Source organism: Solanum dulcamara, chromosome 12, assembly GCF_947179165.1.
Source record: "Solanum dulcamara chromosome 12, daSolDulc1.2, whole genome shotgun sequence".
Classification (NCBI taxonomy): Eukaryota; Viridiplantae; Streptophyta; class Magnoliopsida; order Solanales; family Solanaceae; genus Solanum; species Solanum dulcamara.
The window spans coordinates 4,871,994-4,944,082 of record NC_077248.1 but is presented as its reverse complement, the minus strand read 5'-3'; the positions used below and the strand labels follow the sequence as shown (position 1 = coordinate 4,944,082).

Genomic DNA, 72,089 nt, shown 5'->3' with positions numbered 1-72,089 from the left:
AAATAAAGGCCTTCCATTCAGGTATTGCGTTAGATCCATCATAATACCATACTCATGATCATCCATTTCCCCCAAAAAACTGCAGTTGCAGTAGATGAGTAAGAAGATATGGAAGACGAAGAGTTCGAAATTAGTGGTTTAAAATAAAATTTTAATTTAAAAAATGACAGAAGGGAGAGAATGAGATGATAAAAGAAGCGGCTGACCCGGATCGTGTCGAAATTAAAAAGGTTTTGAGTATTTGAGAATATATAAAAAGGGAGTTGTAAGGAATGAATATATATGGACCCATTTCTCTCTGTTCACGGCAGCTGCAATGTAAAAGTTTGATCACTTTTTTTTTTCTTCTGTTGCTTCTGGATGTACCTACAGGGCGGAGACGGCTAATGGGTTTATTCGAATTTTTTTGAATAATTATTTTTTATGTATATACAGACTCTTTTAAATTTTTCGTGTGTATACTTTTAATGAAAATTTTAATTCTACTATTAATACATGAATAAATATTAATGCACTAACTCATAAATAAATTCAGCATTCATCCATCTCCAATTTTTTTATTTTCTTATTATTAATAAGAAAATGAAATCGAGGAAATGCTTAGGGTTTTGGAGCTAGCTGAGATGATCAAAGTGAAAGTAGAACAAGATTAACTTTTTATTTTAATTAAGGGAGAAGGTCGTATTTTACTCCTTTTTTATTAATTTTTTTTAATATTATCTTTTGTTGTATTATCAAATATGTCCTTATGGTTATATTATCAATACATTTATATATGTCCCTATGCCATCATACTATCAATCTATATATATGCCCTGCCCTCGTACATAAATCTTCTAGTGTAGGAGTTAATTATTTAAATACATTATAATTTGCAATACTACATATCTTACTATATTTTTGTGCATTCAGATACCTCCAAATACATGTATTTTTAGATATATGAGATCAAAATTAGGTGTAATTTATTCTAGATACACTGTATTCAAGTAGTTTCGCATGTATCTGAGATACATAACAAATCTTGCTCGCCTCTCTCCCATCTCGCATATATCTGGTGTCTCAGATACATGCAAATCACGTATTTAACAGAACTATTAAGTGTAGTCGGCTTTAAATTAGCTACATTCTTTTTGTTTTGTTATTTAACAGCAACATTAATTTTCAAAAAAAGTTTTTGCCTTTTCAAACTTCCTTAATAATTATATGTTGAGTATACCTCTATTATTATTATTTTTTGGAAACTTCGGGAAAATCCGCAGCCTAGCTGTGGCAGACATAATAAACAAACTAGATCCAAATTAAATAGCCTATAAAAATATGAGTACTATGATTAATAGATCGACTTGCTTGTTGTCAATAATTTTGGATACAAAAATATTTTTATCGTTAATCAAGCAGCTCAAAATTACTCTAACCACTGGCCAGGTAGTGATGAAATTATCTCCTGTCATTAACATATCATAAAATCCCTAACATTTTTTTTCATTTGTTTTTTGATTGTTCGACTTGTTTAGTATTGAATTGAAACCAAAAAAATATGAATTCTTCTTGCGCAGAATAAATGAATATTGAGCTGATATTAAATTCTTGTTCTTGATCGTAAATCTTCACAAATTAATTTAACTTTTTTCTGTTGTCAATAACTAATTAATTAAATGATATGTACGATTATGACATAATATAAAGTTAAAAATAAATAGAAGTATTTATCAAGTATACGCTAATAAGAAGAGACTGAATATAATTAAATTGAAACTGTTGTTGAAATTACAAATTACAAATTACAATTGAAAAATAAAATAAAGTAAATAAATTCACTTCTTCGCTGAGGCGCGGATATCTCGCTCTCTTTAAGTAGATTCAAGCCTACTGCAGCAAATCTTTTCACCGGTCTAGCAGTAGTCCTCTTGACTTGTCCCCTTTAGGATACAACAGCCTTATCACAAAATGTAACTCAAAAAAATCTGGACAAGAGTTGGGTTTAAAGCTCCACAAATAAGAACACCTCCCTTCAACTAATAAGAGCTCTTTTTTTAACAAACTTAATGCTCTTAATGTTTTTTTTTCACAATTCAAAATAAAGAAGACCTCTCTATTTATAAGAGAGAAGATCATTCAAAAGATGAAAAAATAATGGAATGCCATCATAATCATCATTATCATTTAGTGCACCATTATGATTTAGTGCAATACTTATTAGTGATAATTAGGTTAAAAATACATAATGGAATGAATAATATTGCACTAACTAAAGATGATAATGAAAGGCATTTTTATGCACTAAAGAGAGAATTATAACATATGCCACTTATGCAAATTAATATTACTCAATATTGATATTAAAATGCTAAAACTAACAATCCCCCAATCATTTTAATATTATATAAGAGAGTTTATCAGCAGAAGGAAGACTACTATACATAATGAAGGTGTGCTCTGCATTGAACCTCTACTTAGTAAAACAATAATATTTACTCTAGAATCGTAGTGGTCTCATACTTAAACTACGACTGCTTAAGGGACATAAAATATTACTGCTCACACATAGTAATTAAGGTGTTGTCACGAGCTATAAACCAGCACATTACACTCTTGTGCTATTCCGATTTTATTAGTGCTTTATAGAATAAGCCCAATTTTTCATAGAAAGCGGCCTACTTCCACACTCACATAGGTAAAATCTGTCGAGAGTGCTCCTGTAAATTTAACACTCTACCCATACGGGCTACAGATTTTCATTAAGAGTTTTTTTAAAACTCAACCTCCATAATTCACTACAGGAAACAATGCACACATATCATAGGTAGGGAATAAAAAATAGTGCATTTTTTCACAACAAGTCATCACATGATTCATTTTTTCCATTGAACGTGGTTATAGGATCTCTAATCTCCAGGTTGGGTTTCCTCATATATGATTCATGGATTTATAGGCTTCAATCTCATCCCCTTGATGTGCTCCAGACATTTTCTCTTGTTAAGGCCTTAGTATGAGGATCTGTAAGATTTACACAAGATTTGACATAATCAACATTAATGGTACCACTTGTCAAATACGATTTTACATTATTGTGTTTCCTCCTTATAGGTCTAGATTTACCATTGTAATAATGATTTTGAACTCTACCAGTTGTTGTGGTGCTATCACAAGGAATTAAAATTGGAGGAATTGATTTTTCAAAATAAGGTATTTAAAATAATAAATCTCTTAACCAATTCGCTTCCTCATTAGCTGAAGCTAAAGCAATTAGTTCAGCCTTCATGGTAGAGTTAGCAATTATAGTTTGCCTTTTTGATTTCCAACAAACAGCACCACCACCCTATGTAAAAATGTAACCAGTGGTAGAACAAGAATCACCTACTAGAGTGTTCCAATCTGCATCATAAAAGCCTTCAAGTACACCAGGATATTTTTTATAGAACAAACCACAAGTTTTTATTCCAATTAAATATCTCATAGTTCTTGTTATAGCATGTCAATGTTCATTACTTGGCTTGCTTGTAAACCTGCTAAGTACTTCTATTGCATATGTAATATCAGGCCTAGTGCAATCAGTCACATATCTCAAACTTTCAATTAAGCTAGCATACTCCTTTTAATTTATTACATCATTTTCACTTTGAACAAGAAACAAGGGTACACTGGAATCAAAAGGATTAAAACATGCTTGAAATCAAGAAAGTTATATTTTTTCAAATTTTTCTCAACATAATATGACTGGTCAAGAAAAATTTCATCATATATTCTAGTAATTTTTTTTTCAAGAATAAAATTTATCTCACCAAGATCTTTCATATTAAAATGACTTCTAAGAATGTTCTTACTATCATCAATAACATTCATATTCAAGCCAAAGATCAATAAATCATCAACATATAGGCAAATAATAACATGTGTATTAATCCAAGACTTATGATGATATATGCACTTATCACACTCATTTGTTTTAAAATTATTTTCAATCATGCAGGAATCAAACTTTTCATGCCATTGCTTTGGTGCCTGTTTCAAGCCATATAGAGATTTAGTAAGTTTACATACTTTGCTTTCTTGGCCTGCTTCAACAAAACTCTCAGGTTGTTCCCTATAAATTTCTTCATTAAGGTCTCCATTTAAAAAACAATTTTTATATCCATTTCATGAATATGCAAATAAAAAATTACAGTCATAGCAACTAAAAGTCTAATGGATGTAATTCTAGAACCGGAGAAAAAATATCAAATAATTCTAGGCCTTCTAGTTGCTTAAATCTTTTAGCAACTAGTCTAGCCTTATATTTATCGATAGATCCATCCGATTTTAATTTTTTTTGTAAGACCCATTTGCAATCAATTGTTTTACAACCCGGTGGTAAATCAACTAACTTCCAATTTTTATTAGAAATTAGTGAATCCATTTCATCATTTACAGACTCTTTCAAAAAATAGAATCATGTGAAGATAAAACTTCTTGTAAAGTGAAAGGGTCATCTCCAACATTAAAAACATAAAAATCAGGACCAAAATCTTTTTCTACTCTAGCTCTTTTACTTCTTCTTAACTTAAAATCATCAAATTTTTTTATTTTTTAAAGTGGAAGAAGAAGAAGAACTAGGTAGTGATAAAATATTTTGTTCAATCCTTTGACCCCCACTATTTTTAGAATAAAAAAAAAATTCTTTTCATGAAAAATAGCATCACCTAATTCTATTACAATATTATCTTCAAGATTAAAATATCTTTAGGCTGTATAATTTGAAGCATAACCAAGAAAAACACTAATAGTAACTTTCTTACCTAATTTTGTAACATTGGGATCCATTAGCCTTACAAAGGCTAGACAACCCAAACTCTTAAATATCTCAAACTTGGCTTGTGACAACTCAAAAGGAGTTAGATTAGTTTTTTTATGAGGCACTCGATTTAACACATAACACGCAGTCAAAATAGCTTCACCCCAAAAATTTAAAGGCGCATTTGACTCAATAAGCATGACATTAGTTAATTCAACCAAAGTTCTATTTTTCCTTTCCTCTACACCATTAGATGAAGGATAATAAGGAGGAGTAGTTTCATGAATTATTCTCAATGATCTAACAACATTAAACTCATTTGAGTCATATTCACGGCCTTTATCACTTCTAATTCTTTGTATTTTCTTTTCAAACTGATTTTCAACCTCATTGAGAAAAAAATTAAAATTTTCAAAAGCATCACTTTTATTTTTCATCAAGTAAACATATATAAACTTAGAAAAATCATCAATGAAAGTGATCAAACATCTATTTCCTCCATGAGTTAAAATTCCTCCAAGTTCACAAATATCAGTGTGAACTAATTCTAATAAATCAGTTTTTCTTTCAACTTGAAAATGAGGCCTTTTTGTGATTTTGGCTTTACTACAAGCTTCACACTTTTAAAATTCTTTTTAATCACTGAGATTAATCTTAAACTACTCATGATTCTAACTTAATGATCATTAATATGACACAAACGAGCATGCCAAAAATTAGTAGAAGAAAGCATCTAAACAGAAGTAGAAACTTTATTCATTGCAATATTCAGTTTAAACATTCCATCACAAGCATACTACTTTTCCACAAAAATATCCTTTTTCACAATTACGTATTGATCAGATTCAATAATCTATTTAAAGCTTGCTTTATTAAGAAGAAAACTAGACATCAAGTTTTTTTCTCATGAAAGAAGTATAAAGTACATCTTTCATAGTTAATACCCTTTTAGAGGTAAAACATAATTCGACATCTCTCATTCCAAATACTTGAGTAGTATGAGAATCACCGAGCATGATGGTTTTGGGCTCTCCAAAAGGAGTATATTTTTTAAACCAATCTTTATCATAGCAGACATGACGGTTTGCACCAGAACCAGCCCACCATCCATCAACATTCTCAACCATATTTATGTTTGTAATCATTGCCACAAAAGGCTCTTCGGTAATATTTTCCTGAGATGTAAGACCACATTTTCGGTATCTGCAAAATTGTGTAATATGCCCACTCTTGTCACAGACAAAGCACGGTCCTTTATCATAAACGTGTTGATTTTGTGCTTGGCTATTTTCACCATTATTTTTCTTGAGAAGTCTATCATTAATTTTCTTGAACATTTTCTTCTTAGGCTTCAAAGAGGTATTTTTGTAGATTCAGGAGTAGCATTTTTTGAAGTAACTAAATTTACCTTCGTTGTGATGTTGCTCTCTTCATTTTGTAAAAGTGCATCTTGGTCTCTTGCCTCCTCTTTCATGCGGATTTTCATTATCAAAGTCTCAAGAGAGGTTTTCTTTTGTTTGTGGCGCATAGTTTTTTGAAACTCCTTCCATGAAGGTGGAAGTTTGTCTATTATGCCCCAAACAATAAGGTTGTCTCCAATTTTGACCTCTTCAGACCTGACCTCTCCAACGATCATTATAAAATCTTGAGTTTGGTCTATCACTGATTTGTCATCTATCATTTGGAAACGAAAAAATCGGCTAGCAACATATTGTTTTGCTCCAGCTTCTTTGGTATCATATTTACTCTACAATGCTTTCCATATTTTCTTTGCACTAGAGTAAGTTCTATCATAATAATCATAAAAATTATCAGATAGACAATTAAGAATATAATACCGACACTTGTAGGAATCATTATTGTACTTTTCCACTTTGTCTTGATGAGAAATAAGTTCATCATTATCCATGGAGAGGATATCAACTTTATTAGGATTTTTCTGAGTTAACACATATGAAACATTGAGAAGACTTAAGTAGAAAAATACTTTACCCTTTCATCTCTTGAAATGATTACCATTGAACCGAAATGGCTTGTTTAGATCTCTCATCTTGATATCCGCGATTTTTTCAATTGTAGTCATATTGAATCTCCTTAAAATTATTATTGAAATTACAAGATTACAAATTACAATTGAAAAATAAAATGAAGTAAATAAATTCACTTCTTGGCTGAGACGCGAATATCTCGCTCTCTTTAAGGAGATTTAAGCCCACTGCAACAAATCTTTTCACCGGTCCGGCACTAATAGTGCATCACTTATTAGTGATAATTAGGTTAAAAAATACATAATGAAATGAATAATATTGCACTAACTAAAAATGATAATGAAAGACATTTTTATGCACTAAAAAGAGAATTATAACATATATCACTTATACAATTTAATATCACTCAATATTAATATTAAAATGCTAAAACTAACATAAACTCGTACTTATAAACATGGAGTAAAAAAACTTCTTTAAAACAGTTACAGTACCCATTAAGGCAGTAAGTTAAGTGGAAACAGTTGGAGTATCAATAATAGCAAAACAAAGTTAATGGATTTTTACCATGGATTTAGTTGAATTTTAAATTATTTTTTTTTAAAGTTGTGTTAAAACATAATTTAGTTGAAATTCCACAACGTGGGGTCTGGAGAGGGTAAAGTGTACGTAGACCTTACTCTTACCAAGGTAGGACTGTTATTTTCCAAAGTCCATCGGCTCAATAAAAGCATAAAAAGAGGTTAGATAAGGCTAAGAAGTTAAGAAGTTCAAGGCGATATGGTAAAACAAATAACGAGAGGGATACAGATAAAATAGAATAATCAAAGTACAGAAGTGCAGGAAGTAATAAATAATAACAGAAATCAGAGCACATGAAATTATAGTGCGTTAATGCGCCTACTAATAAGGTAGAATAATGTGACTATGTGCTAGCCTTCTACCCTAATGTGTGTCCTCCACATCCTCCTATCTAAGGTCATGTCCTCGGTAAGCTGTAGCTGCGCCATGTCCTGTTTAATCATCTCTCCCCAATATTTCTTCGGCCTATCCTTACCTCTTCTGAAACCATCTATGGTCAACCTCTCACACCTCCGCACTGGGACATTTGTGTCTCTCCTCTTCACATGCCAAAACTATCTCAGTCGCATTTTCTGCATCTTGTCTTCCACCGAGGTTACTCCTACCTTGTCCCGAATAGCCTCGTTTCTAATCCTGTCACTTCTGGTATACCCACACATCTATCTCAACATTCTCATCTCGACAACTTTCATCTTTTGAACGTGAGAGACCTTAATTGGCCAACACTCCGCCCCATATAACATAGCCGGTCTAACCATTACTTTGTAGAACTTGCCCTTAAGTTTGTCACATAGCACACCAGAAGCGAGCCTCCATTTCATCCACCCTATTTCAATACAGTATATGACATCATCATCAATCTCCCCGCTACCTTACATGATAGACCCAAAGTACTTGAAACTATTTTTCTTTTTAAATTATAAAAACGCCTCTAGAGCTATTCTTCACGTCTCGAAAGTAAAAAAGTGGGCAGAAGAATCCAAACCGCCCAAAATCCATGGCCAATCAAAATTAAAACCCACCCACCTAAGTTTAGTACTCAAAGCTACCTTTGTCTCCCTAGCATCAGACACATCTGAATGAAAACAAACGAATTTGAATTTTTAACGCAAATACAAAATAAAGATCACCTAATTAGTTTATTATTCCAAACCACCTCTTAATTAATATATTAATTTTTGAATAAATTATACCAATTTAATTTCTGAATATATCAATTTCGAGGGTCTTTCAAAAACAACCTCTCTACTTTCATAAGGTAATGATAAAGTCTACGTTACTTTCTATCCTTTCCAAACTCCACTTATAAAATTTTACTGGGTATACTATTATTATTTTGAATAAATTATTTGGCCCAAACTACTAAATCATGCCAAATTCGTAACTACAATTCTAACTTTGTCCTGTATGAAAAACTTCTTTCTCTGTAATGACTTGCGGTTGAAGAGAAAGTTGTTACATATATTTCATGCATCCATTGACATAGTGATAAATGGCAACATCGTAATTTTTATTAAAAAATGTTAAAATATAAAAAGAAAAATTATAATGTAGAAGTCAAGGGTGTATTTATACCTAAAAAGAATCATCTTGCTATACAGTGTAATTTTTAATAAAAGAGTGTTGTGTTGGATTTTAAAGATGTGAATAGAAAATAAAAGATTGTGATTTTTACGAAAGGTTATGTTTTTTTCTAAAGGGTTATGACCGTTCTGAAAGATTGTGACGTTCCCAAAGAGTTGTGACCATTCTGAAAGGTTGTGACTTTTTTGAAGACTTGCGATTTTTTTAAAAGCTTGTGACCTTTTCGATAAACCACAATAAGCACTTGTTCACACTACCCTTTGTGGTCTATAAATAGAAGATTTTTCTCTCATTTTTTACATAAAATTTCTCCTTCTTCTACATATATTTTCTTACAAACAAAGTTGATAGCTTTTGAGTTTGCTGAAATTATTGAAGTTTGAGGTTCCGCTACTTCTTTAATAGTTTATTCATTTTATCTTGGGATGAAATAGTTCATAACCTCGGGTATAATGATGGGATTAAATTCCTTAAAGATACATAATAAATCTTGTGGAGTCAAATATTTTTTTTCTTTTCATCTTTATTATTTCTAGTCTGCTAACTTTGATACTGAAACAACATGTTGTTTGACACCCCTCAAGTATATGTGGCTCCGCCACCGGTGATAAACATGTGGACAATGTACTTGGCTTAACTTGCAGAAGACACAGCTAGCTGGCACAAGTAATCAATACTCCCTCCGTCTCATATTAAACGGGCATTTTGTATTTTATACGGTAATTAAAAAATTATTAACAGATTGTTTAACTTTACTATTTTGCCATTTCTTCATATTAATCAGCCTCTTGAAAAAATAAGTTTTTGAATTTTCAAAATTTGTTTAAACTTCTAAGACATATTAATTGTAGGGGTAAAATGAAAAAATGGTAATTAATTCTATCTTAATTTAGTAAGTGATCAAACATATTAATTGTAAGGGTAAAATGAGAATAAATTAATTAATTCTATCTTAATTTAGTAAATGATCAAGTAATATGAAATAAATATTTTTAATAAGACATCCATCTAATATGAGACAAAAGAAATAATATTTTATTTTTTTGTGAATTTATATTATTAGTCAAAGTATCTAGCTGACTTTTTATTAAAAGATAAAAAAAGCCCTCACAATTAATCAATAGTTACTTTTGAGTACTGGTCCATATATTTTCTACTATATATAGTCCTTGCTGATCGTTCAACAGTTCAGGCCCCACTGCGTCGCAAGAAATTTACTCCGGCCACTGTATTAAAAAAATAATTATTATTACTTGTTTAATTTTAAAAAATAAGAAATAATTTATTACTTAAACAAATATTACTAATTAAACAACTTTTTTCTTAAAAAAACCTTTTTCAATAATACTAAATTCCACATCACCTTTTCTCCATAATTAATAATTAAAGTTAGAAATGAAATTTAAAATAATATAGTACAAAGATGGTGCTATTGAAAAAATATAAATAAAGTTGCATAATTGAGGACCTACTACGTGAATTAGAAAGTTGATTTATTTTTTTATATACATAGATCAAAAAAGGGTAAGAATTTTGAAAGCCGTGGGAGGGGACTATGTGCTTGTTTTTGCATAATAGGAAAGTATACCCTACTCACTTGGCTAGTTTTATTTTTTATTTATCCGTTCTAATTTATGTGATATTATTTAATTGGACATAAATTTTAGAATGAAACGAATTTTTTTAAAATTCGTTGTTTAACACAAGTCATATATATTTATACGACTATAAATCATTTTATTAAAATAAAATTAAAAATTAAATATTAAATGATGATATTCAAGATTTAACATTAGTGTATAGTTTTAAGGTTGGGATAGACAGATTACTTTCCATTGTAAGAGTGGTTTTTTGAAAAGCAAAAATGTCTGGCTTCGGAAAAGTAGGAATTAAGGGTAAAATTGGTACAACTTAAAGTGACTTTGGTGGTATAATATATATATAAGTGACTTTAATGGATACTTTGTTATATTTGAACGAGCATATGAGTTATTAACCTCCTAATCTGACTCCATATCAAATCGTTCGAATCAACTACATTGTAGCTGTTATAGCTCTTGCCAACTTTTGAGTTAGTCGTGTTTGTAGTACATAAGGTATTGATGAAATTGTTGAAATTTATTTGCTCTCAATGAGATGTTTCAAGTTCGAGCATGCACTATGAATCGATAGAGATCGAACTGCTCTCCTTCATGGACTCACTTGGTGTGAATCTAAATCAATCGGGTAATAAATTTTGAATATCAAATGATTAAAAAGAATTGATCATGTCTATGACAAATGGCTTATCTCAAAAGGATTCACTTCGTTCAATACCTAACACCAATTAACTAATTACCTCATGTATTTTTGACATTGATTAATCTAATTTTCCTATATGAAACATTTACATTAGAAAATTTCGAGTGAAAAAAACAACACTTCATGAAAGTTTGTTTGCTCATCATTTTTAGAAGAAATTGGAGGACTTTGTCTGCCATCTAGAGTTTAATCAAGAGCCTTGTCCTTAAATGATAAGGATCATTGACCAAACACATAAAAAAGATATACCTTCTTAATAACCTTTTACCAACAAATACACAAACATTATGTCCTTCTATTTAAAAAAAGAATAAAAAAATTAATTTCAAAATATATAATTTTACACCTTTTATTTTATCGTTAATAAATATTTTATAACTATACACATAATATGTTAGGTTTAAAATTACATGATTACATATATAGCTATATAACTGTAATGACATCTTTAAAATTATAGATTTTATAAATCTATTTCTTTTTAAAACTCCATACTAATTCAATAGATTTATATCACATAAATTAGACTAAAATAAATATTAAGCAAAATTAATGTTTTTTTTTAAATATTCTATTTGATGTCCGGTATTAATATTGAAGTCTCACTAAATTTAAATTAATACCAAAAAATTCATATTAAAAATAAAATGCGTATTAACAAAAGACGATTTTGTATTCAAAAATCAGTAGTTATTTCAAGATGTGCTAAAATAGGCGTAATACTTTGGCAGGTGTATATCAACACATGTTTTGTGGGTCCAAATTCACGTGAGATTAAGAATTTGTAAATATGTAGGACCCTCAAAATGAAGACTCCACCAAATTAAAGATGCTACTAATTAATCAAACAATAAGTATGTTTATTGAAAATGTTTAAAGCTGACAAACAAAACTTACTTCTTATGAATCGATGGGATGATTCAGATTCATCCAGAAATATTTGGTAGGACCCTCTTTTATAAATTCAATGATGGATTAAGATTTAATTGAGACCCCATCAATTCATAATAAAAGTTAAGTTTTTAATTATTCTTTCAATTGAAGCTGAATAATTATCAATATTAAAGGTGAGTGAGTCACAGCCATTTATTACTACTGAAATACAAATGTCACATGAAGCTTACATTTTAAAAAAAAACTATCAGTGTATATAAACCAATCAGAGAAGAAATGGAAGAGAAATTAAGATTTTTGAGGTTATGAATTTTAAATTTAAAGACAAGAAAATTATTTCGATTCTTAATAAAAAAAATTAATTCTTGACACAAATACAAAGTTTGTGTCAAAGCTGTAGAGTTCTATCAAATTCTACTCCTATATGAGATGGTCGTTGAAGTTCTTTCATTCTTAATATTTCCTTAATTTTCAATTTATTTGATTTGTTTTAATTTTTAGTCTGTTTAAAAAATATATTATTTTTTTTACTATTTTAAATTTTATATTAGATCAAAATAAGATAAATAAATTAAAATGAAAGGAATTATGTCTTATACAATTACAATGTGGAATGATTTAAAGAAAAGAAAAAGAAAAATGGGGAAAACAAGATTTGATTGCTGGCCAGATATAAAGCAGCCGCAACAAAAAGTAGTTGCCTACCCACCTTTCTAGTAAACCTTTTAATTTGGTGAAGTGTAATTCATTGTATTTTATACTTGTCTTATCGTTTGATATTGGAATCATAAGTTGTCACCCCAAAGAGGGGGAGAAAAAGAGACACTTTAATCATGATACTTAAGAACTTATATGATTATTCTTAGTTTATTTCAGGAATAGTTACCGTTCTAATTGTGTATACTTTATATTATATATATATATATATATATATTATAGACACTACTAAAAGGATATTATTTTTTCTACTGAAATTTCTAATTTGAAAAATGTTCAGTAATTATTCCAACATAATTCACGTATTTATGTCACACACTTCATCATATACAAATGTGCAACAAACAAAGATTGTGGTGGAGTGTAAATATTTATTCATTTTAATCAGAAGCCTTAGATTCGAGTTCATTGAATATGAAATCACCTTTGTTAAAGAATGTTTTATCCCTTAATGTGGAACTTTGGTGAGAATTCGAATTCAACCGAACTCTAATGCGGTATTGGATATCGGGTGTGAAATCAAAAAACAAAAAGGGAAAACTACACTTATTAGAAACAAACGAAAAAAAAAAACTAATTACCCACCCATAGCCCAACCTTAATTAACTCTCTTAATGTCCGTTTGGCCAAAATAAATTACACTGTGTGTCCAATTAACTTGTTTGATACCGTCACGGTATATATATACTATGATGATAACATTCAATTTTTGTACAATTTTTTCTGAATGTATGCTATGGTATTATTAAGGAATTTAGAAGTGTTTCATTAAGGATTGATGATTGACTTGGTGAAATAGTGGTTGTTTCTCAATTATACAATTTCAATATCATTATTATATATGAATATACAAAGGTAGTATCATTCATGTACCATCGAATGATTTAGGAAAACCTTATGATATCATCACAGTATATATATATATACTATGATGATATCATTTAGTAATTGTACAATTTTATGGTATGCAATTTTTTATTATGCAATAGTATCATTGAGGATTTTAGAAGTCTATCATTAAGAATTGATTATTAACTTAATTGTTGAAACAGTGATTGTTCCTTAATTATACCATTTTAATATCATGAGAATATATGAATATATTGTAATGGCGAAATCCATCGGTGGCCCCCTAAAGTTGGCATCAACTTTCACTTAGACACCTCAACTAGGCTTTGTTCATTTTAGACACCTCAAGTAAGGCTCCGATGTGTCATTTTGACACTTTGTGCTGACTTGGCACATTGCGTGTGTTGCACCTATTTTAAGCGCGTGAAAAATATTTTTTTCTTTAAAAATATTTTTTTATTATTATTTTTGTTGTTCTTCTTCTTCTTCATTTCTACCATCATATTTTCTTCAGTTCTTCTTCTTTTTCTTCTTCATTGCGTGTTCTTCTTTTACAAATTCCTTTTACAAAACACAATCTTTCTTCATTTTCTTCAACACCCATTTGCCCAAAACCCATAAATTCCCCTCCCCCAATCTCTCGAGACGATTCAAGAATCGTTGATGGACTTGTTCACATATTCACAAAGCCTCTTGATTCATCAAAAAAACAAGAACTTGATGAGTTGAGTTCAAAGATTACTATTTGTATTGTTGAGGTTGTTCTTAGAAATTTGAGAAATTGGAGAATAGCACATTTATTTTTTAATTGGACTTCGAATTTTATTGTGGGTTCTTTAAGGTTTGAATTCTTTAACAATTTCAAAGAAAATAATTTTTGATTTGTATTAATCTTGCCGAAAAAAATGGAGGTTCGTCGAATTTTTTGATCCAATTTAATTTATATTTTTGTTTGTCATTATAGCTCCATTTTTTTCTCTTTAGATGATATGGATAGCGTTGGGTGGGTGTTGGAGGAGAAGAAGATTTGGTGGGGTGGGGGAGGGGTTGGGGTGGGTGGGGTTGGAGAAGATGACGGCGGGGTGGGCGAGCGGTTGGGGTTGGGTGGGTAGGGTTGGAGAAGATGACGGCGGGGTGGGTGGAGTTAATAGTTGTTAATTTTTATTTTTTTAAAAAAATTATTATTTGAATTTAAAAAATGTCACGTGTCATCAAATTATTGGTCATTTTTTTTCTATTCAAAAGTAATTATTTGATAATTATTTTTTATATATATATGCCACGTGTCTTTATTTAATTTGTTGTTTTTGACACGCCAAACGAGCGCATTATACACACTTAATATATTTTGGTGATTGTCAAAAAAGTATCAAAATGACACATCAGAGTCTTACTTGAGGTGTCTAAAATGAACAAAGCCTAGTTGAGGTGTCTAAGTGAAAGTTGGTGCCAACTTTAGGGGGTAATCGATGAGTTTTGCCTATTGTAATAGTATCATTCATGTATCATTGAATGACTTAGAAAACCCTTTTTGATATATATATATATATTATGGTGGTATCATTCAATATTTGTGCAATTTTTTTTGAATGTCTAGTTGTTCCTTAATGACACCATAACAACATGTCATATGTTGTTATAGTATCATTATTTGATAATTATTTTTTATATATATATGCCACGTGTCTTTATTTAATTTATTGTTTTTGACACGCCAAACGAGCGCATTATACACACTTAATATATTTTGGTGATTGTCAAAAAAGTATCAAAATGACACATCGGAGTCTTACTTGAGGTGTCTAAAATGAACAAAGCCTAGTTGAGGTGTCTAAGTGAAAGTTGGTGCCAACTTTAGGGGGTAATCGATGAGTTTCGCCTATTGTAATAGTATCATTCATGTATCATTGAATGACTTAGAAAAGCCTTTTTGATACCATATATATTATGGTGGTATCATTCAATATTTATGCAATTTTTTCTGAATGTCTAGTTGTTCCTTAATGACACCATAACAACATGTCATATACTGTTATAGTATCATTGAGAAGTAATTCCAGGCTTCTTCTTATTCTTCAATAATTTTGATTTGATTGAGATTTGTATGGAATCGAGTATTGATTTAAATTGGAGAAGAAAAAGCAATGGGAGAGAAGGAGAATTGAAAAAGAAGAAGAAGTGAGAAGAAGAAAAGTTGAGAAAGAAGGAGCGAACTGGAGAAGAAGAAGAACCAAGAAGAAAGAGAATTGAAAAAGGAGCAAACTGAAGAAGAAGAAGATGAAGAAGAATTAGGAAAGAAGGAGCGAACTAGAGAAGAAGAAGAACCGGGGAAGAAGAAAAAGAATTCAGGTATGAATTGCAAAGGATATTTGTCTATAATTACTTTATTTTTATGGGATGTAAGCTTAATTTTTTCAAAACAAAATATACTGTATGCCCCCCCCCCCCCCCAGGATTGAAAACGGAACCAACCAGACATGTATAAAATGTGAGCCCATTTAGGTGGGCCTTTATTGTTGGTACAATTGGACACAACATTGTAACTTGGTAAGTATTAGTCCATATGAACTTGAGGCCTAACTACATTCTGAATTGGGCTGCATTAGTGCATTCTCACAAATTGACGATCAAATGACCCTAACTTTGAAAAATGAAAAAATTATTTAAATACATATCTTATTTTTTATCATAATTTTTAAAATTTTCTATCATTTTAAAAAAATAATCAAAAATCCTCTTTCGGATACGTCACTCCCCTCCTTAAATTTTACTTGTAAATGACTATTTTTCAATTGCAGAGATTGAAAAATGACAACTTATAACTACGTACCTACTAATGAGAGCAAAATATTTGATTTTAGAACTACTACATACTTTAATTGGTTTCTAAACCTCACGTGTTTTCTGAAAACGAAATGTAATGGAGTCATTCACTCAGAAGCAGAGTTGCGCATACGTTACCTACTTCAGATGAATTGCATTAAGTATGTTATTGTTATCGTAAAACAAACCTAATTAATATTCAATTTTCCTATACATGATGTCTTGGAAAAATAAAAGAAAAAGGACAATTTAGGTTTTTATAAAATATATACTACTAACATATATATTTAAAAGTTGAAGTGAAGGTGTAAAATAAGGTTGAGATGTTAGCGTCGTGTGAATTATAGTAACTAAATAGGTGAAAGTTAGTGCGGTAAGCTCTTATTGGTGTTTTGTTCTGTCTATATTAATATTCCTTGAGAGAAGTATTGAAAATGCCTTTAAATTTGGCGCGAATTATAAGTTTTATCTCCAAACTATTGACCGTATTAAAAACACTCTTATACTTGACTAATTGAATTTCACTACATCCTCGATCTTGCAACATGAGTGTAAATACATCCCTAAATTCTCGCCAAGTTTAGGAGTGTTTTTAACACTTCTTTCAATTTTTTATTAAGATCCTCATGCTCCTACAAGAGTTTGAAACCACTTGCTATGTCATGTGTAGATTGGGGGTGTATTTAAGTTCAGTTAGTAGAGTAAATGAGTGTTGTTAAGGCTGTCAATAGTTCGAGGACGAAATTAGTAATTTGCGCCAAGTTCAGGGATGTTTTCAATACTCCTCTCATAATTTTTTCGTTTTAATTTGTTTGACCTACTTTCTATTGTAGTTTATTTTTTAAAAAAAATAATTCTTTCCCTTTTAACAACTTTTTAATTTAAATTTTACAGCTGACATAGTTAAGCATACATGATTAAAAAACAGATACATTTGACATGTTATTTATTTAAGATCACAACATTCAAAAGATTTCTTTATTTTTTTAAAACTTGATGCCGAATCAACTAAACGGGAAACGCCGCACACGGCAGCGGCAACGGCAACGCGGTACATATATATTTACACGGCATTCTGATTTCTATAAAAAATAGTGGGCTCAAAATTCAACCCCCCATCTCTTTCTTAGAAATCAAAATTTCTAGATTCTTTTTTTCAGTACTATGATTTGATTTGTTTCTTCATCTAATCATGCCCCTTTCTGAACCTTAATTATACCTTTTCTCCTTTTTTAATTATATAAGTGAAAAATATTATTTTAGAAATACTTGTATATATAATTTAGACAAAGTATATGGCAGGTGAGGGTGGAGGGTAGGGTGTGGAATGGGGGCTCAGGGAGTGGAAATGAGATGATATGTATTGGAGTGTGGAATAACATAATCAACACGCTTTTATTTTGTGATGGTCTTTAACATTTAACTTATGTCCCTCATAACATTTTCTTCTGAGAGGCATAAGTTAAAAGACAATTACCATATTAATGTCTAAACACTAATTCAAATTATAAAAAATGTTAACACACAAAAAAATTAAAGAGATTCGACGCACACTCATATCATGACTTTTGTGTTGTTAGGATGAAAGTCAGAAGACATGATTATGTAACTTTGTGACCATTTATGAAATTTATATATATAGAGAGAGATAAACCTCTTAATAAATATAATTGGTTATATGATAAAGGTGAAAAGTAATCAATTACTATCACGGGTTACTTAATCCATCGATAATAGAAATCAATCTTTATGGTGTCATTATATATAACTTAAGATTGATTTCTATTATCGATTGAATTAAGTAACCCGTGATAGTAATTGATTACTTTTCACCTTTATCAGATAACCAATTATATTTATCAGGAGGTTTATCTATATTTATCTAATAAATACTTTGATTTTATATATATATATATATATATATATATATATATATGATTTGAACTCATAATTTAAATATATATTGGATATGGAACAACTGATCAATTGTTTCTTGAACAAATACTGGTGGAATTGGCAAATAGTTTTTACACTATTGGATATAAGAGTTATATTATATGTTATAACATAACTTATTGGTGGAATTGGTAAAGATAACTTTGGTGAAAATGACATTATTGATAGCTCAGCTGTTGGCTATAAAATGATCTTTGATAATATAAAAAAAAATACTGCAAGAGATATTTTGAGTACTTTTACGAATCGAGTAATTTGGTATAGTGAAATCAGTCCATTGAGCAAGAAAACCCATTTTATTATGGAAAAATTACTCAAATACAAAACTAATTTTATCATATTTTTTAAAATTTTTTATTATTTGAAAAAATTATAAAAATTTCTACTCTCCTATTCTTAGATACATCACATTACGTGATGTATCAAGACGTTTTGAGATGTATCCGAATTTCATCAAATTTAGAATCGTGTAATTTGAAAAATAGTAGGGGTAATTATGCATTTGTGAACTCGAGACTTGATTAACAATAGTAAGTGATATATTGTCTTGTAACAATTTATGTTTTGTAAATTTTGTTAGGAGAGTCATCCCTAAATGACCCTCGTTATACATGATTCAAATTTAATTGAAACTCAATTGTGAGCTTCAGACATCAAATGAGAAACAAAAAATATTATATTTTGCATTTTTATATATGTTAGATTTTAGATTGAAAAAAATTAATATATAGGCTGGCCAGCCTAAGTCGAGGTCCTCTTAGGCTTGGGACGTTGTACTAACCATTTTCGCCCCAACTCATCCCGTCATTCTCCAAGTTTTATTTTCTTAAAATGATATTAAAATTAAATCCACCTAATTTTTATTTTATGTGATGTTAGATGATTATAGGGAAAAAACTCAAATATGTCATCGAACTTTGAAAAAATACTCATTTATGTCATTCGTTGTTGGCTTATCTATGCCATTGTCGTTTGAGAAAAAGGATCATTTATGTCATTATTTTTTAACTCTACACTTTTTTATTGGAGTTTTGAATCAAATGTACCCTTTTTGCTTCTTCTTCTTCGAGCACCAAGAACGCATAAAAAACAACAAGAACTTCAAATTACCAACTTCTTCAATTTTTCACGAAATCACTTCAAATTTCAATAGTAGCATCCATCCGAGCTAGATATCAAAACTCAATATCTTTTAAGCTCGAATTCAACCTAAACCAACAAGATCCACTTAAAATTTCTTCAAAGTTTCAAAACTTTAACCTCCTTTAATGGTTGAATTTTCTCTACAACTTCAAATCACTTGAAATTTTGAACATCGAGATGCGGGGAGGGAGGACGGGGGCATGTTAGTAGTCCCATATCGTGGAGTGGGACTACAATTTTCTCCTTATATGATTTTAGCAATCCTAATTTAGCTTCATGAGCCATCTTTTCTGATCGATTTATGACCATGTTTCATTTTCTTACCAAAAGTAAGCAAGATTTTTAAATTTTATAGTCTTAAATTAAATGTGTGTGTAATGTACCAAAAATAACTGAATGAAGTTGAAATTAAAGAGTTACTTATTAAATATAAAAAGTACCCTCCAATCTCTTCGTCCCAAGACGTTGTCATGATTCGTAATGCAAGGGTCAAATTAACAAATGTTTAGTGTGAATTCGTACATATTTTTATTTTTTTTGAAAAAATACTATAAATCTCAGTAATTAACAATTCCAAATATTTAGAAAGTATTTAAAAAAATTATGATCAAAGAAAATATATCTTTTAACTGTCCAAATAGTAACTAATTAAGATTTAAGACAATCTTATTAGGACTGAGGGAGTAGCATTTTCTTAAAAAGAAAAATAAATTAGGATCTTTCACTATATATATATATATATATATAGGGTAGCTTATCTCCTCATTCAATAAAAATGATGAAATAAATAATGCCTAGACTAATTAATTCCTCTAACCTAAGTGCAAACACTTGTAAAATAATCAAGTGAGACTTAATTTGCCTACATTTGAGTACATGAATGCAATGATTTTTTACATCTAACGTCCTATCAACCTCTCACATTCTATGACATTCTTCTACCTGCACTATGGAAAAAAAAAAAACTACTGTTACATCTACACAAATAAATGTTCTAATTTACACTCACACTACTTGTATATATGCGCGGTTTTTATTTCCTTCCAACCCATATATCTATATCCAGCACAATATTTCTGGCTTTCACCAAATATTCCTAGCAGTTCATTCTCAACTGGTTGCCACTTCTATCCATTTTCATTAATTTTGGCTGCTCAAGGCTTGTTGCTCCTCATCCATAAATGGCTTCCGTAATCCAATGGAATCTTACATTCACCTCGAACTACTACAAGCATCAACTTACGCAATATATTATTCTACATGTCCAATTCTGAGGCGAACAATACTGACAGATCCGAATTAGGATCCGCCAGTACTAATTCTACCGGGCGACACCCGGTATACAAAGGAATAAGGAGAAGGAAGAGTAGCGGGAAATGGGTGTCCGAAATTCGGGAGCCGCGGTCCCCAAACCGGATTTGGCTCGGTACATTCCCGACCCCGGAAATGGCCGCGGTTGCTTATGACGTGGCAGCACTGGCGCTCAAGGGTCGGGATGCCGAGCTTAATTTTCCGAACTCGGTGCCCTCGTTGCCTGTCCCGGCTACCAACTCGCCCCGGGATATCCAGGCAGCTGCGGCTTGTGCGGCCGCAGCACTCGGGGCAGCCGGGGATGCTTTAATAGGGGGGCGTAGTAGACAGGTTTCAAGAGAGGCGGAGAATAATAATTATTTGACGCCTAATAATAATAATGAGTACTTTATGGATGAAGATTTGATATTTGATATGCCAAATGTTATTATGAATATGGCTGAAGGAATGCTACTTAGTCCACCACGTCTCAACCTTCCTGCAGATGATGACTTTACTGGTGGTGCTGACCAAAATCTATGGAATTATCCATAGTTACATCTCAACAAATAAAGCTAAAAATCTTACTTTCAAGTTTATATATATATATACTAGTCCATATATGTAGCCCACTCTCAACGTTTTGAAGGGGGAGCCATAGAACAACGATAAAGTTGTCTCCATATGACCAATAGGTCATATGTTACGTACGTTCGAGCTGTGAAAACAAACACTAATGCTTGCAGTATGGTAGGCTGGGATTCAGTCTTTTCTAGGACCCTGCTAATATGGAATGTTTTATGCACAGACCTGATTTATATATATATATATATATATATATATATATATAAAAGATAGAAATTAGTGACTAAATTAGTAACCTTAGCTTCGAAGGCTCCTGCTGGGAAAAAAAGAATATTGGGATGGATTTGTGTTTGCATGTTCTTGAATTCTAGTACTGTTTGTAAATAATGGTTTTTACTGTTTTAATTTAAGCTTTGCCACTTTACTTTAATGAAAGTGCTTGCATATGTATTTAGTACTTTTGTTTTAAAAAGAATGGTACTTTTTTTATTTAAAAATAATATAATTATAAGTTTTTCTATTTTACCTTTAATGAAATGTTATTCATATAAATATTTATGATTCATTTTTTCGTATCATGGATTTCAAAAAAACTTCTTTTTTCTTTGTGAAATTTTGTGTTCAGTCGAACCTAACACAAGAATAATACTACTAAACTTCTTGAAAAAGAAACAAAAAACTAAACTTCTTGAGATTTGAATCTTTGATTTCACAATAAACAGTTTCAGAGAAAGTATATATAGACTTGTCATTTAAAAGAATAGGTTATTGCAATTATATAATAGCAAAACCTATCATTAATTAGCTCAAAGAAGAAGTTTATATAGGTAAGGAAAAAGATTCAAATATGCCATTGAATTTTCAGAAAAACTCATTTATGCCGTTCATTAAAAGTTTGGCTCATCTATGCCATTGCCGTTTGAAAAAAGACTCATCTATGTCATTATTTTTTAACTCTGGTTTTGCAAAACCACCTAAACAACTTTTAATACTTTTCTATTGGAATTTTTGAATCAAATGTACTTTTTTGCTTCTTCTTCTTTAAGAACACCAAGAACATATGAAGAACACTAAAAATTCAAATTTCCAACTTCTTCAATTTTTCATGAAATCACCTCTATTTCAATAGTAGCATCCCTCCGAACTAGATATCAAAACTTAATATCTTTTAAGTTCGAATTCAATCTAACCCAACAAGACTCAGTTAAAATTTCTTTAAAGTTTTAAAACTTTAACCTCTTTTAATGGTAGAATTTTCTCCACAACTCCAAATCACTTGAAATTTTGAATATAGACATAGAGCCCGTTTGTATTGGCTTTAAGTTGGTCAAAACCAACTTAAAACCCATTTTCAGCTTTTGAACGTGTTTGCCTAATGCTAACTTTAAGCCAGAAAGTTCTTAAAGTCAGTCAAAAATGAAAAGTTAGGATTTCTAACTTTTTTTTTTCTAAGTGCTTAAAGTCATTTTCTTTGACCATGAAAATTACTTTTATATCCCTTATATTTTAACTAAATTCCAAACTACCATTTTTATTCTTTTAATCCTAAAATTCACATAATTTTCCTCATTTAAGCACTTTTATCCAAACACTCAACTGCTTATTTATAAAAATAACTTTCAGCACTTTAAAGTTCTAAAAGCACTTCATACATAAAAGTTACTTTTTTAAGCCCATCCAAACGGGCTCATAGTGAACTTTAAAATAGTATTTTTTGGGTCTACGTTCAAAATTTCAAGTAATTTAAAATTGTGGCGAAAATTCCACCATTAAAAGGAGGTTAAAGTTTTGAAACTTTGAAGAAATTTTAAGTGTGTCTTTTGGATTAGGTTGAATTCAAACTTAAAAGATATGAGTTTTGATATCTAGCTCGAAAAGATGCTACTATTGAAATTTAAGGTGATTTCATGAAAAATTGAAGAAGTTAAAAATTTAAATTTTTGGTGTTCTTCATGTGTTCTTGGTTTTAATGAAGCAAAAAAATACATTTAATTCAAAATTCCAATAGAAAAGTGTTAAAAGTTGTTTAGGTAATTTTGCAAAATCGGAGTTGAAAAATAATGGCATAGATGAGCCTTTTCTCAAACGACAATGACATAGATAAGCCAAACTTTTAACGAATGACATAAATAAGCCTTTTCTCAAAATTCGATGACATATTTGAGCTTTTTCCCTATAATTAAAGTAACTTGTTATTTTCTAGATGTTTTTTATATATATTGTTTGTGCGTATCCAATGTCATTATTACTATATATATAAAATAATAGGATAATTCAATGCATTAAATTTTTAGTATGAGCGAAATTTAGAAAGAGTCAGAGTATATGGAGTATGAACTTATTATTATTAGAATTTTAAAATAAAATACGGTTATCAAGGTTCTATTGGTGTTGCAAAGTGAGCTAGCACATGATATATTATTATTTTTCTTTTTTAAAAGTGGTTTGAAATATGTTCTAATAAGGTATCAAATCAAAAGAATTAGCAGCAAAGCAAAGATTCTTGATGTTAGGTAGATCAAGATATGATCAAAATTGGAAAATTTTTAGTCAATTAGAATCATTAAAACGTTGACCTAAGTAGTGTTTTGTCAAACCAGCCATCTTATATATATAGACAGAGATATGTCGTTTGACCCCAAATAGTTTTTGGTAAAAAAATTTTAAAAATTTAGTGAGGTTTTGGGCCGATACAATAATAACTGCGTACTTATCTCATGATGTGAGATAAAAATTAGGAATTAACTTATGTAATAGAGTCGATCTACTAAAGTTTTGAGCAGCGGTGTAGGATCAGATCCCAAAGATAGTAAGTATTTTCTTTCTTATGAACGAAAGTCTTTTTCAAAGATTCTATATAAATTTATCTATGAAATCGAGATAGTTCCCTTTCAGAAAATTCTAACACTAGTAGAAATGCCTATGCTTTAGTCTTCTGAAGGTGGGGGTATATATGAGCCATTTGTGTAATGATAGAGGTATATATGAGTCATTTGTGTAACGGTAGGTGTATATATGAGTCATTTTTATAACGGGAATATATCAACTCTAAATGACAAAGTTGAGGAGTAAAAAGTTACAACGAATTTTTATGATATTATTAAATCACTAAAGACTAAAGAGAGCTATATATTTATATATGTTTCTTTTAGTAAATAATCAACTTCAGGAAAACTTAGAATTTTATTGAAAGAGATCGAAAAAGCACTCGATATTTGCTAGAAACAGCGTTGGATGTTTACTTCACTTTTTTTCCTTCTAGCTTCATAATGACGCAATATATAATTTATGCATTTATCTATAGTTACGTTGAGCAAATTAAATACGATTGCATACGAATTCTTTATGACTTTACAAGTACTTGAACCTTGATTTATTTTTGTAACTCCTGAATTAAATGAGGCAAAATCAAAAGAATTAAGCACCGTGAATATGTATATTATTATTGTGGTTAGTTTTAGTATAGTGTCAAACTAGGATATGCGATGGATGATCTATTCTCTTTTTTTTTCTTCAAAAAAATTATTTTGGAGATTGTGTAATGCTTACTCTCAAACTCTTCATTTACACAGTAGTGATATTTGGCCCATCCCGTATTTTCGAGCGATTCTTCCTGCAAAAGGCAGATCTTTTTCTTTTCGTCTCAAATAGAACAATTGAATAGGGACTTAGATATGACCAAAGTGCTTGCAAGCTTAGGGTTAGCAGGTTGTTGGCTAGGAGAGCTAGTAAAAGAATGAAACCTTCAAGAGACCATGGTTAACAAGTCAGCTGAGGAAGAACAATCTCACTATATCTTTTTTTGACCTCACTTGTAAAATCACACTAAATATGTTTATTATTGTTGAAGTATAAGTGTTTGATATTTTAACCTTTTTGAATTGGTTACCAAATTCTAAATTACTAATTTATATATATTCATTATTTTTTAAAGATAAATACAAAATTTACATTGAAATGATTGAATTAGCTCAAATTCATGGTCGAAATACTACCTTCAAACCTGTTAAAAATAGATGAAGATAATAGAAAAGAAAGGCTTGACGCGTGATATTTTTTTTTATTTTTTCATTCGGTGTTTGGAGCCTGTGGTGGAGCCCTGACTAAAGTTGGATCGCGCACGGCAAGGCTTTTTCGGAGGTGGCGCTCCCAATAAAAAAAAATTCATACTGGTTAAGGGTGAAGCAGTTCCACCATTACACCACAACTCATATTAGTGAGACGTGATACTATCATTATCTCAGAAGAGTGATTGTGTGTCTATGGGATTAACATATAATGCTTCTGTTGGCAAGAAGCCATCTCCGATCGCTATTGATGAAATTGATGGAGCTAAGAAACCGAGAAAGAGAAGATAAAGTACGGACTAGACGATACTTCCATTATTTGTTTTGTTCAAATGGATATAATGGAATAATGGGTTGATGAATTTTGTTAGTAAACTTTACCTAAATCCCATAATGGAAAAGTCTAATTACTATACACCCCTCATTGTACCAAAATTACCAGATATCCCCTTTTTTTCAACTTTTCTGATACATTAGTGATGTATCTGATACATCAATTATCTATAGAGTAATTAATGAAGATCATCTATTTATGTATAGTATCTTAATATAAGGTATGATTGGTTTTTTAAACCAATTACTGATCTAATTAATGGGATTAATTTGGTTAAAAAAATAACGGTTGTGTACGTGAAAATTCAAGCCAAAAAACAGAGTATAAATTCAAACCAAATTCGATTTCAATTTTTTTTCCAGTTTTGGTGATACATAAGTTATGTATCTGATACATCAACTTTAGATGTAGAATACTTAATGCATATGAGCTATTTATGGTTAGTATTTTAATGTAAGTTTTGATTGGTTATTTAATTGAATCACTCATCTAATTAATGAGATTAATTTGTTTAAAAAAGCAACTGTGATGTTCATGAAGATTCAAGCCAAAAAACAGAGCATCGTCTCGAATGGAAAAAATAGAGCATCAATTCAAACCGAAGTTGATTTCAATTATTTTTTCACTTTTGCTGATACATAAGTTATGTATCTGATACATAACTTTAGCTATAGAATAGTTAATGCACATCAGCTATTTATGGATAGAAGATTGAGATAAGGTATGATTGACTCTTATAGTTCCGAATCTCAAAGGGTGGGACGGGATCTTCTTGATGACGTATTTCATTCCCTGCATTGACATGAAAATGGTTAAATATAACTTGAACTTTATACATAAATACGATGTATCATATGCATTAAAATATCTAATGCATGAGATGAGATTCTGATACATACAGAAGATGTATCAGAAGCAGTTATATATTATATTCTGATACATAAATGTAGATGTATCAGAATCATTAAAACTTGAAACAACAGAAAATGACACTTAAACATGATGTATCAGAAATAGTAAATCTCCAAAAAATTGCATTTGAAAAAGACATTATGTATCTGATACATAAATGTAGATGTATCAGAATCATTAAAACTTGAAATAACAGAAACTGACACTTAAACATGATGTATCAGAAATAGTAAATCTCCAAAAAATTACATTTGAAAAAGACATTATGTATCTGATACATAAATAATATGTATCAGAATCATTAAAACTTGAAACAACAGAAACTGACACTTAAACATGATGTATCAGAAATAGTAAATCTCCAAAAAATTACATTTGAAAAAGACATTATGTATCTGATACATAAATAATATGTATCAGAATCATTAAAACTTGAAATAACAGAAACTGACACTTAAACATGATGTATCAGAAATAGTAAATCTCCAAAAAATTGCATTTGAAAAAGACATTATGTATCTGATACATAAATGATATGTATCAGAATCATTAAAACTTGAAACAACAGAAACTGACACTTAAACATGATGTATCAGAAATAGTAAATCTCCAAAAAATTGCATTTGAAAAAGACATTATGTATCTGATACATAAATGATATGTATCAGAATCATTAAAACTTGAAACAACAGAAACTGACACTTAAACATGATGTATCAGAAATAGTAAATCTCCAAAAAATTGCATTTGAAAAAGACATTATGTATCTGATACATAAATGATATGTATCAGAATCATTAAAACTTGAAACAACAGAAACTGACACTTAAACATGATGTATCAGAAATAGTAAATCTCCAAAAAATTGCATTTGAAAAAGACATTATGTATCTGATACATAAATGATATGTATCAGAATCATTAAAACCTTCACAAAATTTTCATTCTAAAAAAAAACTTAATTGAACTCATACCTTTGGGAGATTAGGGTGTGTTGTAACCCCTTCAATCTTGTTGTCTATTTCTTTGGGTGCATGTTTAACTGTAGCTTTCGACTTCAATTTCTCACGTAGCTTATTCATCACTGCTGGATCGTTACGATGTTTGGATCTAACCTCGTCGTAATCTTCCCAAGACGAATCAGAACCAGGTGAAACAAGAATTCCTTGATTTTTATTGGACTGTTTGAGACCATGAACGGATTCCATATGTATCATTGAAGGTATGAGAAACAAAAATAGAAAGATTTACAGAAGAAAGCAAATGATAAAAAATTTAGAAGATTTTTCAAAGATTTACAGAAGAAATCAAAAGATACAAATTTTAGGAGAAATCAGATTGAATGAGGATGAAGTGAAATTTCATATAAGGAAAAATTAAAATATACCTTAGTTGAAACCTTGAAATTGATTAACGGTTGAAGAGGATCAAATTAACTAGAGCAAATTAGGGCGAGGATGAAGGAGGAGGCGGATGTATCAGTGAGGGAGAGAGAGAGAAATGAAAAAGAGGGATTTTGGAAATTTTTTGGTGTAGTAGGGAATAAAAGTAAATATAGCATCTTAATATGTGTAAAAAAGTAATTTTCCCATTTTGTTATGGACTCTATTATTTGATTTGGGCCAATGATTCAACACAACCCAAATTCTGATCTCAGCCCAATTTCCATGACATCAGCCCAACACCAAACAATACCTGAAGATGTCATTTTCAGCATTGTACAAGGAATATTCTAGGATGTGTATGTGTACAAAAAGTTTGTTACACAAAATATGCAATTGCAATTTAGTTCATAAATAGTTTAGATATTACTAGTTTTCTATTTTCTATTTCTGGCAGAAGGATCTTCAGCTACTTATATATATATATATATATGAGGCATTGATCAATAAAAATAACACACAGAAAAATTTTCAAAATTTCATACATTTCATCTTGTTTTTCTAACAGCTTCTTTGAAATACAACAAACTCGAAATTAAAAGTGTTCGATGTAAAATAATTGGCGTCTCTATTTTCAAGAGAATAGTTGAAACATACACTTGTTCGAAAAGGTGTTCGATCTTTAATTTTGCAGATATAAGTTAATAAGAAGGATGCTAATATAGGAAATTATATTATTTTAATTTAGTGTATTGCGCAGTCCCAACAAAGTGCATTATATATATAGTTGTAGTAAAAAGAGGAGGGATAGTGATATTTGTTGCGGCTCTAGACGATTTTAAAATGCGTTATTAATTTACCAACGTGAGACTTCGTATCCTCAGTTGAGTATCACATATACATTAATTAATTAGTATTAATGGAAGTCAAAATAAGTGACAATTAGAGATTAAGAAAAGTATTAAGCACCACAATAAGTCCAATAATCACCTTCATTGACTGTCTCTCATAAAATGGGTGCTATATATAAGATGGATCTACTGTTCATCCACAATTATGGAAACAAAATTCATCACTAATAAAACAACTGTCCCCACGTAAGGTAAAGGGTAAAGACTCCAACAATATTAGAAACTTTAGATAGTGAAAGAAATGACGAGAATTGTGATGAGATAAATATAATTTTTGTGATAAATATAAATTTTTTAAATTCTTGATTAAAGATTTTGAAGTTGAAGCTCCGACTAAATTCAGATCATGCACTGCAAAGTACATTTAAAGGTGACGCTCTAATATAATTTTTTCTATATCCAAGGCTCGAGATATGATTTTACTACTCCCTAACAATAGCTAGTATTATATATAAATGAATTTAGCCACCAATGGTATTTGTCTTTGTACGGATAATTTTCTTATCCTCAATTTAATTTTCAAATATTTAATCAAGAAAAGAAGCAGTTCAATCTACTTTATTAATCCTTGGGTGGTCCGTATTATTGACAAGGGCCAAGCGCTAGTCACTTGGGAGAGACACGTTCTTTACCCACCACTAATAACACTTTTTTCAACAATTAAATTCAACCAAATGATGTCACAAAATATCATGATAAATGAATGAATTGAATTAAATTTGAGAGATTATTTATATATTAAGAATATGTAAAATATATATGAAGTATGTAAAGAGAAGTATATTAGATATTTATTGTTGTCTTTATTGAAAGTGTTTATTGTTAGAATTTTTAGATATACAAATACATAAAATTTCATTATGTTTTGTAATTTTTTAAAAAGTACCACTATAAGGAGAAATAAAAGGGATGAAACAGTAACAGCAACATTATATAATTTTCTCTATAATTATATATATTGTAGCAAAAGGGATTAAGGATTTAAAAGTTATGTGCTCTCCCCCTAACACATAGATCCGTCTTTAATTATCAGTGTAAAAGTATCATTAAACTAAATAAAGTTTAACATGTGCTAATAGATTAGTTATTATTATTATCACATTATCAATTAATAATTATTTAATAAATAACCTTATTATACATTTAATTTTATACTACCAATGCATGAACTTAAACTTGTGTGCTAATTAATGTTATTCTTGGTGGGAGATAATTAAGGAAAAAGTATTACAAAAGGAAATTACATAGCAGAGTTTAAACCCCTTTACTAAAAATTCTGTCTCTGCAATTGCTCCTAATACCTAACAAAATCAACAAATCGATATTAATTCCATAAGCAGCATCATTAGGATGAAGAGGAAATTATCATATTCTTTGCGTCACATCCTAAGAGAATTGACCTCTTAATTACAGTAAAATTGAAAAAAAAAATGCATTTAGCCTCCAAAGCTACAGCTAATTTTGAACTTTTTTCATCCATTGATTTTCCAATCATTTTCAGTGATTAATAATAAAATATTACTACTCCAAATTTAATCTTCCGATATTAAGCTCTCTCCAAATTTATTAGAGCAAGGATAAATCTAAAAGGTATTAATTGATTATTTTTTTATTATCTAAGATAACAAGTACATTTTCCATTATTCTTTGGTCTCAACTTATTTCTTTCTCTACTTTCACTGTGAGGCCGTTTGAATTGGCTTATAAGCTGTTTTCAGCTTAGAAGAGAGTATAGTTGTGAAAATAATAATAATTAATTCTTTCTTTTAATTATCTAAAATAACAAGTATTTTAAATCAATTACTTTTAGTAATTATGACAACTAAAAAATATCGGAGGAGATATCATCCTTTTTTATCTTCTAAATATTTTCTATTATAATCGGTTTATCAACTAAAAAATTAGAAATCTCTTTTTTTCTTCTGTTGATATAACCCGCCTTGGGAAATTAGAAAAATAAAATAGCAAGAATTAAATTAGCCTACATTATGTATTATGTGGGTTTAAAAGAGAGGCACGCACATATAGGGGTGTCAAAGGAATATGAAAAATCGATCAAACTTACTCATATCAAATTGATTTATATCATTTTTTTAGTAAAATCATGGACTTTTATTTAAGCGTATAACCGTCCCAAATAATTGGATGATCTTTTTAATTTATATAAAAAAAAAATCCAACTGAACCGAATAACCTTACATGTATGCAAATATATTTTATATATTAACAATATGTTAAATTTAATATATAAACCAAGTTCAAAACAATTTAATATATAAATATATTTATAATGTTTTTCAAATATAAAAATAACCTAGGTTCTAAGCCTCTAGTGACTAGACCACTTTGGGCCTTTGTCCTTTAATTAACCTTTAATTAATTAGGTTTAAAATTAAAAGATATTATAATAGATACTCCATCAAACAATACGGCAAAACTTATGCAAACACTTCTATTGAAAGTCTTATATGAAGCAATACGGCAACAATATTTTATATTCTTGGCTTCTTGGAGAAGAATGGAAGTGCTTCTTCAAGAATACACTTGCGAAAAAAATATTTTAATAATAGTGTATTTTACGGCAATACTTTAAAAGTAAAAAAAATAAAAATTAACCAAACCGTAACGATAAAAATGGAAAACAAATATGATTGAAATAGTTTTAAAAAATCTAATTTTGATTATACATTATAAAATACCCAAAAAATTGGAATGATATAATTTTTTAAGAAATATACTGTTCCATTGACACACTAGGCATAGACAATTAATAGAGAAGAGAAACAGTCATTTCTTGCTAATTAATTAAGGCACCCATTAATTAATCCTTCAATGTTGCTAAATTTTTATTTACTCCTCATTCAAGTAAAAATAAACACATACAAAAGTGAGGAGCTAACATTACTAACATGTCACAAGATGAAGCAATGCATAAAAAAAGAGACTCTGTGTGCATTAGCTTCTTTCCTTCCTTCGTTCTGAATTCACTGACTATAAATTTTAAATGCACATGTCACGAGTATATATGATCGACCTAAAATTTGAAAATAATGTCCTTGAGCGGATTCTTATAGATCTCCAGGTTATAATTAACATAGTCCTTCTCAGGCTCACAATAGTTCTTCACCTCCATCTGCAACAACATAATTGGTGCACTAATTAGTTCCCGCTAGCTATCCAGGGGGTTAGGGAAAGGATCAGACTACAAGAGTCTGTTATATGCAGTTCTACCCTACATTTCTGCAAGAGATTGTTTCCACAAAGACTTTTTTTGTCACAGTTTAATTCGTACTCACCATAGATAATTAACTCTAAAAATGACATGATATTGCCATAAATAAATAAATTATACTGACAATGTATATAAGTTAAACGTCTTATAGCAACATTTAAAATGTAACGTACCTTTCGGATCTCTTTTATGGCGATCAAAAGGTTTTCACTCATCACTTCTGAAAACAATGTATCTTCCGCTAAAGCAATTAAAGATTCAGAAATAGAATTTGGTACACTTCGAAGATTCTCACCAGAGACATTAGAATCCCCATCAAGAGAAAACATCATTCGAATGTCAAATACGTGCAAATTTGACAATACAGAAAAACCATTGTTCAACTCTTTGACAGCAGGAAAAAATCAAAAGTGTTTCCCTCGTTCATTTAAAAGAAGACACGAGCAGTATTTGTAAATGTAAAATTCCATAGACAGCTAAATAATATCCAAAAGGTTAGAACTAGGAGTAGGAAGATTTAAAATGGAAAACATGGGAGAACTATGCTGAACATGGAGCACATCACTATTTCAATTTGTTTATCCTGCTTTCCTTTATAATCAGTTTTTTTTAAAATGCATCTTTTCTAATTTAACAAACTCTTTAATTTCAACTTTTAACCTAACATGTTTAAGATCACAAGATTTAAATATATTTTGGCACATTCAACATATCTTTAGTTTAAAACCACAAGATTCAATAGTCGTTCTTTATTTTTTTAAACTTTGCGTCAAGTCAAAATCAGACAAACAAATTGAAAAATAGCGAGTAAAGTACCAGGCTGAACCATATAGCACAAGGAAAAAAACTGAAAGGCTAATACATATATAGAGGAAATACTAAAAGAAGGTCTAACTTACCCACTGGTTTTGGAAGGCTTAAATCTTTTCTCAACCCATCGACACCAGAAATAATTATTGAAGCAAGACCAAAGTATGGATTTGCACACGCATCAAACGCTTTGATTTCGAAATGGCTCACGAGATCATCTGCAATTCCAGGAGGGCTAGCAGTTCTCAATGGTGCCTCTGTATTTTCTTTCCCCCAACAGAGATAAGCTGCATTTCGCGTCTTAGGTAGCATATGCTCATAACTACACGTAACAAATCGTTAGAAAATTCTAACTGATTTTCAAAGTTAAAATCCATAACATAGTAGTCGAGGTGTACAATATTTTCAATCGCATTAAGTAAATTTGAGACCAGTAATGTTATCGTAGCAGGACAGTAAGAATTATAGAAAAATGACTAACCTAAGAGGATGTGTTTCAGTAAAAGCTAATATGGAAGGAAGATGATTTAATACTCCAGCCATGAATGCTTCTCCGATCTTCGACATCCCATATTTTGAATCGCCAGATGCCATAAAAACGTTTTTCCCATTCCTCGACAAACTGATGTGGACATGTGATCCGGAGCCAACTTCATCCTCTGCATACCTAGAAAAAGGTCCAAAATGTTACATAACAAGAGGACATTAGTATCGGAAACAATCTCTCTACCTCCATGAGATTATTGGAATCTAGTAGGCTATGATCTTAAACAATCCCCAAACTATTTTAATCCTAAATCCATTGTTCTCACTTGTGTATCACTTTTAACAACAATATTACAATAGTTACCTTTTAAGTGATCTAATTGTGTAAAACTCGATATATTTTTAATCATCAGTACTGTAGAACTTGAATTTAAAAAGGAAAAGGAACCTAAAAGTGTAGTGGACAAATCTTCTACCTACTTTGGAACAAAAGTTGCCATCAGCCCGTGTTGCCTTGCAACTGATTTGATGACTTCACGCGCATAAATTAAGCTGAGAATTGCTGTACTAGCCTCCGTGTATCCCAGGACAACTTCAAACTGACCTTTCCCAGTTTCCGCGTGTACCTTCATATTTGAGAGACACAACAAGGGGAGCAATCTTTACTAGACTGAAAATTTGTGAGTTAAATTTCTGTCTTAAAGGAAATGGAAACGTCCCTGTTCAACTGTAATATTCATCATTTGAAGATAAGTAACGATGTCTTCTAATATCATGATGCAACATCAAATGCTGATGTAGAACAGTATGAGGTCTTGTCAATTGGTAACCACTCTTCGTTGCCATTCCTTTATATAATTTTATTTATACAAATTTAGTGTAACATTTTAAAAGATGAGAAAATGCAACACAAAATTAACATACTTCATTACACTCTTCAAAAGGTAAAATTCGATTTCAAAGCCTACATTCACATCCTGAAACATGTAGATATACGCAGCAGATCAATAAGACTTCTTAACTCTTGCACAAAAGAATCAGACATACCAAGTCGAATTCATCTTTTAAACTACTTAGAGGCTCTTCGAAATACTTCTCTTGGACAGTATTCCCATGGTTTATCAGGTTCAATACACATGTCGGTTAAAGTCATTCCCTGTAGTTTTTCCCTGGATTAAAAGATACACATCCACATCAAACATGATTACAAATCAATATAGTAGTGGAGAAGTTATGTCGACATCAGTGAAGAAAGAGAACAATAGCAACAACAGCTAATACGAAAGGAAACAACAAATGATACTAAAATTGAAGAATAAGATAGCAGGAGAGTAATAATAACAACACTAAACCTAGACAACACTCGACTACCTACTAACCTTTTATCCTAATCTCGTCCTCTGTATCTTCCTATCTAGGGTCACGTCCTTGGTAGCTGCAGGTGTGTCATGTCCTGATTAAACTCCTCTCTCTAATTTTTCTTCATCCTACCTCTACATCTCTGGTAACCACATACCATATAACACTCTACCCCATAATTTGGAACAAAACCTATTGTGTTCTGTTCCTTAGATCAGGTCACAAGAAATTTTTATGTTTTTCTATTTTCTAATCGTATCATATATGAACCTATCAATGAAATCGATAAATTCAACCTAACGTACATACATAAACCAGAATCAAAACTTGAATTCAGGAGCATAAAGAAAAACAAAAAGTGGAATATATCAAGTATATATATACAGGAGGTTTCAAGTTCGTACCACGGGATTTTGCATCTGTATTGATAAATCAGGAATAATTCTGATCATGCCCGTATATGTGAGTTTAGATTCCTCCGCGGGGCAATTAGAGACTGAACTGACTGCAGCCAGACATGCAGGACTTAAGCCTATACCATGTTTTTTCACAAAGCTGAGGTGTTCTCTTGGAATAACCTGTAAATGATGCACATAAGTGGGCAAATCCAATCCATTTTTGGACCTAACTCAACCCGTTCATGAGAGATGAGAATTGCCAAAGATCAACAAATAATCCATCACATTCTGAGTTGGGAACTCAACACATCTAGGATTGGACATATGAAACGTGGACAATAGAAGATGTGGACTCAACATCGAATAAATCATGAAAAATATTCCATCAGATACTGATATGGGAACTCAACACCCCCCGCACATCAGTCAGGATTGGACATATGAAATATGGACAATAGAAGATGCGAATCCAACATCGAATAAATCATGAATTGGGATGAGTACTCTGGCTCTACTTTAAGTCTAACTTAACCGATCAAAACTAAGTTCAAGGCTAATAGAACCCTCGTGTGTAACTGACAATTTCGCCATAAACATCAAATAATTGGCAATGTTAAAAACGCTTACACGACATCTATGAATGCCAGAATTATCAATCCAAAGAATGCGAACAAAGGGAACAGGCTTAAATGGTTCATCTAAGCTGTTGTAATTGCCTTCTTCAGACGACGAACCAACGCTGCTCGACTCACATCTCTCCATTATAATTATTTTTTTGTGTGTATTTCCAAATTCCAGTTCAGTCTCAACTCCAATTTCAGTTTGTTATGTTCAACAATTTTGTTTATGAACTTTGTTTGGCTGAGCTTGAAAGTAGTTACATTAATAATACACTTGTTTTAATGTGTTTGTAAATGAGTTGAGTATATGAACAAATTAAACTTGTGGTTGAGTAGAATCGTCTGAATAGCTCCGTTCTTAATATGAGAAAAATGTGGACTTTGTTGCTTCATATACTAATTATGACACATTAAAATATTATTGGTGTATTTGGCTTGTTAAATTAATAATGAGAATCTTTTTTTAACACCTAAATATTAAAAATAAGCTACTGATATAGTCACATTATTTCAAAAAAAATATTTTGATCTAGCAAATAGTTAAATGCAAAAATACTAATCTTATGAAAAAAAAATTCAAATATCACTGTTCGTTGATTAGTTTCTCCTTATCTATACACCATTATTTTCTCTTTAATGCAATAAAGAAGTCAAGAAAAACAAAGTTTGAGCGGTACATATCCACACATAAGAGAAAATCACACCACACATGAATATTTTCAATGAGAAACATATTCCTCTTCAAAACAAGGCATTTTAAACTCCCAAAAAGGTAATTTGTTATATTCACATTCACACTAATCACTACAGTTACGTACTAGAGGAAATTTCACAAATAGTTATTATAAGTATTTTAATTATGTTCGTTAGCTATATTTTGCCTATCAAATATATCAACATGATAATTATATACAAGTTAGGGTAAACATATATAAATTCTGGATTTATATAATTGGGAGTCGAATTATACAAATTCTGGATGTGGGCCACGTAATTATGATTGTAAGTTAGTGGCAAATGGTAATTTAATTAAACTGTAGCTATGTTAACTAATTAACTAGTATATATTTGCTTATTCGCATAATTTTCCCTAAATAAAGTATTTTAAATAGAAAATTTTTGCATATTTTTAGATTAAAGAAAGAAAAAGAGTTCAATAAATTGAAGAAAAAAAAGATATATGTTAATTCTGGCTAAAGAGAAATGCACATCTTTCAGAGTTACACTTACAAACCTATATATAAATTATGCACCAAAATTGTATGTAAATTTAATAATCAGTAATCTAACATGAATAGAATATTTATATACATTTGAATAAGGAAAAATAGTATTTTTAGTCCCTGTGTTATAGCTCTATTCCAGTTTTAATTCTTGTATAATATGATTTAGTATATTTAAACTTGATTCATCAATTTGTTTTATTCTTGTCTTTCTTGTCCATTAAATGAATATTACTAGAATCTCTTCATCTCTGCTTTTCTATAATTCTTTATTTGAAAAATATACGTGTTAATAAATTTGATTTTAGCTTAGTATTCTTGGAGGGATGAACAAATATGTGTGGACAGATTACAATTTTCAAGATGATCTAATTTAATGAAAGTGAAAGTCAATAAAAGTTGCTGCAAAAGAGAGTCAAGAATGGCTGCCAATCTGCTGCAAAAGGGAGTCAAGAATGGCTGTCAATCTGCAATGAAAAATGTATACACGTTTTCAGCAATTAAGTCTTCAAAGGCTGCTGGCTTCTTTGACAAACGCGTAGAAAATTAACGCGTAAATTTTCTACGCGTTTTCATCCTCCTATAAATAGAGGGCTTCCTGCCCTCATTTAAATCATCCCAGAAAGAGAGAGTAAAAATACAAAGAGAGTTTTACACCAAGATAAATATTGTAGTCTTGAGTGTCCTCTTTAGTAGTTGTTCCTTTTACAAGAGAGAAGTGTTAATTGTTGTTTTCTCCTTGTATTTAAGAGCTGTGTACTCCATATTTTATAGTGAGATCCTTCTACCCCGTGGTTTTTCCCTTCTATCATTTAGAGGGGTTTCCACGTAAAATTCTCGTGTCCAATTTATATTCATTATTTTTATCATATCAAACTTTAGTTGTGGTGCTTCCTCCCCCCAACAGAAAGAAGATTTGACAACATCACAACTATATATCTAAAAAAAAATTAACGTGAAATATCTCCAACAAAAAGATGTCTGATAAAACGTAACCTAAAATTTCTCCAACAAAAAAATTTCCGATAAAAATTAATCTAAAATTTCTCCAACAATAAGATGTTAAAAATTAACAAAAGATTTTTATGAATTTACCTATGAGTCAAGTGAAGAAGAAGAACATAGAACCAAGTGACCTTTTAAGAATCTACCTTTGAGTCTATTCCAACCTCAATTTTATTTTTACTTTTTATTTTTTTATTTGATTTAAAATAATAATTTCGTTAAATTTTCAACTTCAGTTAACTTGGAAGATCAAACTTGCATGTATATGTTAATTAAAGGTTAAAATCAAATTACACAAAAATCAAAATTGAAATAACACTATAACACGAGGACTAAAATCACTGTTTGCTCTTTGAATCGAATGAGCATTTCAAGTGTGTTAATGCATGATAGTAAAAGTTATTTTAAATGAAAAATTGAAGAAAAATGAAGTTTTTTTTTTTAAGAAAAGAAAGATAAATTAGAAATAATGATTAGGTTAATGTAACAAAAGGAAAAGAAAATAATCCTGTTACTTTTCTAGTTTAAGGTGCAAAAAATTGTTGGTTCACTCATCTAGAGCCTCTATTTGAGTTTTTCATAGTAAAAATTTTCTTATGATTTTTTTAAGAGAGATATGAAAAGGTCAATTTTCTTTTATTTATTTTGCAAGATGCCAAGTTCTTTCATAACATAATGGCATAAACTTTAACATCAAGAAATATTACATGACTATGTTATATTATATAAAACGTAGGTAAAAAAAAAAGATCTAGGGTAGAGAAAAAGCAAAGTAGTTCAATATCTGGAAATGCAAACAAAGCTTTAAAATTTTATTTCTTCACCATGTCCAGTTGTCCACAATTCGATTCATACATAATCTTTAATACTCTGGATAAAAATTATTCTAACAATAAAGGTTCTATGTAGATGACTTTAAAAAAAAAATTATTTGGTCCGTCCCAATTTACGTGACACTATTCGAATTTTGAAAGCGTTTGACTTTGACCGTAAATTTAGGGATGAAATCTTAATTTTTTTTGAATAGATTAAAAAAAAGGGTTCAATGAATTGAAGTCAAAGAAGGAATGTAGAGAAATTATATGAGATATTTGATATTGTTTGAGAAAATTAAGGTAGAGTTATACTGTTATAGGATTTTTTGCATGTCACTTCATCATAACAATTGTTTAATTTTCCGAGTCTGATATTCTAAGTGGTCAAAAGAGAGATGTTCGAACTAGAGAATGCAGAAAGCAATTGAAGGCGGTTCCCTGCAAATTTTTCCAAAATTGAATAATCTCATCGCCTTGTTTATGATTTAGATTCTTGCAGAACCACGGCAGGAATTGCCTCTGAGTATAAAGTTTTGCTTGTTATTCTAAGATTTATTAAAAATAACAAAAAATATTACAAAATGGCAAGAACACAGGTTGAAACCGTCGAATCTGTTACACGCCACTTTCCAACACCTTCTTCATTTACTCATTAGTGACCACTGCATTCTCTATGTGCTGGGTTGTGTGAATTTACCCATTTAATAAAATCACTTACCCAACCCACTAAAATATGAACGCATTGACGGATTATCAAAATATGGCTTACTTTGCCATCACTAACTGGTAACAATAGTACATCCGAGCTCGTTGCAATGCGAACAAGGTTATGAATATACTACACCAATATCATAACGATATAAAATTAACCTAATATTTCTTCCAACAAAAAGATATTTGATAAAAATTAGCTTAAAATTTCTCCAACAAAAAGATGTCTTATAAAAATTAACCTAAAATTTCTCCAACAAAAAAAATGTCCCGTTAAAATTAACAAAGGATTTCCCTTTTTTTTTTTACCTTAATTGAAGAAGAAGAACATAGAGCCAAGTGAACTTTTAAGAATATACGTTTGAGTCGCTGTTCCAACCTCAATTTTATATTTTATTTGATTTAAAATAATAATTTCATCAAGTTTTAACTTCAGTAATTTTGAAGAATCAAATTAGCATGTATATTTTAATTAAGGCTTAAAAATACTTAATTAAATTACACAAAAATCAAAATTGAAATAACACAAAAAATTAGAATCGCTATTTGCTCTTTGAATAATTATAATTGAATGAGCATTTAATTGTGTTAATGCATGATAATAAAATTTATTTTAAATAAACAAGTGAAGAAAAATAAAGAATTTTTTTCTAAAAAATAAATATAAATTAGAATTTGATAACTTTAACAAAGAAAGGAAAAAAGAGAGATTTAAGGAAACTTAGAATAATTAATTTTCTGTAAACTTTTATGGTAAATACAACCTCATTAAATTTATGAAAATGATTATATTTTTCGAGCATTTTCATAATATTTTGATTTATTTTTAAAATGAATGAATAAAAAACAGTAACAAAAAAAAAATATTTTCATAATATTTCGAGCATTTTCATAACATTAAATTTTGCTTTTTTTTACCCCTTTCCCTTTCCTTTACACCTTTCTTTTTTATATTTTTTTTATTTTCCTTTCTTCATATTTTGTTAACTTTTTTCCCCTTTTCTAATTTTGCAATAACAAAGTAGATAAACAAAAAGAGTCAAACGAAAGAGACGCAAGTGAAAATTACAAAATAAAGGAAAAAAATTAAAGACATTTTACTCTTCATCCTGTTACTTTTTTTTTAGTTTAAGGATGCTAAAAACTGTTGGTTCCCTAATCTAGAGTTTCTTAATTACTGTAAGCTTTAAATTTTTCATAGTAGAGATTTTCTTATCTGGAAATTTCAAGAATGGTATTTATGACATTTAAAAATTTACCATCTAAGCAATCAAATCAAATAAACATAAATGAGTTTGCAGTAAACTCGACTGTTAACAATTATGAATTTAAGGCAAGAAAAGTGGAAAAATCAATTTTTTAAGCCACTTGCAAATTTTTCTAGTTTTATGGATTTTTTAGAGAGATATGAAAAGGACTTTCTTATTTATTTATTTTGCAAGATGCCAAGTTATTTGATAACATTAATGGAATAAACTTTAACATCAAGAAATATTACATGACTATGTTATATTATATAAAACGTAAGTAAAGAAAAAAAAAAAGCAAAGTAGTTCAATATCTGAAAATGCAAAAAAGCTTTAAAATTTTATTTCTTCACCATGTTTACAATTATTAGACTCATATATAATCTTTAAAACTCGGATAAAAATTTATTACAACAACAAAAGTTCTATTCAGATAACCCTGGAAAACAAAATTCGAATTTCAAAAGTATTTGACTTTAATCATAAATTTGGAGATGAAATCTTATTTATTTATTTTTTTGAAAATTATGGTAGCGAAATAGAGTAAAAAAAGAGTTTAATGAATTGTAGTCAAGAAAGGAACGTAGAGAAATTAATAGGAGATATTTGAAGTGGTTTGAGAAAGTTAAGGAAGAGTTATACTTATTATAGGATTCTTTGCATGTCACTTCACCATTAACTCTTTTATATAGATATATAAATTATCTTTGCCAAGTTCCAAACCTTCAAAACAGTAATGGACGTTCACCGATTTTACTCCCTAAAATCACGCGATTTCCACTTCTGCCATGAATTCACCGGGACATCATTCACCATCGTTCGCTCCGACGCGGCAAAACCCGCCGCAAAGGTAAAAACAAAAGGAATCGGATTCAAGCATGCTACCATTACGAAATCGGCTGCTGTTCTTACGGCGGCGAAGCCGGTGCAGATTTCAAAGTCTCATTCAGATGATACATTGGTACCAGTAGTACACCCGAGCTCGTTACAATGCGAGGAAGGTTATTTGTTACCGAATTTCCCTCGTGGTGAAATAGGTTACAATTACGTCAAAGAAATATTGACTTCAAAAGTGTATGAATTAGCTGATGAAACGCCTCTCCAACTTGCACATAAGATATCAGATAGGTTGGGGGTAAATGTATGGCTCAAACGTGAAGATCTTCATCCGGTATATGTTTACTGCTCGATTTTAATTTTTGCAACATTATTGAATATTTGTTAAAGTTTGAAATTTTGGTGTTAATTTGCAGTTTTCATCCTGTTTCTATGTTAAAGTTTTGGGTCGGTATGTTAAGACTCTCACATCCACGTCTCATGAGCTAATTTTCAAAATATAAAAACTTGTTGAGTGCAATTATAAATGAATATTGTATATTTATGATATTAGTAACATTGATAAAAGATTTTTCCTTTGCACTATGTTTTTTTTTATATGAATCGAATGACCTGTATTGAAAGCCAAAATTGATCAAACTATTTATCCTACATGATGGCATCAGTGAACTTCAAATTCTGGATCCGGCCACTGTTTTTGCTTGTTTGCTCAAGCAGCTACCATGGAACTGAACCAAATTCTACCAACACTTAAAAGAGAAAAATTGATATACTCTTGATGCACTCATATAGGAAAACTAAATACTTATGGCGTGCTGTGATAACTCTTACTTATTTTTGATTCAGAACATGAATTTATTTGCTATTCGTTTTGATTTTTTCCACTGATTATTTACTCGAGTTTATGGTTTCTTATTCAGCTCATCTATAAGTTTTTAAGTTTTTAAGTCTGTATGTGTTTTGTATTTACTGAGGGTTTCGGAAACAGTCTCTCTAACTCACTTAGTGGGATTTCACTGGGAATGTTGTTATGTGTTGTGTATATATCTAATTTTGAGCCTTTTTCTATTCTATATTGGAGTAGACTCAGTAACATTGTCATACGCTAATATTGGCAGGTCTTCTCATTCAAGGTCAGAGGATCTTACAATATGATGGCGAAACTCTCAAAGGAACAGTTAGAAAAGGGGGTTATATGCTCATCGGCAGGAAATCATGCACAAGGTGTTGCATTAGCTGCCCAGAGACTTGGCTGCAATGCAGTGATTGTGATGCCCGTTACCACACCAGAAATTAAAGTTAGTATTGATGAGTTACTCTTTTTGTACTCATAGCTTCCCATTTGAATTCATCCTGTTCTGTTTTTCTAGTGGAAATCAGTTGAGAGATTGGGTGCAACTGTTGTTCGTGTGGGGGAAACATATGAAGCAGCACAAGCATATGCCGTAGCTCAGGGCAAAGAAGAAGGCCGTGCATTCATCCCACCTTTTGATCACCCTGATATCATAATAGGACAAGGTACGGTTGGAATGGAGATTAATCGCCAATTCAAAGATAAGATACACGCAATATTTGTCCCTGTTGGTGGAGGGGGTCTTATAGCTGGCATTGCTGCTTATATGAAAAAAGTCGCCCCTGATACAAAGATCATTGGTGTTGAGCCAGTGGATTCAAATTCAATGGCGTTGGCATTACACCATGGTCAAAGAGTAATGTTGGAGCAAGTTGGATCTTTTGCAGATGCAGTAGCTATTAGAATGGTCGGTGAAGAAAGTTTCCGTCTCTGCAGGGAATTAATAGATGGTGTGGTCTTAGTTAATCATGATGCTATAAGTGCATCGATAAAGGTTAGTAGCAAGCTCTCTCACCTTGAATCCCATGACGTTTGCAAATTTTGCTCGTGATTTTGTTAGTATGTGACAGTTGATTGCTCTTACGAATAGGACATGTTTGAAGAGAAGAGAAGCATACTGGAGCCGGCAGGTGCACTTGCCCTTGCTGGAGCTGAAGCATACTGTAAGTATTATGGCCTGAAGGGTGAAAACATAGTAGCGGTAACTAGTGGAGCCAACATGAACTTCGACAGACTTAGATTGGTAACTGAACTCGCGGATGTTGGTAGACAGAGGGAAGCTATTCTCGCTACTTATATGCCTGAAGAACCAGGCAGCTTCAAAAAGTTCTATGAGATTTTGGGACATACTAATATTACTGAATTGAAGTACAGATATAATTCTGAGAAAGAAAATGCTAGAGTACTTTACAGGTAAAGTCTCCATGATCGTTTTAAGAGAATGTTAACTCATTTTGTCGTTGATTTTGTTAGTTGTTAATAAATTACTTTATCCATGACGGGACATCTATGAATTCATAGATTTATTTATAATAGATCATTTGTCGCAGAGTTAGTCTTCACACTAAATTGGAACTTGAAGTGATGGCGGACAGGATGGAATCATCACAATTGCATACCATTAATTATACAGATAATGAATTGGTCAAAGATCATCTAAGGCATCTGGTAGTGTTTCAAATCTCTCCTTATCATCGCGTGGATCTAATTCTTAGACAAAAACAGTAAATATGTGTGTTTGTCTCGCGATTAGTTGTTTGGAATGTTTTACTACTATGCTACTTTCCTTATTGACTATACTAATAAATTTAGAAATGATGTGCTTCCTTTCGTTCTACTTGGTTTAACGGATTATTGTGGTGTTCATTGGATATTGATGGCTAGTACTCTCTCTATCTGCTGTGATTTGTTGCAGATGGGTGGCAGATCAAATGTTCACAATGAACATCTCTGTCGATTCATTTTCCCTGATAGGTCTGGTGCTTTGGTGAAGTTTTTAGATGCTTTCAGCCCACGTTGGAATATAAGTTTGTTACATTACCGTGCACAGGTACCTTTTAGGATATCTCATTCTTCTAGTTCCATTGTCACCTTGTTCAGTCTTTCTGCTATTACTTTTGAGTAATTGTTTTTCTTCATCTATCTGAAAGGGAGAAACTGGTGCAAATGTGTTAATTGGCATCCAAGTTCCACAAGGTGAGGTTGATGAATTCCGGAATCGAGCTGAGAGTCTTGGTTTTGAATATGTTGTGGAGACTCTCAATGAGGCTTTCCAGCAACTAATGCATTGAAATGATTTGTATGCATATTGAAATTTTGGTCCTTAAGAGAGTGGCTTTTGTCAATTTTTTGAACCAAAACAAGATTATGCTTTAGCTTTATTCAAAATAAGAGTAATCACTGCTTTTCGTATTAATTGTTATGTTTTCTTCATTATTTTCTTCTTCTTTTACTTGGGTTTGATGCATTTGAGCTGAAAATATCTTTCGAAAAATATCTCTATCTCCACGAGGTAATAATAAGGTCCGCGTACACTTTATCCACTCATACCTCACTTAATGGAATTTCACTAGATATATAATCATTACTGTGACTTCATCTAGGTCCACTCAGGAGCAGCTTTGAGAAGCTTTAATCGGGACACATAAGAGTAATTATTTATGTGGTGGCTAAGGTGATGAAGACTATCCTCCTTGTTTTAAGGGATCTTGACGTTCTTATGGAAATACTTTAATGAAACGATGACAATTACACTTCAACAATTTCATTTTCTTCCCTTTCCACCAAATTTAAAATACTTTTTTCATAATCAAATCATCAACAACCATCATACATTTGAGTTTGTTATATGTAAAGATTTATTACTATGTGGTTTTATAATGATAAAAATAAAATACATTAAACGCATATTAATTCATGACAAAGGGTGAGTCAAAACGACAAATTTATAACCGGAAAAAAGTGCATTTTACATCTTAAACGAACTTCATATAGTAAAAAAAGAGAAAGTAAAAAATATACATCTTGAATTGATGATGATGTAGCTCAAGTAACACCAAGTTTGCTGGCTAATATGTAAAAAGTTGTTACAGATAATATATGTATGCAAAAGGTGAAAGTGACTGCTAATGCTAGCAATAGCAAGTAGCAAATTATGGTGAAAGGTACTTATAAGAGTGGTTGTGAAGTAGTAAATATTTTAAATATAAGAGGTTTCGAATTTGAATTCTTCGAAATATAAAATTATCTTTATTAAAGAGCGTTTTATTCTAAATAAAAATTTTCAACATAAAAAAAAAATTATCAAACTTTAATACAAATATCAAATAAAAAAAAAAGTTATGGTGAAAGGTGTAACTGATCCAGAAAAGTTGACCGCTCTTCGAGTATTCCGTGACTTAGCTAGTTAGCTGGCCGATGGCTGCTGGCTGCCTACCTTTTCTCTTCGTTTTGCAGAAAAACTGCAATAAATTCACTGTAGCTATAAATGTATAAATAAATTTTATATTAGTATAATTTTTCATAACTATAAACTAAAGGCATAATGATTAAAAAAGGGCACCTAAACTATCACTATTCCATAAATTTCATACATTAACAATTACGTTCGCAAAAAAAATTAAAGTTATAGAAAATAAATTGAAATCATAAATAAAATATGAAGAAGTATAATTTTATTGATAAAACGGTATAGGTACAAATCTATTCTTTATTTGATTCTTCTCTTTTAAGATTTTTCATGATTCGAGACGATTAGTGGCGTATTTTTTGAATTAGGATGATTGAAACTTGATCTTCATTTAAAAATTTGTGGATCTTTTTAAAATATTTAATTATTAAGAAGAGTCTGACATATCTTGATTTTTATGAATATCTAAAAAATTTAGAAGATATTTGAGATTTTGATCTTTATGAATATTCTAGAGTTTATGGAATATTTCTAGATACCTCTTTAAGAAAAATATATTATCCTTTACATAAGTATAAGCTAAGTTTTATGATAGATTACCCTTCAAAATTCTTAATTGAAATAGAATATTTTTGATGTCTACAATCGAATTTCATACCTCAACTATCATTATCTTTATGTTGAAACACACTTTAATGTTGAGTATTTATTATCGATTTAAAAATAAATATTTGATATGTTTTTGGCCATTGACTCTGAATAAACAGATTACTCTATCACTTGTACCCCTGTGTTTCCTAATCAAACCCCTTTATCCCTGCACTTCCTTGAAGTTCACACACACACAAAAATATTCTAGAGACAGAAAGAGCCATTTTTCTGCTAATTAAAAGAGGCCTATGCAACTAGTTATCACAAGCTTGCAATCTGGTTCTGCTACTATTCTTACAAAAACACAGTGGCTTACAGCTACAGTTACAGCCATTTCAATTATTGAATGAAATTTACCACAAATTATATTCTCAAAAGAGTACAACTTTCTTGTCTTTTTATCATAGGTAATTAATTTGTTTCACAATTCACCAAAATTAATTAATTGCCTCGATCTTCTAAATCCACCTCTTACTATATCTGTCTAACTTTCCCTTTTCAATGTCTTCCTCATTTTTTCTCTGTTTTTTTTTTATGCTGAATTCTCTTCGATTCTGCATTTTATACTTCAAGAACTCACAACCCATTTCCAAATCTTGAATTTTTAACTCATCACTGTTAAGAAAAATCCATTTTTTTTGGTTCTAAATTATGGCACAGAAGCATTTGCATGAGCTTCTAAAAGAAGATCAAGAGCCATTTCACATTGCTAATAAAAGACTTAATTTTTCTTCCTTACAAATTAAGAAAATTCAAAAGCCAATTAATCAAACCCCAATATCTAATATTTGCAAAAATTCTTGTTTTTTCTCCTTCAATGACTCACCGGAGTTAAGAAAATCCCCTTTGTATTTACCTTCTCCGGCGGCACCGAAGAGCCCGGAAAATGGGAAATTTGTACTACATGTACCTGCAAGAACTGCTGCTCTGCTTCTGGAAGCTGCAATGAGGATTCAAAAACAACAGAGTTCATCAAAATCGAAAACCCAAATCAAGAAAGTGAAATTTGGGATTTTTGGGTCCATTTTTAAGAAATTGAAGGATCGAAATGGAAACAAAAATGGTGAAAAAAGATTTTCATGCTCGTGTAATAACAGTAGAGTTAACAGTGAAATCAATGAAGAGAAGTTAATGGATTTGGAGAATTATGGTGATTTTGGTTCGTCTCCGTTTAGCCCTTTTAGATTTTCTCTACAAAGATGCCCGTCGACCTCCGGCGACGTTATGCCGGAATTCACATCGCCGGCAGCTTCTCCGGCTTGTCACAAGAAAGAGGTTTGTCTTATTACTTTTGTCAGTAACTATCCGTGAGTCATTATGAGTCCAAACATCATTACTGAAATTACTTTAATTAATAGTTTTATAAATGAATTTAGCGACATTATTTCATTTAATATAAAATTTAAGAATTTTGTTTGAATAAATTGTGATTTAAAATAAATACTACTTACTATATATTTGTGTGACGGATCATAGTAGCTCACAATTAATTGATTACATGATTTTCAACTTATTAATGAGAGTTTACCTCTTCATCAAATTTTAAAATTAAAATATTTTTAATTATAAAAATGTATACAACTTTTTACTGGATAAACTAAAGTATAAAAATGTTACATTCTATTCTAATTAAAAGGAAATATGTGTCCCATAACCAAGAAAAGAAAGTAGTAATATATAATGAGAAAAAGTAATACTCACGTAAAGAGTCTCATGCTTATTTAATTATCAATATATTGAACTGAATTTTATCGAAATCATCACAATAAAAATTATAATAAAAAACATTACAGATAAATAGTCATGATAAGCACCAATTAATTAATCTGATAAAATTAATATTTAAAATCTTTAGTTGTCCGATTCACTGGCCGGAACGTCTGTAAATGACCAAACTACCCATGTCAATAAGTATTGTAACTTGTAAGTAATGTTGAGTTGTTTAATGGGATGAGAGGAACATGTCATTTTACTATACCATTCTATTCTATTGTGATATTGTTAAAAAATTAATGATCGTGTAGTCATAAATTATTTTATTTATTAAAAATAAAATAAGAATTAATATCAAAATTTGTTAAAATATGTCATACTATTTGAGATAAATATTCTTTTTTAAAAAAAAAATGTGTCTAAAAAGTTTATAACATGAAGGAAAAAGGATCACCAAAGATTCTTCATTCTTCATCAAAATATTGAATTCAAGGTATAAATATAAATTTATCTTTAATAGAAAACATTTTACTTTGAAATTAAAATTTTTCAATGGAAATTCAAAAATCAAATTTCAAATTGACATGATTAGAAAATCAAATGAAAGAGATGGAGGAAGAGTAGAAACAAATTTGTGTATGTTTTGGTAAGCGTACTTGAGATCAACTATGCCACTATAAAATCTTTTTTCTAATAGACCTTATCTGGAAAATAGTACTTTCTAGGAAAACGACAATAAAATATATTGTCATTTTAAATTTTTGGAGCCACTAAAAGACAAATTTTTTCATTAAATTCTGGTCGTAGGCTTGTTCACAAATTTTAACTTTGCCTGGAATAAAAGTCTAGCCTTATTTTTCATTTTTAACACGGTGTAAAAAAATTAAAACGACAGTTAAAATTTGATGTATGTCTTGATCCAAAACTAGTTTAATTCAGCTATAATTATATTACATTAATAGTTTTCACTAACTAACATGAAGATTAATTTGACTCTTGTGTTTAGGACAAAGAAAGCTATGAAACAATTATAGGCTTGGCAAGTATTGATAAGGTAGAAGAAGAAGATGAGAAAGAGCAATGCAGTCCAGTTTCTGTATTGGATACTCCATTTGAGGAGGAAGAGGATGGACATGAAAACGAGGACGAGGACGAGGAAGAAGATGAGGATTCTGATCTCGATTGCAGCTATGCACTTGTACAAAGTACGTATGATAAATTAATCTCTATTTTCCTGAATTCCTTTATTTTTAAATAAAAATTTTGCTATCTTTGGCTTTAATTAAATAGTATAGTATAGTACAAGTAATTTTTTTTAATCGGTTGTGAAGTACGCTTGTTTATTCAGGACATGCCTGTTTGGTTGGTATATATATGTAAAGTCATTTCATTAGATTATCTTTTTTATTGTGCTGATATTGTTATGTGAATTATTTAATTTGTTGTATGTGGATTCAGCATATAGAAGGATCAAACGTCTTATTCACAATGTTGTACGTGTGTCTATTGTACTTGTACATGCATGAATATGACATATGACCTTATTTTGTCCTTACACAAATACATGACTCACTTCATTTATGGACAAAATCTTTATACAACTAGCTAGTCAGTTGTATTCATTGTTTATTTTTCTTAATCCTTATACATAAATTATAAGTTTATGTGTTTGATTGGGCAGCAATTTGCAAATGGAATTTAATCTCTCTTGATAAAAGTTTAGAGATTATTGAAGATGTTGAAAAAGTAATGTGATTTTTTTTGTTGCACTTTTAATAGGAGCACAACAAGAACTTTTGTCTAAGCTTCGTAGATTCGAGAAATTGGCAGAGTTAGATCCAATTGAACTCGAGAAACTATTGCTCGATGACAATGATGATAACGTAGACAAAGAGGAATATCAAGTTTCTAACTTAATTTCCGAGGAGAAGTTTGAAGTTAAAAGCTTGAACTATGGAGAAGCCGTCTTTGGAAGAGAATGCAAGAGGTTAGATTCATCATATCAAGAATTAAGATCAAATGCCATCGATATGATGGTGAAATCGAATTTGAAAAATGATTTTGATGATTGGAACATGTTTCAAGAGCAAAGAGAAGAAATCGCGATAGAATTTGCTTCTTCTATATTTGGATTGTTAGTTGAGGAATTAGGAGAGGAGTTAATTCATTTATCTCACTCCTAAGAAATACGCCAATTTCTGACAGACATTTCATTGAAAAATCTGTTGTAAACATTCACGAAGAGTATAATTCCAATAAATATGTTAGAAAATTTTGTTGTGTTTATAAATAATTACGTACTCTTTCGCTACTTAATTAGCGACAAATATGAAATGTTATTATTAAGAAATAATTAAATCTTTTGCATAAATAGGCTTGCTTAATTTATACACTTCTCCTATAAAGATGGATAGTTGCATCTCTATTAGTGCAACTTTTTGTGAACTTGAAGTTCAAGAAAGCTTTTCTAGGTAGAAAAAGAATCAATTCTTTGATATGATTTTAATCAAAGAATATTAATTACTTTTGTATTTTATAAAATGACCCTGATATAACTGTTGAGGTATTTAATTTTATGTAAAGAATTTGATTCGTCTAATATAAAGTGTAATGTACACTTTTTAGTGTCCTGCTGAGGGTTTGCTCATCACAAGGAGAGTCATGCATCTAATACCATAGGTAACTATGCTGATCCAACTGTTAAGGTGTTGTTCGGTTTGAATTTTGACTCGAACGAATTTATCAACACATAAGACACATCAATATTTAATTCTGAACTCATTTTTATAATATTTCTTTCTTCTCGCATTCTTATATAAAATAGTTAGACCTTAAAAACACGGCATAATTCAAATGAAACACGGCATAAGTTATGATTATTTCTCAATTATTTTGCAGACACTGAAAAGTTAATCATGATTAATTTAAGATTTTTTTTAATTATAGTTATCCTTATTAACTCGTCATATATATAAGTTAATTAGGATTCACCTTGATCACAATTATAAAAGCTCCAAAACAGTCTCAATTGAGCAAATAGAATTAGACAAAATTGAACAATGATTATATATGTGGGAATTAACTCACCTACAACTAAACATTCCAAAAATGCATAATAATGGGGATTAATTAATAATATCGTGACTAATCGTTGTCATTTTTAAAAGATTAAGTCTTAGATGTAATTAAGAATGTCAGCCACTACACAAGAAAAATACAAAAATTGTTGGAAGATGATTAGATGTTCTAAAATGTGTTTATTTACTAATGGTAATTATAACACTCCCTCCGTTTTAATTTACTGCTTGCTTATTAACCTTTATTATATGGCGTCCATGAAAATATTTTGTGGGCTTTATTTATATTTTTGCATTTTTTCTATTTATTTTAATTTGTCTACTTTAAATTTTACATGTTTTTTAAATTAATAATTAATATAAATATTTTATCAAAATTTTATATTAATTGACATATAATCTTAGGTTCTAAAAGATAATTTTGGAAAAATAATTAATGTTTAGGATAAAATATAGTTGATATGCTAAAAGTAAAAATTAAATTAAATTTTTTTTTAATAATAGTGGACAAATAAAAGTGAACGAATGATCTATTGGACAGCTTTACTTTTTTTTTATGGTAAAATTTACCGAGAAATTCAAAAGGATAATATTTTGTTGTTGTTGTTATAACAATTGCGTGTTTTTTTATGTTGATATGAAAAAGACAAATTATTTATGTGATCGCTCATTTAAAAATTACGATTCACATTTTTTCAGAATACATTTTTATTTTTATTCGAAAATTAGTGTTTGATCGTGAAAATTCAAAATTTAATTTAAAGTTGTGTTCAATTTAAAAAACAAGTTATTAACTTATTTTCTTGCTCACTTCAAATATGATTATTATATCATATTTTATACAAAATATATTAATTACTATAAAAATTATTGTTATTGAAACCATACACACAGCACAAAACTCTCCTTAACTAGTAATAATATAGACTTGGATTCCTCTCAAAAACAAGGTGAAATCCATTTGCAATATTAATAATAAAGTATGAATTAACATTGGGATAATGATGATGGTGGGGCATTTGCATATAATTGTTAATAGAAGCAGCCAAAAAGACTAGAGTAAATAAAGTGAATGAGGAGCTTATACTGCATCAATCATGATAATATATTATATTTGTGCATTTAAGTACAATCTAATTAACAACAAAATCACCAGACACTAGAGTCAAAAAAGATAGTGGAATCCATCAACTGTTGCCCCATATTGTAAAAGTTTGTTTGTGAATACTATCAACTAATCATGTTTTAGCCAAACAACTATCTGTCTTTTTTTTCTTTTTTTAAGGAGTGGTGAAAGTGGGGCTTGTTATGAGTTGGATTGAGTCAAAATAAATGTTCAATTTTAGAGATTTATGTGAGTTTCTTTAAATATAATTTTACTAGTCAGAAAAATTTCCCTTTGTGACTATCAACAGCCAACAGTAATAATAGGATGTCATTGATTTGACCTTAATGGGGACTGAATTCAAATGGTTTGGACCATCTTATTTGTTTTTACTAAAATTAAGATATTTGACTAATTAAGATATTGTATATAAATTAAAATTATTTATTTTTTAATATCTGAATATGCATAATTTATTTATTTATAAACATAATAAATATACATTTTAAGCAAAAAAAATACTAAATAGATTCTTTCGAATTTTTCATTGATTTTGAAACTCCAACAAAATTTTGAATCCACAAATTATTTTTTGATTTTGAACTTGAATCTTGGATCCTTTTTTGGTTTTGAAGGTTGAATCCCATGAAGCTTTACTTTGAATTTCACTTCTTAAACCTTCGTCCCATATTTTAGTTAGAGGTATTTTTATCGTGTCAAAAGAGTGATAAGTTTAGGGCTACACAAGCTCTGTCCGTACACGATTTGAAGAACTGGACAAAAAAAAAAGGGTAGAGAGGGGGAGCAAGAAAAAAATGCTTTCATGCTCTTTATACTATTTTGGGTAAAAAAATATTGCTATTTTTGGTAAAGCTAAAACATATATTAAAATTTGTAATTAATATTATACATTATATTATTTAAGTAAATAGCCCTTATTTAAAAAGTAAAAATTGAGGACCAATCCATTTGAAGGGCAAAAAGCATCATTTTGAGCCTATTTCGTCCTTTTACGTCCACTATCAGCTGACCCAAGTTTATTCCGAAAATGGGTCATATTTTCAGTTGTTATCCAAATTGGCCCATTTTGTACATAATTTTAAAAGCCCAGATCACTTCTTCTATTGTCAACTTTCTTCAACATTTTGGGAGAAACCATATCATTCAAATTCCTTTAAAATTGGGATATCTATTGTTTGAAGTAGACGAGTCAAATGGCAGGTTGGATTGAATTTGGGCAGGTTAATTGGTCCACCAAAAAATTACTACTCCTAAAATGGGCTAAAATGCAAGTCGCAACCTAATCCAGACAAATCTTATTGAGTTTTAATTACTTTATTTGTTCTTTTATAAATTTTTAATGCCTAATAAAATTATTTTTTTAATATATTATGGCTATATATATAACATATCTAATAAAAATATCTTTTTAAAAATACTTTGACAAGATTTCTTATGAATCAATTTAGGCTATATATCAACCCAACATTTAATGGGCTGAAATTAATTGACTTAATAAATAAATAATTGAACGAATTGAACGGATTGGTTTTGATTTTGCCGTCCTAAGTTTGAAGATTGGGTGGAACCAAGGATTGAAGTTGTCTGTTAGGAAAAACATTGAATGCTGTTCCTTGGTGTTTAAATTTGTATTTTTTTTTGAAGATTTGCTTGAAGAAAATTGAACACCAAATTGTTAAGAGTTTTAAGAAAACCGTGAAGGAGACAAAGTGGTTAACAATTTTATACAAAGTGTATACATTTTTATATACCGTTGTACACTTTTATACAAGATCAATATACTATATATAGGTCTATCAATATCGTATAATAAATATATAAGAATGTATAAATATAATTGCAAGAAAACTATTGAATATGCTGATGTAAATTAATACTGTAGTTATATGGATGCAAAGTATTGTGTAAGATTGTATAATTTTTTAAAATCATCCTATAATGACATTTTTCTTGGTTTCCCTACCCGGTGTTCAAAGTATGCATTGAAGCCTGTAACGACTTGTCCCCGTTGTTAGGAATAGGCCGATTGGGAAGGATTTCGGGCCAAAAACCTTCGAGTAGTAATTTCAAAAAATTTGAGCCTAGGCCAGACTTGGACGAATTCTGAGTCTGGTAAAGTCTAGGGCGATCAAGTGAATGATGGAAGGTCAAATCTATCATTTGATTGGACATGCGATACGGAGCATTTACGGCTTCGCGGAATCGCATTCGGACGAGTAAAACTCTCAGAATCGAATTCGGCGTAAAAGATATAACTTTAATACATCTTTGGAAGAGGTGTGTTGTGAATTGAGGGCTTGGAGCACAAACTCCGAGCTCACTATTTTCGCATATCCTGCCAGAGCGGGATGGGTCCCGCTAAAGAGGGATAGTCGCGACTTAAGTCGTGAAAAAGTCCAAAAATGGTCTTTTTCTGCAAAATTCTAAAACTTCAAGAGGCGACCAAGGGCGAATTCTATCATTTTTTTACGGATTTCCACGCTTAAGGTAAGGTTTTTACTTCCTAGATTCACACTTTGATTCCTAGAAACTAGAAAGTATGGGTGATAATTATTGGGGGAGGGTTTGAACTGAAAATCTATGGTGGGAATTAGTCCTAGGGTAAGGTTATGATCAAGGGTTGGCCTAAGGTGTGAAATTGTGTTATATTTCTTGATAATTGGGTCATTGTGTTGATTATTTATATGTATTCTAGATCAACAACGAGAAGAACGAACTCAGAAAGGGAAGGCTCTTACATTGTAAGGTTGTTGAAGCTTAAATTTGAAGTAGGTGATGGTCTAATTTTCCGTATGTGTTTCATATACTTTTTAAATTGCTTCATGATATACATGTATGTATATGAATAGGGAAACATGCTAGATTATGTGTGAAATAATCACTTGTTGGCCTATTTGTATGATAAACTTGTTCTTGGTGATATAAATATTGTAAATACTGAATGTATTTGTGATTGTGGTACCTTTGGATTGAGTGTCAGGTTCTGACACATAATTTGGATCGGATGTCATATTTCGACACATATTTGGATCGGATGTCACGTTCCGACACATATTTGAATCGGATGTCACATTCCGACACAAAATTGATTGTTTGTAGGTCCCCTGAGAGGACCCTAGTGTGAAGTTATAGCATGTGAAAGTTATTGAGTTGTAATATTGTTGAATAATACTTGAACTTGAGATTGGTTGACTTATTCTGTATATGTATATGCCTATTGTATTGAATTTACTTGTCTATGATTCGCTTAATGGCTAACCGTGTGATCCTATCAGTAAACCGTTGTCTTTGTGTACTGATACTGTTCTGTCGGAAAAAGACAATTTAAAATTAATTTCAACTTTATAGAGAAAAAATTAATTTTAGATTGACACTGGGAGTGTTTCCCCTTTTCTTACATTGACACTGGTTAGAGTTTTGGTACGGACGACTTTCAGTTCTTAGGATGTATTGACTTCCGCACTTTCGTATTTATTAAAATTATTGGCTAAGTTTATGAGAACTAAATATTATTTTCTTGTTATATTCCTGCTTCTATAAGGTTTTTAATATTTATTTCTTAAGTTGATAAGCTAGGCTGTAGAAATGATTTTTTTCACTGGAATAAGTATTGTGGGTGCCAGTCACGGCGGGTCGGGATCTTGATAAAGCCCCAACTAAATCAGGATCACGCACTACAGGGCTCATTCAAGAGTGGCGCTCCCAACAAAATTTTCTCCATATCTAGAGTTCTAACCCAAGATCTCTAATTAACGATAAAGCAATTTCACCACGACATCACAACCCATGCCGGTCACTCTATAATGACATAGTTGTCGATTTCATTTGCTTTGATGGATTAACCCAATAGAAACTGATATGGGTTTATCAGTAGATATAGAACCCAACATAAACTAGCCCATCATCATGACAAATTGACCATTTAAATTTGCTCTTTAAATGAGTTAGTTTTTAATTTTTATCTTTTGAAATCAAACATATAATATCTAGCAGTGAATAATTTTTTTAAGAGCGTGAGATATAACCTATGAAATAATATATAAAAAAAACATTTGTACCCAAAAAAAAAATTATTTATAAGTAACTATCCCTTACTTTTATACCTCATATTTTTAACTGTTAATTCACGTTTACTGCTTGATACCATCGGAATATATATACTCTGATGGTATCAAAGAGAACACTACTCAGTTACTCGTTGATACCATTATAGTGTATATATATATATATATAACAGACAATGTTTCAGTGAAAAGACTACTTAATTACTATTTGATACCATCAAAGTATATGAATACCATCAAAGTATATAGATACCACCAGAGTGTGTGTATATATATATATATATAAATATATGTATATATATTTCGATGGTATCAAGCATGAAGAAGCAGTAGTCAATGAATAGAACAAGGGGGTAGGCGGGTAAACAGTTTGGGTCATGGGTCCAATTCGGATAAATAATTTTGATTGAATCCAATTTGAGTAAATATTTTGTCTAATGGGTCCAATTTGTGTAGTTTTTCCATAATATAAAGCAAAAATATAAATTTATATCTCATGAAAACTTATTTGCCCCGAGAGTTAAAAATTAAAACTCGCTTAATATAGGAACAGAAGTGCAAATGACCCCAAATTTACATTTTTGTAGATGAGCTTTAGAACCTGTTTGGATGCATTTATTTTAGGTGTTTTAAAGTCGAAATAATTTTGAAATACTTTTGTAGTTTTTGGATAAACTTAAAAAGTACGTTTAAGTATTTTTTTTAAAAACAAAAATACAGTCAAAAGCCATACATTAAAATATACACTATCAGTATAAGCTATAAACCCATCCAAATATGCTCGTAGAAGGTTTTGTGGAGCTCGTTTCCAATATTTATGAAGTGTTTATGATACACCATAATTGTTTATATTTATTTATAATAAAAATTATTTATACTGATAATATATATTATTCGACTCATACACAAATCACATGATATTATTTATCACCTAGTTATGGGCAGATTTCACCGCTAGAAATCCGTTGCACTCAAATAAGTAGTAAGCTGATGCAGCCCTTGTCTTGTTTATTTGGATGATAGAATTTTACATACTATTAAATCAAATTATTTTATTTTATCATAAATATCAAATACAAATAATTTTTTATCGTGTGGAAATAATTAACGGATATCTCCTGATCTGTCAATGACTAAAGAATAAGGTATTGGCACTATCTTAAATATATCTTTATTCATGTGTCACACTCGTGCTTTGTGGGGAAATTTTAGTTATTGTTTTGGTCCCATTGCAACTCTCACTAACGTGCTATAGTGGTTAAAACAGTTGGCTTGTCAAATTGCTACTCTTAACATTATTTCTTTTTTTGGGGGGGTCCACAAGTTTAAGGAGTAATATTATAACCATAATTGATTTAATTTGTTGAAATTGGACGTTTATTTTGTATAGCTATACAATTTTTTTTTATACATTGTCACCTTTAAATCATCGGAAAAAAAGAACAATAATAGCTTATAACTAAAAAACATAAAAACAGTGTCACCTAGCTGCAACCGAATGGCTCCCAACTAAAAATTTCTCTCAATCATAGGATTTGATTGTTTTTTTCCCAGTAGATAGTGTCTGGCTAAGTTTATTATGAAAAAAGTGAGTTAATTTTGGGAGATAATGACTAATAAGAACAGATGTATGGCCTAAATTTCTTGCTAGTTGTCAATTTAGGGACCAGTTTGAAATTTATTTTGTATAGCATTTTCATGGTAAAATAATTACCTCTTGTAGCTATATATAGCCTATAGTAGGCTCTATTTTTTTGGGGTTATATTTGGCTATTTGAAAGAAGCTTTCTCATTTGATAGCTCATTAAAATCATAGTCCATGTAAAATCCCACACGCATAGTTTGAGGAAACTATAACAATAAATTTAGTATAATCGTACACAAAGTTTGAGGAGGGTAGTGTATATCCCTACCTAGCTTCAAGAAGATAAAAAAGATTATTTTTGATAGAAATAAATAAAGTTAAAACATACAATAGGTAATAAAAAGATGGCGACGGAACAGGACAAGTGAAAGGCGATGAGCTCTTATGCGTGAAGTTGAATTACAAGGTGGGAATGAAACCAATTCCAACGAGGTGAAAATTAAGGTAGTCAATAAATTTAAGAATAGATAAAACCCAACGTACAATTCGATGTTACCGTTTGAATTTAAAACAAATATTTGGAATATGGTGTTTGATTGGCACATTTGCATGACAAACCCTGCCATTATTGCTCAGAGTCCAGAATTTCTGTGCAATGTACCGTTTACTTGGCCAGAGCCAATGGATATAAATGCAAATGCTACCATTTATTGAATCATAATAAAGCCACATTTCTTTTCTACTTTCTTTAACCAAATTCTTCCATGATTTTTATACTTGTTTTGACCATGCTTAGCCAATAGTCACTCTACCTTTAGGGGTATGGGTGGTATAAACACCACCCTCCTCGACCCTATTTGTGAAATTACACCGGGTTTCGAGTTTCCGCTTCCTTGAGTGCCTTTCTAGCACCAACTTCTAACATGTACCACTTTCAAGTTGATAGGCAAACTAGAAACACAGTTTTAATCTTAATGTTAAAAAAATCAGCACAAGATTTTATTATACTTGTCCATCAAAGAGCTGGAAAGCTAGTTAAAGTTTGGCTTTATCAATGGAATTCTGAGGACCAGCTTAGCTAGACATCAACTCACAGCTGAGCGCAAAGGACAAAAGGTTGGTTTTACTAAGATAAAGCAAGAAACATGGCAGCTACACTTAAAGCCATTGCACCATAGCGCATCCATTTTCTTGCTTGTTAGCATTGTTTACTGAAACAGTGGGCAAAGCAAGCCTAGAGTAGCCCAAGAGCAACCAAATTAGTAGGAAATGAAAGCAGAAACAGATGTCTCCTTGTCCATATACTTGTCATCAAGAATCAATCAACCAAAAAAACAATCAATAAAGGGGCGCATCGAATCAATCACCCAAAAATGCAATCAACAAATCAAGTTAAGGGCGCATCAATAATGATGTAGCCCGAGTAATCCTCTTAGAGCAATCTGTTAAATCAACCCATGACTCATGGAACCATTTCTTTGCGTCTCATAGCTTAGGCAACGTGCTATTGCTATTGTTTAGGATCAATACAAACATTTTCCACAACCCCTTTTGAGTAAATCATGTTGGAAACAATTTGATTGATCTTCTGAAGACGGAGTCTTTTAGGGAGCAATATAATCAACAAGTTGACTTTGCCTTCAGTTGATAAATACAAGGCAAAGAAGAACTAACTTGAAAGAGACATTCAAACCAACCCTATATTTATCTATGCAAATTAATTAGAGCAACGGAGTCATCAACCACAGAGCAAAAGATTGAGATGTGAGGACAAAAGTAAAAGAATCCACTGTTCTGAGACTTGTTTTAGTTACAAACCTGTATTAGAGGGTCTGTCTTTCCCTTAAAAGACCTAAAATTAGACACTGATCATCCCTCAAAAGCTAAAATGATCAGACAACAGAGCGGAAAAAGAAAAAGAAATACAATCAAACATCACACACATATATAAATAGAGTAAAAGAACTTTCTTAAATACATCACACAAGCCTAATTAGTCAGGGGAGATTTTACTGGTTATTCACTGTATTGTTTCAATGCTCTTGCTCAGCTCCTCCAACTTCTTCAACCGCAGTTTCTCGCTTTCACCCACCAGCTGATGTACAAAAATCAACATATAAGAATGTTTGAAAATATGAAGATCAAAAGATGATTAAAAAAGGTTCCATATACAAACGACTTGTAAATTATAAACTTACCTCCATCAATCTTGTTATTAGCTGGACTTTTTCCTTGTGTTTTTCATTGAAGGCCTCAAGAGCTTCTTTGTACTCTTTTTCCTGCATTCCACAGATCAAAATCCCCGGATCCAAATCATTTCGTTAATGAACTCCTTGGATATGTTAAACACTTCAACGAAATCTCCGTGATTAACTAAACTCTGAGGATGTGTTACTAGATTTGACTTATTATATCATACTCAAAATTTTATAAACTAACAAAACAACCTCCCACTCCTCCCCAAAAAGAGGGAAGAAACAAAACAACAACAAAAAAACAGCTAATGAAAAGGGACAAAAGATTATTATCCATGGAAGAGAAAATTTGTGAACAAGAATTCAAGAAGATATTGACACATATATTATATTTTTACCTTCTTCTGGCAGGTCTGTCCCAGGGGTTTTAACTCTTTGTTGACAGCATCGATCCTCTTCCTAACTGTTTGAACATCTTTCTTCATTGGATCAGCTAATGCTTCTAGTTCCTGATAGTTAAGTTGAATTTAATTAGTCATATTCTGAGCGGAAAGCCGGGAACTAAGAAAAATCTTGATTTTAACCTTATCAAACACTTCAAATTCAAATATTCATGCTCATATATAGTGGCCAAAAATATGATTATCTTCCTTAACCAACTAATTGAAAATGAGCAATTTCATTGAAAATAGCAAGCATAAAACCTTCATTGAAAACGATCAATTTCACAGATCAGAGTTCAATTTTCAATTATCAGCCCTTTTCATTCCCCTAATTAATAGCTCTAACCCTAACTTTACAAACAAACAAAAAAATCAAAACACAAAACTATGTTCAAAGTTTTGAAAAATCATAAAAGCTCAGTTAATTGGCTATGTGAACTTTCACCTTGTTGGTGAGCATTCCATTCCCCGCCTTTGTAATCCCCTTCCCCGTTTCCTCTTTCCCTAACCCCCGATTTAATTATGTTCAAAGTTTAGCAGTAACTGATCTCTACACTCTTAACGATTTTCTACAGTAAACGTCTAAAATCGAAATCCCTGAGCTACAAAGCAAAACCCAAAGCAAAAAAACAGTATATTTGTTTACTGTTTACAGAAAAAAAATCCAGAAAACTCAACATCTAAAAAGTTAATTAGTCGAACACCCAGAAACAAAAAATGGATGAAATTGAAGACAAACCTCACGAATAATAGCTAAACGTCGGGTTTCTTCTTCGACCCGACCCAGTTGAGCTTGAACTCTCTCTCTGACTTCCATTTTCCTTTTCTCAATTTCATCTTCCTTAGCTTTGAAAGTAGAAAGAGCAGACCTGGACATCTCTTCATCTTCTTTAGTTAAGGTTCCATTAAAACTAAAAGACCCAGAAATTTGCCCAGATTGCATCAGTGTTTGTAGCTGTTCACTTCCTTGTTTTTGATTAGGCATTTCTTCAATCTTCTTCAAAGAAAAAAAAACCCTTCTTCTTCTTCAATTCTTCACTTTACCTTTCTTCTTTCTCCACCGTTTTTCTTTTGCTTTTTTTGCTTTGGTTATGATGGAAATGGAAAATGGACCCATCTTTCTACTGTTGCTTGTGCTTAATAGTATGAACAAAAGGTGCAGGCAGAGGGTAGGCCCATGCCATGGGTAGTTCAATCCACTATTCTTCATCGAAAAATTATAAAATATAAAAATTAAATAATTATTTTTATTTATATATACTAATCTTTAAATATTTTTATCAAAATTTCTGATTTCGTCACAAAAAAAACTTTATTGTTAGAAAAAAAAAAGCTATCAAAAATGCACCTAAAGTTTTTTTTTGTTTTTAATGACCCAAAAAGAGGGTAAAGAGGAAGATTTTGAAAAATGTGGGGGGAGATTTTGTAAATATATAGTTTGGGTGGTACTGAAAAAGACAAACAGTGAAAAGACCCAACTACTACCACTTGGGAAAATAACATGGACTTTTATGGTGTCTATTCCATTTCAAAGCTTGTCTCCACTCCCCACTAGGAAGTCATTAGAAACAAATTTTATGATTAGTACTACTTTTCTTTTTAGCAAAATTATGGTTGTGATCTATATTATCTATTAGTAATTGTATAATATAATTTTAGTGAAATTTTATATAATAAATCTATAATTGAAGTTAAAAGTATTGGATTTAAATGAAACGATAGAGCTAAGTAGCTATATTCTTCTTTTGTTTCATTTCATGTTCGATATATGTAGCTTCAATTAATTTAAGTTTATATTTATGATTGTGTAATAACTTACAAATCACACAAAATATAAATCTCACTAGACAAGTATAATACAATGAGCTTGACTGAGGAGACATTGGTAACGAGAATAGATTTCTTATCTACAACAACAACAACCCAGTGAAATCCCACAACGTGGGATCTGGATTTCTTATCTCTATTATAAAATATCACATATTGCGTTAACTCAATCAATCTGATAACTTTTCGGTTTTGACAGTACTATCTTAAATGTTTTTGAATCACTTTTTATCAATTATGGAATAGACTATTTTTTGTAGTTTGTAATTATGTGAATTATATTTCAAAAACATTAAATAATCATTGTCATACAAGACAAAGATTTTCTCATTTCAATTGCACCAAGTACCTTTATCCATCGAGAAAATAGTTCTCTTTTATGTGTGTCCCTGTATTGAACATAATTTAGTTTCTAGTCCTAACTCTACTATATTTCTTTATACCAATTACCAATGCAATGTAAATACACGTCCTTCCTTCGTGTTGAAATTAAAAAATTTGTTAAAGATATTCAAGATTTGATATAAAAAAAAATTAAGTTATATATATAATATAATTAATTTTTTTATATATATATTGACAAATAATATTCAATTAATCACCCTTCAATCTATATAGCTCCGTCGCTATCTAGTTTCATGTAGTAATGCAATTATCATTACTCTCTAATCATGTGGTTCTATTTTTGTATTTCGTTAGATGTGACTACTTGTGAGGTTCTAGATATGTGTTCAAACTTTATTTTCCAAAAATTATCTTGTTTGCTAAGGCTTTCCAAACCCAAAATTAAAAAAATCTACCACATAGTTTCTTCATATTAATTTTTATTGAACTTGAAAAAAGTGAGGTTCACAATATTTTTATGCAGCTTCTAAAAACGTTATAAAAGAAAAAATAAATTAACCTCTTGTATATTGAAAATTGTATGCGTTGTTCTTCGCACTTTTTTTTTAATATAGTTATCTAGTATCCAATATTCACTAATTCAATTTTGAAATGCATTGATTATTTCAAGAAAAAAGCGCCTTTTTATCGCGAATTTATCCATTCCCACATTTGAACCACGAGCCTTCTTCCCACCATACCCCTTGGCCCTTGGTTGTTTGTTCTTCACACCTTGTAATCATTTGGGGATGGAATAGACAAAGTTATTCTATGTATTGAAATATTCTTTGAAATTAGTTATTATTATATATATATATATATATATATATATGAAATAACTTATCTCATCATCAGGGGCGGAATCAGAATATTTGATAAGAGGGTTCAAGAAAATTAAAAAATAAGGGACTGAATGAAAAAAGTAAAAAATGTGTCATTGCCGAGAATCGAACCCACAACCATGGGCTCAATCTCAAGCGTCCAAAAATAATAATTGTACATGAATAAAAAAATTCGCAGTATATATATAGTGCAATTTTCCGACGAAGGGGGTTCGGTCGCCACCCCTCGCACCCCTGTAGTTCCGCCCCTGCTCATCATTATAGTATAAATGATGGGATAAATAATTTCGAAATTAACTAATATCTTTAATTAAATACAGAATAAGATAATCTTACATTTTATCCCAAAATAATTATCATTTATCGGTCGTATCAAACTACTCGATAGAGTACTATTTTTTTTTTCATACATTACTATTTCATAAATCAAAGTGGCTTTCCAGAATGCATTTCTTTTGCTTAAATGTAACTTTTTCATAGAAATCACATGGAAAGAACAATAATATTGGTCCAGTACTATGCAGAAAACTCTTTCTTGTTATTCTTTTTGAGTTGTTACCATGCCTGTTCTTAACTAACTTTACAGTCTGCCACCAAATGGTATATTTGCTGACAATACCCCTCATTTCCACATTTATTCTAACTATACATTTACCAAAATACAACTTTATAATATTTTGGTTTTGTATGTATAATTTGAGTAGCCATTCGATTTCAACCTTTAGGGATCGGATCGAGGTACACTCGAGTGGTTACGTTTATATAGATTGTGATATTTGTGATAGCAAAGATGGAACTCAGAATGTTGTTGGTCAAGGCATTGTGCGTTCCCTCGCCTTTGACTTCATACCAAAAACGTCAATCATGAAGAGATATCGCGATTATTCTTTTGAAAGATACTAACTTTAGATGATTTTGATCTTTATAAATTCATTAGATTATTTATTTTGGGGTGGGGGAGGGGGGTCACATTCACCCTACCCTATCACACAGGTTAAATTATTGGAATAATATAAAGGGAAAAATCCTTCAGGAAGAAGCAGTCTCTAAAGGGAAAAAAAGCATGAAAATGGGTGGTGTGTTAGCTCACTCTTTTTGACAGATATGTCCAACTTTTCAATTTGGATTTGTAAAGAAGAATCTTACTTATCTTATAATTTTTTTAACTTTATTCTTCTATATATGTCACCATTTTTTTCCTTTTCCACTTTACTTGATATATATAAATAGTTTACAATTTGTTTTACTAGGGATAATTGGTTGGTATGATTTGGTCAAGCATGTACTAAGATATTCTTAAATTATATATAATCATAAAGCTAATTATAGATCTTAATCTTTCTTCTAATAGTGGAGACCATTTCCTTCTTGACCCTTTCAAGATTCAAAATCATATAATATAAAATTATCTGATGAGTAATGGTTGAGATTGAATGATCGCGATGATTTAGCTTTAGGAAGAGAGTAAATTTAAATGATGAAAAAAAATAGTTTTATAATGACAAAATTTAAATGAAATATTATTATTTTCATTTAGATTTTGGCACCTATCTCTTATATGTGGAGCCATCTTGGTGGGTGATCAATGCACCTAAATGAAATGATTTTTAGCATGCTAATCAATTGATTACTCGTGCTAAATTATTTGATTAACATGGCATTTGTCATTAAAGATGTGAACTTTTCACCTAAAAATGGAAGTCCTTTTATACTGCAAGTCTTTTTGTTTGTGCAAAATATGTAATTATTTGGATTTGGTAAAATTAATCAATAGGGAGCTGAATCAACTTGCCGGTCCTATTACCAATTTCAAGCCCGAACAAAGGAGGGGTTCTCAAGTGTTAATCAGAGACATCTCTCTATCCTATAGAGGTAGGCGAAAATATAGACGAATTTACTTACATTTAGATACATAACTTAGGTTTCAATCAAGTGCACCTCTAAATATTTAAATAGCATAAGTGTCAAAAGATAACATTAATCAATTCTAGAAAATATGTACTCCCTGTGTCCATATTTACTTGTCCACTATACTATTTTGGAATGTTCAATAATATTTGTCCACTTTATAAAATCAATGAATAATTTGTCATGATCTGTTTATTTTACCCTTGCTATTAAATACTATTCATTTTTCAATGTTTAGATGACTTGTATTTAATAAGGGTGATTTGGTAAAATTAACCCCATCATTTACTGCTTCTTAATCCCTGTATCAAGTCAATATTGGATAACTATCGTTGGACAAAGGGAGTACATAAAATAACTAATATTGCTGAAAAATTATGGTACACGTGAATTTATAATCAACTCAAATAGCAAAATTTCTTCTAAATATAAGTTTCTACTAATTTCTTCTCTCTTTTGTTTCTTCATAATTCTCGTTGAATTTAATAGTCAAAGTTCGATAATTATTTAAAGGAGACAGAAAATATTAATTTTTTGACGAACATAAAGTTCAAAATTGTTCCATGCCTGCGAAACTATTTTGAATTTACCTACAAATATAAGAGACCATTTTATTATTCTCTCCTTTTATAATGCCTTGATATATAATTGTTTTCTTTTAATTCTATCCCTATTTAAATGAGTGAATATAATGTATCAAGATATTATCTTAACTAGGCACCATTCTAATAAAGATAAATTAGTCAAAATATCTATTGTTTTAGGAGATAACATTTTCTTAAGGAATATGTTAAATTAAACAAAAAATGTTTTGGATCGAAGGAATTATATATGATAAACAAAATTATTGTCACACCCCGGAAGAGTATTCTAGATGTGGTCGGCACTCAAAAATTATTACTGGCTTCCAAGCGAACCACTTGGCCTGATCACACATCCGTTCATTCATTCAATCAGCGGAAGACTTAAAATAAAGAGATAATTAGGTGGGCAATTTCAATCAACAATCTAACTCAAGGAAAAAGGTCATGGGCCAACAAATTGAACTCCAATCTATGTCATTAAAATAGTCTGATAAGAACAATTCAAGGAAATAAAATACTCAATCAACCCATCACTATTTAGTCTATGAAGCCTCTATCACTATTATCTAATTGGTGTCAATGACAGGTTCATTGCTACCTCAAATCAGAATGAAAAGACTAAACTCAACACAATAATAACATAAGTGGTATCCTCCGAATGTAGGGGAGAACTCACCAATAAGCTGAGTGTGAACAGATCCTCAACGGTACGGCTGTTGATGGTCTCTTAAACCTGTCTCTACATCATGAAATGATGCAGGTCTAAATGGATGTCAATACGTGGAATGTACGAGTATGTAATATGACAGAATGAAACATGCATAATGTAGAATAACATCAGCTCAAGTAACTCAATCACGTGTAAGGAACTCAATCACGACATCATAAGTCTAAAGCAAGAGTAAGGTTTAGACATAGACCCATCATATACAATCCAATCAAATCCAATCATTAGAGTACTATCAAGACCAATCTGGATCAATTCTGAAAATACTCATGTTGACTCAAAGGACTCAATTCGATAGATATGCAAATTATAATTTAGCAACACCTTTCAAGTCGATTCAATCATCTACAATCTCAATCAAACCAATCGCATCATGCACAATTCACTAAATTTGGGAGTTTCTCTAACCGACAAACATCACCTAAGAGCTAGTGATGCACAACAAAATGGTGTCCTTGCCACACATGTCCAATACTTTGCCAAGGTAAAGGACGAATCACTATCATTGGATCCATAATCTATCAAAGTCCATCGTTTTGGGACTTAAGAGGTTTAACCCTCCATCCTACGTTGGCTACGTAGTTTATAAGATTCAAGTAGGGACTATACTCTTATCCAGTTTGTTGCTCAATACTCCTTCCAAGACTCAATATGCTCATATATATCAGGTAAGATATTCAAATCATCTTATTTGATCTTATTGGACCCTTTTTCAACTCATTCGTTCTATAAAATCAATCCTTTCAACTAATCAATTTTTCAATCGTTTTCAAATCATTAGTTCTGAGAGGTTTTAGACAATCATTTATGACAACATCAAAGACTATCAATTCGTCAACACTATCAATACTATCATCATGCTCACATTCTAATCACAATTATGCATTCACAATTCAAGGCTCTAGACTAAATCCTTAATCATGATGCTCTTTCAAATCAAATCCACTCATTTAAATTAAATACTCAACTCTTTTAAATCTTTTTAAAAACATGCAATCTCGACTGAAAATAATGCATAGAGAAATCAGGATCACAACACAGTTATAATCTTAAAGGTTCTTTCCAATTCAATTTGGGCTCGGCTCATGCTCAAATCATCACGTTCTTTCAGTAAAATATATATATTCAAAATAATGAAAAACTTTCAAAGACTCCTTAGACTCAACTCATGTGAAAACTCAAACTCTTATAAAATCATTGCTCAAAATCAAATATAATCCTCAATTAGGGTTCATGTGAATGAAGACATGAACATACATCTAAATCAAATACTCAACCCATGAACAACATTAATACATATTTAAATAAGTGCAAGGAACTCAAAAGACAATAGATAACTCAAGAATTTAATTCAGGGAACTTGAAAACTCCAACTTAACTCAACTTGAATCAATAAAGATGAGGGGCACGTGTACGAACTCAGTCCAACGTTGTGGTAGACTTACATATATGTAACTCGAAGGACAATCAAAAGTTTGGAAGATAGGAGTTAATGCTTGAACCCTAGCTTCTTTCTCTTCTCCAATCTTTGCTTTCAAATAAACTAAGTGTTAAATGAGGGTATATTTGTATAGGGTACTGATAAGGAACTCAAAATAGTCCCACAACGTCGAGGTTTTGATCTGGAAATGACAGAAAAAGGCCAAACTATCCCTCATAAAAATCTGATTGTAAGTCCTTACGAATCACTCTTATAACTGTCAAAATATTTACGGATCGTAGACCCAATTTGTCCTGTCAATCCTTAGAAAAAACTGAAAAAATAAGCCTCTGATCTTTGTTTACGATCAATGTTTACGACTAATAAAATTTCTACGGTTCGTAACTTGTTCCTACGGGTCGTAACTCCAGGTCGTAACATTTTCTACGGATCGTAATACTTCTGATTTAACAGTCTTTAATAAATGGTCATAACATTTTACTACAAATTCCAAATGAGGAAAACTTGGTGGCATTGGAAAGAGGAGTCAAAGACCTTTAATTTGATAGGTCATGGGCCACTTAACTCTTAATATTCAGAGATATATGATAGTTTACAGTTGACCCTTATAAGATCTTATATGAAAACTTAATTGGTAAATGATCTTTCAACTCGACTTAGTATTAGAGGTTTTTTATGACCATAATTCACCTATAATACACTTAAAATACTTAGGAATTGATCCTAACTCATATATACAATTATAAATAATCAAGTTCAAGTCTATACGCATGTGAAGAATGGTTCGTGTAGAGACCCTCTTAGGAGGATGCTACTGTTTAAAAAGAGACCGTATATAAAACTCGTGACATTTTAAAAAAAAACTTCCCGTAAGGCATATTTATATAATCTAGTAGTGAAATTTAGCTCATTTAAAAATAGTTAAAGGTGTAAGATTTTAGGCATTTTAAAAAATTTTGATCTCAATTAAATCAAATAAAAGTTTTAATTTAGGACGGGGTGACTTTTCAAAATAATTTAAGAAAATAACTTATGAGACATCCATGTATCATTCCATATCACTACAATTCATACTATAAACTTTTACCAACTTATAAGTACCCAAGGTTAACTAATTCATGCTTCATACAAATATTTCAACTCCAACGAAAAATTTAGTACATCATAAGAATTGGAATTTAGATGCCCCAAAATAACAAAACAAGCAACCAACTTTAAGTTACAACCCATGGTGTCATGAATGGATCAACTCTCACAAATAAATACATAAATACATATACACAAGCACCCAATGGATCATATACATGTCCCAAAACTACTACAAAATATAGATGCATATATGCAAATGTGATCTTCGTTAAAGCTTCCAAAAACGTTATCCCCAATGGCCAACTTCAAGCATTTGCTCGGACATTTCCTACGATAGAAACAACTATCGTTAAGCATAAAACTTAGTGGTGCAAAACTACAAGTTTGAAGTCTTTAGGTTCTCCAATTTATTTTCTCAAGTCATAAGTAGTACAAATGTACACATAATAAATAAATCAAGCCAACAAATATATCACGAGTATCAAGTTGTATATTTAAAAGTTTAAGTGTCAATAATTCATAAAACCACATTTACAAGATTTAGCACCAAGTTTCGCCCAATACGTATATCATGCCGTCACACCAAGCATGACCAGGTATAACGAAGGACCGAAGCCCTGTATCAAGAAGGGTAAAGACCCAATAATCAAGAGAACCAAGAACCATATTAAAAATGGCTTCCTAATTCGTACTCAAAATGGACAACTTCCATACGTAAGACGAACTAAAAATCCATAATCAAGATGACAAAGAGTACGAATCAAGAGGCATGCTAATAGTGACCACAGCCACAAGAAGGACAAAGTCCACAAGAAAGTCAATTGATCGAGCAATTCGTACAAGTGGGTGAGTCAAACAAGTGTCTTGCAAATCTCCAAAGATACCAATATGACAATACAAAATTTCAAGAAATAACAAACGTACCAAGATAGGCTTTCAAATATATTAGCAGGTAACAAGAGTACAAGTACAAGTTTATACACAAACCTCGGCCTTTTAGCATACAACAATCCAACACGACTTCAAGAGTGCAAATCGTAGACCAACCAATGTCTCAAGTTTCTCAACTTGTACATGATATAAACGACCTTGAAAATACCATTAAATGCCCTCTTTAGTTTTCAGAATCTCCATAATATTGACATAAAACAAGATTTATCATTAAAAATAAGCCTAGAGTGTTTTCAACGAATTATGTTACCAAAACAGTAAATTCAGCAAGCCAAGTACCTCAGGTTGTATCTAAGTTTTAAAAATGAAAACGGCTAATCTGAATTTTATGCCCTTCATGAAACTTTTAGATCTCTGTCTTAAGTTTGCAACCCAAAAAAATTACTGCAAAACACATTTTGTACAAAAAGTTATCATCAAAACACTAACAGTTATACATGAAGGATTTTTAAATCAAGAATCTGGACAGAACTTGTCTTATATTTTTTCTTTTTTCGACTTAATAGCAGCAGATCTAGGCTCCAACATAAACATAAAAGTTGTAAGGTACGTGTTTTAGCTTTCCAAAACATATTATTTACTAAAATCGAAGGTCTACACAACGAGATATGCATGAAATACTATTAGCTACATAGTTTTAAGAACAGATTTGATCACTTACCAAGAATTAATTTAGAGTGTTACAATTATACATTAAATTAACCAGATCACTTAAAGCACAGACGAAATCACCTCTGATGGGTTCAATATTTATTTTAGAGTTGACCCTACAGTATGTGTTCTATGCACTCAAGGTACCTTCATTATCAAGTAACTTATGGAATTCTTTAGATTTTTATTATTTTATTCTCTTAGATAATTTTTTTTGAAGAAGTCATATTCTCTTAGCTCAACAGCAAGCAACTCTGAAAATAATGTGTAATAAATTTGACAAATGGAATTAAATATACTTCATTTTTTTTATTTATTTAATGAAAGATTCTATTGCCGGTATTTGCCGTTGGATAATCTGTCAATTTTTATCCTCTGGGTTTACCTATTTATCTACAAATGATTTCTTGTACCAAAAATAATATCTGTTTTTTTTTAATTTACCTTTTCTAATTAATAAAATACGTGTTAACAAAAATACATATAAGAACCAATGATAGGAATTCACTAATAGTTAATTAGCTAATTTAGATAAGTTATATAGTGCTACATGAAATCCACTAAGTTCTCTAATCACATGTAAGAGTCAACTCAAACAATAATCATTTGAAACAATAATTTTGCCGCAAGATAATCATCTTAGGCCAATAATTATATTGATAGAGTCATTTGCCTAAACATCTAATTAGCTTATATGGTTCACCAATTATTGTTTGTAACACCTATATATAATG

The 72,089-nt window shown here is 30.6% G+C and overlaps 7 protein-coding genes across 7 annotated transcripts in view; 3 read left to right on the top strand and 4 right to left on the bottom strand.

The window, feature by feature from the left end:
• LOC129876598 (trihelix transcription factor PTL-like) overlaps window positions 1-227 on the bottom strand; it is a 3,307-nt gene extending 3,080 nt beyond the window's left edge. The window contains exon 1 of the mRNA XM_055952074.1: window positions 1-227. This exon is cut by the window's left edge and continues 398 nt beyond it. Coding sequence (XP_055808049.1) covers window positions 1-66 — 66 coding nt within the window. The 5' untranslated portion in view covers window positions 67-227.
• A 20,348-nt stretch (window positions 228-20,575) lies between these two features.
• Window positions 20,576-21,486, top strand: LOC129877439 (ethylene-responsive transcription factor ERF024). Its single transcript, XM_055952937.1, has one exon. It carries the CDS (start codon window positions 20,872-20,874, stop codon window positions 21,454-21,456), a length of 585 nt encoding a protein of 194 aa, XP_055808912.1. The 5' UTR covers window positions 20,576-20,871; the 3' UTR covers window positions 21,457-21,486.
• Window positions 21,487-26,398: 4,912 nt separating this feature from the next.
• On the bottom strand, window positions 26,399-28,058 carry LOC129876876 (uncharacterized). The gene is made up of 3 exons (XM_055952355.1): window positions 27,774-28,058; window positions 26,620-26,679; window positions 26,399-26,410 (listed from the first exon to the last, which is right to left on the bottom strand). The coding sequence occupies exons 1-3, from the start codon at window positions 28,014-28,016 to the stop codon at window positions 26,399-26,401; spliced, it is 315 nt and encodes a 104-aa protein (XP_055808330.1). The 5' UTR covers window positions 28,017-28,058.
• Window positions 28,059-33,179: 5,121 nt separating this feature from the next.
• LOC129876875 (uncharacterized) lies at window positions 33,180-36,139 on the bottom strand. Its single transcript, XM_055952354.1, has 5 exons — window positions 36,005-36,139; window positions 35,384-35,557; window positions 34,101-34,246; window positions 33,616-33,801; window positions 33,180-33,456 (listed from the first exon to the last, which is right to left on the bottom strand). The coding sequence occupies exons 1-5, from the start codon at window positions 36,137-36,139 to the stop codon at window positions 33,180-33,182; spliced, it is 918 nt and encodes a 305-aa protein (XP_055808329.1).
• A 5,567-nt stretch (window positions 36,140-41,706) lies between these two features.
• Window positions 41,707-45,083, top strand: LOC129877080 (threonine dehydratase 1 biosynthetic, chloroplastic-like). The gene is made up of 7 exons (XM_055952560.1): window positions 41,707-42,169; window positions 42,954-43,133; window positions 43,206-43,682; window positions 43,779-44,101; window positions 44,239-44,356; window positions 44,604-44,738; window positions 44,839-45,083. Exons 1-7 carry the CDS (start codon window positions 41,735-41,737, stop codon window positions 44,977-44,979), a joined length of 1,809 nt encoding a protein of 602 aa, XP_055808535.1. The 5' UTR covers window positions 41,707-41,734; the 3' UTR covers window positions 44,980-45,083.
• Window positions 45,084-46,849: 1,766 nt separating this feature from the next.
• On the top strand, window positions 46,850-50,845 carry LOC129876515 (uncharacterized). Its single transcript, XM_055951968.1, has 3 exons — window positions 46,850-48,023; window positions 49,468-49,666; window positions 50,241-50,845. Exons 1-3 carry the CDS (start codon window positions 47,400-47,402, stop codon window positions 50,642-50,644), a joined length of 1,227 nt encoding a protein of 408 aa, XP_055807943.1. The 5' UTR covers window positions 46,850-47,399; the 3' UTR covers window positions 50,645-50,845.
• Window positions 50,846-60,078: 9,233 nt separating this feature from the next.
• Window positions 60,079-62,067, bottom strand: LOC129877589 (uncharacterized). The gene is made up of 4 exons (XM_055953113.1): window positions 61,691-62,067; window positions 60,907-61,017; window positions 60,512-60,592; window positions 60,079-60,408 (listed from the first exon to the last, which is right to left on the bottom strand). The coding sequence occupies exons 1-4, from the start codon at window positions 61,934-61,936 to the stop codon at window positions 60,334-60,336; spliced, it is 513 nt and encodes a 170-aa protein (XP_055809088.1). The 5' UTR covers window positions 61,937-62,067; the 3' UTR covers window positions 60,079-60,333.
• Window positions 62,068-72,089: the final 10,022 nt, after the last annotated feature.

Excerpts from the sequence above, each read along its gene's own strand:
- LOC129877439 (XM_055952937.1), top strand. The coding sequence starts at position 20,872 with ATGTCCAATTCTGAGGCGAACAATACTGACAGATCCGAATTAGGATCC.
- LOC129876875 (XM_055952354.1), bottom strand. The coding sequence starts at position 36,139 with ATGGAGAGATGTGAGTCGAGCAGCGTTGGTTCGTCGTCTGAAGAAGGC. Across the intron at positions 35,558-36,004 it reads CTGGCATTCATAGATGTCGT|GTTATTCCAAGAGAACACCT; the intron begins GTAAGCGTTTTT and ends CATCATTTACAG. Across the intron at positions 33,457-33,615 it reads ACTGAAACACATCCTCTTAG|TTATGAGCATATGCTACCTA; the intron begins GTTAGTCATTTT and ends TGTTACGTGTAG.
- LOC129876876 (XM_055952355.1), bottom strand. The coding sequence starts at position 28,016 with ATGATACATATGGAATCCGTTCATGGTCTCAAACAGTCCAATAAAAAT. Across the intron at positions 26,680-27,773 it reads CACACCCTAATCTCCCAAAG|GGAATGAAATACGTCATCAA; the intron begins GTATGAGTTCAA and ends ATGTCAATGCAG.
- LOC129877589 (XM_055953113.1), bottom strand. The coding sequence starts at position 61,936 with ATGCCTAATCAAAAACAAGGAAGTGAACAGCTACAAACACTGATGCAA. Across the intron at positions 61,018-61,690 it reads GTTTAGCTATTATTCGTGAG|GAACTAGAAGCATTAGCTGA; the intron begins GTTTGTCTTCAA and ends CTTAACTATCAG. Across the intron at positions 60,409-60,511 it reads TAATAACAAGATTGATGGAG|CTGGTGGGTGAAAGCGAGAA; the intron begins GTAAGTTTATAA and ends TTTGTACATCAG.
- LOC129876515 (XM_055951968.1), top strand. The coding sequence starts at position 47,400 with ATGGCACAGAAGCATTTGCATGAGCTTCTAAAAGAAGATCAAGAGCCA. Across the intron at positions 48,024-49,467 it reads CGGCTTGTCACAAGAAAGAG|GACAAAGAAAGCTATGAAAC; the intron begins GTTTGTCTTATT and ends TCTTGTGTTTAG. Across the intron at positions 49,667-50,240 it reads CAGCTATGCACTTGTACAAA|GAGCACAACAAGAACTTTTG; the intron begins GTACGTATGATA and ends CACTTTTAATAG.
- LOC129877080 (XM_055952560.1), top strand. The coding sequence starts at position 41,735 with ATGGACGTTCACCGATTTTACTCCCTAAAATCACGCGATTTCCACTTC. Across the intron at positions 44,357-44,603 it reads AAGATCATCTAAGGCATCTG|ATGGGTGGCAGATCAAATGT; the intron begins GTAGTGTTTCAA and ends GATTTGTTGCAG. Across the intron at positions 44,739-44,838 it reads TGTTACATTACCGTGCACAG|GGAGAAACTGGTGCAAATGT; the intron begins GTACCTTTTAGG and ends TCTATCTGAAAG.